General features: G+C 37.0%; 2 protein-coding genes and 1 long non-coding RNA gene across 3 annotated transcripts; 2 read left to right on the forward strand and 1 right to left on the reverse strand.

Moving 5' to 3' along the window:
• Positions 1 to 550: 550 nt before the first annotated feature.
• On the reverse strand, positions 551 to 5,230 carry Tgs1 (Trimethylguanosine synthase 1). The gene is made up of 3 exons (XM_028307709.1): positions 4,937 to 5,230; positions 4,685 to 4,838; positions 551 to 1,992 (listed from the first exon to the last, which is right to left on the reverse strand). The coding sequence occupies exons 1-3, from the start codon at positions 5,077 to 5,079 to the stop codon at positions 577 to 579; spliced, it is 1,713 nt and encodes a 570-aa protein (XP_028163510.1). The 5' UTR covers positions 5,080 to 5,230; the 3' UTR covers positions 551 to 576.
• A 280-nt stretch (positions 5,231 to 5,510) lies between these two features.
• Ns3 (nucleostemin 3) lies at positions 5,511 to 20,828 on the forward strand. Its single transcript, XM_028307695.1, has 10 exons — positions 5,511 to 5,728; positions 5,999 to 6,222; positions 6,526 to 6,747; positions 6,876 to 6,996; positions 8,521 to 9,075; positions 9,853 to 10,005; positions 10,432 to 10,567; positions 10,965 to 11,164; positions 18,318 to 18,406; positions 20,373 to 20,828. Exons 1-10 carry the CDS (start codon positions 5,633 to 5,635, stop codon positions 20,494 to 20,496), a joined length of 1,920 nt encoding a protein of 639 aa, XP_028163496.1. The 5' UTR covers positions 5,511 to 5,632; the 3' UTR covers positions 20,497 to 20,828.
• Positions 20,829 to 29,999: 9,171 nt separating this feature from the next.
• Positions 30,000 to 33,290, forward strand: LOC114355034 (uncharacterized). Its single transcript, XR_003656081.1, has 2 exons — positions 30,000 to 30,364; positions 31,319 to 33,290. It is a non-coding gene; the product is annotated as an uncharacterized LOC114355034 (long non-coding RNA).
• The last annotated feature ends 38,799 nt before the right edge of the window (positions 33,291 to 72,089 follow it).

Genomic DNA, 72,089 nt, shown 5'->3' on the forward strand with positions numbered 1-72,089 from the left:
GTCAGGTATATCTTTTCTTGACCAGTCCCCGAAGGCAGGACTATAATGAAATAACCCGAAAATTACCCGTTGAAAAGTGATCTCCTTCGTTAAATTATTGCAAACATGGATTATAATTATTTCGATGACTTTTAGAATTTTCATTATGTGTAATTGTTTTTGTCTTCAACAAAAAAAAAAAATTGTTTTTGTTTTTGCAACACTGCAATTGTTATTATCAATCTATCCTGGGGCCTTAATAATAAATATGGGAACTGGGAGAAGCCAAAAAATAAATAACTTTTTACAACAACCTGTTACAAAGGTAAAATAAATGGTTCAGGAAGTCCTGCTACAGCATCATGTCATGGGGCAAAAAACATACAATAAAAAACGTTAGACAAACAAATTTTCGCGCTATGAAGAAGGCATGTCCATAGATAAAATAAGGATAAAGTATGAACGTTAGAAATCTATCCTTCTTTATTTATCTATGGAAACGTCGAAAAGGGGAAAATGGCCTTCCGTGATTTCAATTCATAAGTACTTTTATCATTAGCTGAAACTTACAACTAAAAAAATAATATGTGCAAAGACTTACCTTCTTTTCAAAGATATTGTTCTCACTTCCTCAGGCGGTTCGTCATCTCCATCGTCATAATCATACGACAAAAAGTTTGAAGTGTTCAAAGACGACTGCGTATCCATTGTAATTGTTGTCTCCGGGACATCTACTGGTTCCATTTCAGTCTTTTCTGTGGTTGTATCGCCAGCGTCAACCATTTCACTACTCATATTTGTTTCACTTTTCTTCTGCTCCTCTTTTAACAAATTCTGTAGTAACACTCCTACGGAACCAAGTATTCTGTTACTATTTTTCTTATTCTTTCTCCTAGGCTTCGTTGGTTTATCATCCAACTTAATGTTCTCTACTTTGGTTTGAACTTCTATTACTGTTGGCATCTCTTGGGAGTTTCCCTCACTGTTCTCACATTCAATTTCAAGAGGTTTTTCTTCAACTTTTTCTGTCACTTCAGGTACACTTACCACACTGATTGTGGGAAGATCAGCTTGTGTTTGCCTCTCTTTTACATTGTGACTTTCAATATAGTTTGCATAGTGTAAAGCATATTGATCTCCGAAATGTTTCTTCCACAAAAGTTGCCAATATTGCTCAGTGTCCAATTCTTCAGACGGTGCCTGATCTAGATTTTCATCTATATTAGCAATCCTAGTTTGATCATTAGACTGATCATCAGAAGTGGAAGATGACATGCTATAGTCATCTGTAGGTGTTGATTCTGATGTCACATGACTTGAAGTCACATCATAGCTAGAAAGAGTGATTTTTGTAACATTTGTCATAGAATCTGTGAGAATTGTTCTAGGGCTCAATATCCTGTCATGTTCAGAACATGACCTTTTTCGAGCCAATGGCAACCATGTATCATCCTTATTATCAGAACTAGTTTTATCTGAAGCATTTTGTGATTTATTACTCTTTTTATATGGATTAACTTTGGAGTCATAAGAGAATTTTCGTTCTCTCATACTCTCATCAACATCTTCTGTTTTTTCGTTGGCATCACTGTTTTCAATGTTGTATATTTGATCAGCTGAGTGTTGTTTCGGAATACTATTGTCGTCCAAAACAAGTTCGTTGTTATCGCCTAAATATGCAGGATTTATGTAGTCACTGTACTTTTTGATCCATGATGCCCAAATGAGTCGTTCTCCATTGATTGCCCAGAATTTTTCCCATGTGTCTTCTGATAAGTAATTTTCATCGAAATCAGCAAGGTTTGGTGCTGGTAAATCTTGATCCATTTGCTCTAATCTGTCATTGTTTGTGTAGTCTGAGTGATAGTCTTGATACGTGAGATCGGCTCCACTGTCGCTAGGCTGTAAAGCGTGAGAGGCCGTGCCATGCATCTGAGCCGGATCATGTTCATCAGTGGAACAATAATTGTCAGTGTGAGATGCACTGCAATAGCAACTAGCACCTTCATCTTTCTGAAATTGCATAAAAATAATTTATTTGCATTTATTCTACTCAGTGTCCCACAAACTATTAGGGGGCGTCCATTAATTACGTGAGATGTTTAGGGGGGGGAGCGGGGCTGGAAAATCGCCAAATTTGTCTCACGTAATTAATGGACGCCCCCTTATGGAAGGTAGCTTGACCCAGAGGTTATTCTAATTTTTCAAGAGTAGCTCAGATATAATGAACATGGACATCTAGTAATTAAAAACAAAAGTGTCTAATCTCCAAGTCTATCATTATTTTAAAAAGTTTTTTAGTCTGACCAAACAATCACCTACAATTTTATTATTATTTATTTATTAGTACAAAAAAGATGCAAATAAACCAAAATTTAATTAAAGGAGTAAACTTAAGAAAACTATAGAATTTCAACCAAATAAATAAATGTGCATTAAATATTTTTTCATACTTTTTAGAGGTAGGTCAGAGGTCAAGGTACCTTCCATAGCACTTTGATTCACCCATTCTGGGACAACCTGTATGTAATGTTAAAAAAAAATTAACTTACATTAAATGTAAGTAATTTTTTTTTGTTGGACACCACTGAATACATCAGATATTTAAAACCTACCTTACAGTAGGCAGTCAATGTTTCACAACACTGGGAAACCACAGCATATTTTGAAAATTATATATTTTTATTATATTATTAGTAAAAATTGTAAACCTATCCTGTAAAAGTATTTATCTATTACTTTTACAGTATGCAACCTTTCAAAACTTGTTTAACCCTAGAGTAGTCGCGCCTTTCCGTGAAACGTGAGTGCTCGCGTATGAGCATTTTGCCGCCCAAACTTAAAGTCCGGTTGTGGGTCAAATAACAGTTTAAAAATATGAAAATCAGTTAAAAATGATAGAATAAAGCATACACTATTAGAAAATAACGTTTATTAAAGATTTGTGGTTAAAATTTAAAGAAAAAAATAATAAAATAAAATCTTAGAAACACTATTGTTTTTACCTACATACATCATCAAATATTAAACTTACTAGCGCACTTAAAGGTTTTCCTTACATATGACATGTGCTTCAACAAAACAGGCCTGTCACATGTGCATTTAATGTGCGTTGCACAGTAAATTTGCACAACTATTGCACCCTTGGCACATCATCTACAGATTCTGCCGCTGATTGTTCTATAACAGTATTGTAATGACTATGTTTACTTTCTTTATAACTTAAGTAAACATTTTCCACTAATTTTAGTGCACCAGCTTCTTCGAAATCCGACATCTTCCTTGTTTTTTAATTTTTTGTATTTTACGTGAATTTTACTGAAAACGACATGAAATAAATTAAGCACTAATAGTAATGAGGATCATTTCGATTTTTAGCTGTGAATGCAGATTTATAGGGCTAAGAAATCCTTAATACACAGTGCAAAAATTTTTGTTCTACGACAAAAATTGACGAAGTTATGGCCAAATTACTAAAAAAGTTCACTGACCGCCCGGCGCGGGGACGATGACGTCATTATATCCGATCCGAACGCTGCCGGCGTACTGCGTGGATAGAAAATATTTTTTTCTAGCCAAATTATCAGTTTTAGAGAAAAACTTGTAATGACATTTATTCATCTGAATAAAGTAAGCTATCGATAGGTAATTTTTAAAAATGGAAATTGTGAAAAATAACGCAAAAAATCCATACGCTCATACGATTCAATGGCACGCAGAGACGCGATTGGGGTCTCCGCGGTGGTATATTTGGCGATTTATTCAAATAAAGTGTACATAAGTGTTGTTAGAGTCATATCTTCTTCCAAGTAAAATATAAAAATGTATAAGTATTAATTTATTTACTTCTAACAATAAGGTATANTATTTTTCACAATTTTTATTTTTAAAAATTACTGGTCGATAGGTTACTTTATTTTGAAGAATAAATGTTATTAAAAGTTTTTTTCTAAAACTGATAGTTTAGCCGGAAAAAAATATTTTCCATCCCATTAGTACGCCGGCTGCGCTCGATTCGGATATAATGACGTCACGCGGCCTTGCGTACGTTGACTTTTAGCGGCAAAAACGGCCTATGTTTATTACTTAATATCTTCGTAAGTAATGGTCCGATTTGGATAATTCAAAAAGATATATCTTTCTTATGTCTTAAAGATTAACGTAGATACTAGTTTTATTGAATTTTCTACAACAGTACTGATCCTCATTATCAATGTTATGACGTCATTAATGTCAAAACAACATTATACGCAATGAAAACTAATAATCTTCCAACTACACTAAAAACCAGACACACAAATTTTACTTACGTCAGTAGTCGCGCAGTGAGCAATTTGCCGCAAAACGTGACATACGTTCAACAATCGTTCTCTATTGCGGTCACCTGCGCACTAAATTTCTTCTAATTTCTAATACATAGAGGTGAAGTATGGGGAGGCAGCTACTGAAACGCTTGAGTTTAACAAACGCATCGTGTAGAAAATAACTCGATTTTTTTGCAGAGGGCGGCAAAATGCTCATAGCGCGAGCACTCTAGGGTTAAAAAATATAATTAACAACATTTTTTGCTAGGTACTAGCAATTTGAGTTAATTCTTAAACATACTACAGTATCTACTACTTTCTTTGAGGGTTTCACTTGCATTTCCTTAGTGTAAACCAGTACTAATCAATAAGTAAACAAAAAAACAACCTCAATTTCTTACCTCACATCTATTGGTTTTGTAAGAGGTGTCCACAGAAAAGTGAACATGAGACTGGTCCTCCCATTCTTGGGACTGGGAGTCACGCAGAACCTCCACATCACTCTCGCTATCCTCCTCTTTCTCTTTATCAACATAATATGTTTTCACAGCATCCCTACACAGAAAAAATAATAAACACCATGCTTTTCTTGAACCATGTTCACTGTCTCAAGTTTTCATGTTTTTCTGACACATAACTCTGATTAAGCTTACCTGATGAATGTCCTGCTGCATAAACAATAAAAATATTTATCATCATCGAGTTCTTCATCACTCTCATCATCAGAACTGACCCTGAAATGAAATTCTGCAAGTGGTTCCCATCTATGATAACGATCGTAATATTCAGACATCATGAGGAACTAGGAATTACAACTGAACGTGTGGAATAAAAATATAGTAAAACTGTAACTTTTTCAGCTGAATTAAAACATAATTTTAGAGATTTGCAAAAAATCGAAGATTCAACTTTGCTGGGCGAGTTGATATTAGCGTTCCGTTATGCATAACACTTGAAACACGATCACGTTAAAAAACTTTGTTAGGACGATTTTTTCTGAGTGTAAAGAAACGTATTATAAAACTTTATTGAAAAAATTATCAAAATGCTATATAAATCAACCGATTTATTGTTTAATTCGATTTTTCTTTTTGAATAAAGTTCATTCTCTTTTTCTTTCCCTTTTAAAATTATTTCCATGAATAGTTGAGAGAAATATGTTTTTTTATTTTCCTACTTTAGCTATTTCGGACCGAAATTAATTTGTCAAACTTGACGTCTAAAAACATGTGTTTGTGACGGGTTGTTTGCGAATTTGTGGTGTGCACGTTTATTTCAGTTTATTTCCTATTTCTACAAGTAATTAAGAATACCCTTGTTTATAGTAGTCTTCACGATTTCACGTAAAAATGGGCAAGAAAAATAAAGATTCCCTTGGCCGAGCGCTTATCAAAGACCGGTTTTCCAAGAATCGACATCGAAAACATGTGGAAGACAACACAATGGTAATGTTTTATCAATAAACCCATCAATCCTCACATTTACCATACAGCAGTATTCTGAAATTGCCTATAAATAAGCATTAAATGCTCTAGAGAGCATCTTTCAAAATCGTTTGTTCTTGTAATTCTGATCAATAACAAACCAACCCCTAACATCAAAAATCTAATAAGAAAAATTATCCTGTACATATTTATCTTTCATTAAATCATTGTTATAATTAATAAATTAATATTAAACAAACTCTTTTCCTACTATTTTTTTTTCAATTTCAGCTTCATACTACAGAAGTAAATGACGGCTATGACTGGGGTCGCCTCAACCTTCAATCTGTCACTGCAGAGTCTTCCCTCCAAGAGTTCCTGTCAACCGCAGAACTCGCACAAAGAGAGTTTACCGCTGAGAAGATGAACTTGAAATACGTCAAATCTGTGCCCAGTGCGGTGGAACCAGTGACTTCTCAGCCTAATTTTGACGAACCACTAACTGTACCAAGGAGGTATGTTTAACTTCACATAACATTGCTGATGGAGCTAACTATACTGTGTTAATCTAGAAAACATTTGAAGTTGTACACTTACCTGGGTTGCATCATTTTACTTCAACTATAACATTCGTCAACACTCTTATAGTTACGGTTCAAGGTGACACAACTCAGCCTTAAACTATAAAGAAATCTAGTCTAAAATGGCACACCGCTTAATAAGAATTATGTGGTATTGCTGTATTATTGACAACAATATTTAGCTATCTATTTTATTCTACTTATAAATAAGTCTCATATTGTGTATTTTATATCCAGACCACCATGGACTCCAGGAATATCAGCTGAGCAACAGATAGAACGTGAGAGAGAATCGTTCCTTGACTGGCGTCGCCACCTAAATGATTTACAAGCTAAGCTGGGCGCAGCATTGACTCCATATGAACGGAATATTGAATTCTGGAAACAATTGTGGAGGACTTTAGAGAAAGCAGACATTGTTTTGATCCTTTTAGATGCTAGGAATCCATTACTGTTCAGGTGATTAATTTATTTTAGACACATCATAGAGAAGAATTATTGTATCTGAAATCTAGTTTCATGTATTTACTGATTGAGTGTAATAATACTGTTTCAACATTGTATCATATTTTTTATTATGTTTTCAGGTGTAAAGATTTAGAGCAATATGCTATAGAGCAAAAGTGCAAATTCATCTTATTATTGAACAAGGCTGATTTGACAGCTGAATACGAACGGAAGTGTTGGGCTGAATATTTCAATAAAGAAGTGAGTCGTCTAGTTTCAAAACCCGCTAAAACGCTCCTGCAACGAATTTCTGTTTATATCTCTAAATGACGTTACTGCAATTTTCTCATCATACTGTTCAATCATTTTCGATCAAAATTCACTAAAAGACTACTAAACTAGCACTTAAAATTTGGTTTGTGTTACAAACTCCGCTAAAACGCCGTCCGTTTCTTTCAAAACCCTCTAAAAGTTGATTGACCAATGGCAGCACGGTATTTTGGTCACGTGACTGCGAAATCAGTATGGAGATTTTTTCATAACATGCTTAAGGTTGCTGCGGTTTTTTATTGTTTTTGATCCAAAATAATGGAAGATTTGTCTCAGTTCGTGGAAAAATGTAACCCTAAAGACGCAAGAAAGAAACCATGTAATGAAATAGCCTGGAAACGCACCAAGGATCGCCAGAAACGGAAAGAGAAATTTGTTAAAAAACTACTTTTGAAACAGCTTTGATGGTGTTATGCAAAATTAACCATTTAGCTGTCGTTGGTTATTGTTACTATTAAGTGTTGGTGATCACTACTGGGATTATAGAAACTTCACTAGCTCAATGCCTTTAGACGAATTTAATTATAAAGGTATGTTACTTTTTACCCGAGTGCAGGAGGGTAATGTGTTTCGAGAGTAGGTAGGTATGTATGTGTGTAATGTGTATGTTTATATCCCTGTACAGTCAGTCAGTGAAGTAAATAAATAAATATCGTGGGATGTTTTTTTTTATGTGACAGGAGGCAAACGAGCAGATGGATCACCTGATGTCCAGATGTCTAGGAATAAATATTATGTTATAAAAAGGCAAAGACGAGATTGAGAAAATAATTTATAAAAGTTTCTTATTTACATGCTGTAATTTAATTGTTTTTTTTTTTAATAACCCGATAAAACTTGATTAATCTAATAACCTAACCAATAAGTGCAATAGCTTTGAATATTATAGAATGGACAAATTATACGGACAATTATTTATTTTATCATTTTTTGGGTTATTTAATATTAGACTTTATTGTAGAACGCCATTCATGCATTAAAATTTGTTCTTATCAAATCCCGCTAAAATACAACATGTCCGTTTCAAATCCCATTAAAACGGAATGTTCGTAACAAAGTACGCCAAAATGAAAATAGTTTTCATTATAATTCAAATTATATTTAATTTAAAGGTGAATAGGAATTACTGTTAGTTTTGCAAGATGACAATAATAATTCGTATCATATATTTTTTTGCCTAAGGCCAAAGCTATATGGATAAGCGGTTTTTTTCAATTTCTCGAAATCTTATCAAAATCGTTTTAGCGGGATTTGAAACTAGACGCCTCAAGTATGTATTTTCCATAATCTGAACCTTCTTTTTTCTTAAAAACTGAATTAAATTACTGTTGAAATTCTCTTACCAAATATGATTATACTGCATGCTTTAATAGTGTTAAAAAGTATCTTCTAAAAGTTTTTTATTGTGAATACAAATCTATTATTTCTTTACTAAATGAACTCTTTATCTTCCAGAACATCACTATTGCATTCTTCTCTGCAGCTAAGCACACAAATGAACGTAAAATATCCGAAGCCAGTGATAGTTCTTCCAAAAAAAGTCAAACATATGAAATAGATGGCTCAGACACAGAGTCAGCTGACTCTATAAATGGTATAACCCAGAGTGATTTAGAAGAAGAAGCTCTAAACAGCACAGAAGAAGACATAAAGTTGTTTAAAAGACAACTCGGAGAACTGGACACAGCAGTCTCAAATACATCAGACAGATTAGACAAAATACAAGAGGTGTTGGACAAAGTCGTTGAAAACTTACGATTAGGCAAACCAATTGACTCCTACCCTAGTAATAAAGAACCTAAAATTGTTGATGAAACCCCTGACTCTTCAAAAGAAAGAGAAACAGTGAAAAATTCATATGAAATTTTTGACAGAGATATGCTGTTAGAAATGTTGAAGAACCAGAATGTGGGAGCTCTTAAGAATCCGCCTAGACTGTCAGTGGGGATGATTGGATACCCCAATGTGGGGAAATCTAGTACTGTCAATGTTTTGATGAAGACGAAGAAGGTAGGTTTTGTTATAAAAAGTTAAAAATAGATTTTTCATGATCATTTTATGATGGTGTTGTTTGATGTTGAAATCTTGTCTTATGTATGAATTCCTTTTTAAATGCAATATAATTAGTCTGGTATTGATAAAATATGTTTGCCTGTAGTATTAAGGCCTATTCAAACCTGAGCGATATTCGCTGCCGCTGTGGGTAGAGGTACATACCGCGCGGGTTTCGCTCAGGTATTTAGTATCAAGTACCGCGGCTAGAGCGTTTTCTCTGCCGCAGACGGTAGCGAATACCGCTTAGGTCTGAATAGGCCTCTATAGCTCACGAGATAGCAGAATGAACCTATCTAGTAAGGGCCTTGCCACACTGGCGGATTGCAAGCGTTTAGGCGACCGCGGCGTGCCCGCCGTGCCGCCGCGCTCCGCTTGCAATCCGCCAGTGTGGCAAGGCCCTAAGTCTTTCTCGAAATATATCAGACGTTTAGTCTCCACTACAGGAGGTTTCCCTCTCTTATTTTTCAAAAGCAGAATTGAGATTTTGTCCTACACTCCCCACACTGGCCAGATGGGTTGGGTAGGCCTGATGTTCGCACATTTCTCCCTAATTCGCCAAATCAAATCAAATCAAATCAAATCAAAAACATTTATTTCTTAGAAAGTGGTAACATAACAAGATATTAAATAATTAAATATTCGCCCCCTCTCGATATCCAACGGGGGGTTACAATTTGATTTTCCTGGTACCACAAATTAAATAAATAAATCAATATTCTTATTTTCCTACAGGTGAGCGTCAGTGCCATGCCGGGACACACCAGACACATCCAGTCTTTGATCCTGGATGAAGACATCGAGTTGCTGGACTGTCCTGGCCTCGTGTTGCCCGCGTATGCCGTCGCTCCCGACCTGATGCTGACTGCCGTGCTTTCTATAGATCAGGTAAAACCAGATCAGATTTTCTAAACTAACATGTATTATTTTTAATTTCTCACATTTGTATGATCTTTAATTGTCATCCAGTGGGCACTTTTATTTGATAAAAACTTCAAGCTTTTAGAGCTAAAACACAAGATGCGTTGCGTATGGCAAAGATTTCGCCATATCGCGTGCCTGCCACAGATATTACGTAGAGACGACGCAGTGACACCGCGGCCTTAACACATCGTACGCCTTGTTTCTTACACAGTTTTTTAAGAACCCATAAACATTAGTAATGAATGGGCGCGTTTTATTTATGTGACCTCACGTTCAGCTAATTCCACTCAAGGTTTTTCGATCCTCGTCGACCGATGTGCTATTGTGGTGAATCTACTCCAGGTTACTAGGAAAGAAATAATAATAAACCAAAAATTTGTATCTTCTTAGATGCGGTCCCATGACGCGGCTATGGCCCGTCTCTGCCAGTTAGTGAGCAGACACACCTTCGAGCAGAAGTATGGACTACTGTTACCTCAAGCCACTGACACTCTGGACTACAAACAAATACTTACTGCGCATGCTTGTGAGTACTACAAGTATCCTAAATTGAACCCCAAAATTCAGCCCTTGCGTGCCGATCCAGTATCGCTTACGAGCTATAAGAGTGAAATTCGCTTGCAATAGATTTCGGTATGGATCCTTATGGAACGGCGCTCAACTCTGAGGAGAGCTGAATTACACCTTATTGTTGACGACAAAGGGTATATATTTTTTAAACCTTGGCGAAAAAATCCTTTTGTGCGAAATACTATTCTTCTATTCAATCTAGTACCCATAGTACAAGCTTTGCTTAGTTTGGAACTAGAGGCGAAGTGTAAAATGTCCAAGGATATTTATTATTATTGATTAAATATCAAAGAAAAATCTTTGAGCAGATAAATGACACATTTTTTTACCAACAATATTTATAAAATTCCCAGACAACCGAGGCTTCATGACCGCCGCGGGCCAGCCGGACCAATCGCGGTCCGCTCGTCTACTTCTCAAGGACGCCGCCAATGGACGCCTCCGCTGGGCCGAGCTACCGCCGGGATGCGAACCCGAACCCTTAGACCAGATGATTGAGGACAAGCGGTCTGAGAAGAGGAAGCCTACGCCTAGAGAAGCTAGGATGGTTGAGGTCAGTTTAGAGGCTATTTAGTGTAGTTAGGTTCTAAAACATGTCACTAGAGGGCGCCTCCGCTGGGCTGAGCTACCGCCGGGATGCGAACCCGAGCCCTTAGACCAGATGATTGAGGACAAGCGGTCTGAGAAGAGGAAGCCTACGCCTAGAGAAGCTAGGATGGTTGAGGTCAGTTTAGAGGCTATTTAGTGTAGTTAGGTTCTAAAACATGTCACTAGAGGGCGCCTCCGCTGGGCCGAGCTACCGCCGGGATGCGAACCCGAGCCCTTAGACCAGATGATTGAGGACAAGCGGTCTGAGAAGAGGAAGCCTACGCCTAGAGAAGCTAGGATGGTTGAGGTAAGTTTAGTAGCCATTAAAATAGCCCCTAAAATAGCCACTAAATAGCCATTTAGTTCCTAGAATATGCCTCTAGAAGGCGCCTCCACTAGCTACCGCCGGGATGCGAACCCGAGCCCTTGCACCAGATGATTGAGGACAAGCGGTCTGAGAAGAGGAAGCCTACGCCTAGAGAAGCTAGGATGGTTGAGGTGAGTTTAGACACTATTTATGGCAGTTAGTTTCTAAAATATGCCACTAGAGGGCGCTACCGAAAAGCAAAATTACCTCTCTGATGAGTCCCAGCACCCTTAGACCAGATGATTAGGACAATAGATCTGAGAAGATTAAAACGCTTAGAGAAGCTAGAATTGTTGAGGTGAGTTTAGTTGCTATAGTTTCTAGAAAGGGCGCTTCCGCTGGGCTGAGCTACCGCCGGGCTGCGAACCCGAGCCCTTAGACCAGATGATTGAGGACAAGCGGTCTGAGAAGAGGAAGCCTACGCCTAGAGAAGCTAGGATGGTTGAGGTAAGTTTAGACACTATTTATGGCAGTTAGTTTCTAAAAGACGCCACTAGAGGGCGCCTCTGCTGAGCAAAGCTACCGCCGGGATGCGAACCCGAGCCTTTGGACCAGGTGATTGAGGACAAGAGGTCTGAGAAGAGGAAGCCTACGCTTAGAGAAACTAGGATGGTTGAGGTCAGTTTAGTTATTAGTTAATTCTAGAAAGAAAATACCACTAGAGTGCCGCGCCCTTGGTCCAGATGATTGAGGACAAGAAGTTTGAGAAAAGGCAACATATGCCTAAAGAAGCTAGACTGACCTCAATCAGTCGGTTTAGTGACTACTTAGTGCAGTTAGTTACCAAAAAATGCCACTAGAGGGTGTCTTCCCTGGATAGGACAATTATTCGGTTGTGAACCCGCCCATATCTAACGATCGTCTCTGATTTTATCTCAAATCAAGGATACATAATGCTTAATTTATTATAGAATATACAATTAACTGTCTATGTTTAATTTTTTTTATGCTAGACAAGGCAGGTATTTGACCACAATCGCACCTGTTTGTTTTGTATTTTCTTTTCCATCTAAAAATATGCGCCATTTTCCTCAAAGTTCTAATTTCGTTGTGCAATATATCTATCCGATCAAAATAACTGTTTGGATTGTGGTGACACCAAGCCAATCCAAGCCGCCTACGTCCAACAAAACAACGGACCCGCAAACGGACGAATGTCGTTTGTCATCCATCCCGAGGGAATCGTTGAATCCCGTGTGAGTGGGCGATAACAACAGAATATAAATACGTTGATATAAAAAGTTGGCTTGTATGTGCTTTCTAAACAAATTTAAGATACATATAAAAATACCCTTATGTCCAAAGGGTACTACAAGGTTCGAGACTATATTGATGACAAGGATGCGAGGTCAGTTCAGTCTGCACATATTTGATGTACTTAAATTTGACTATTCTTACCGTTAGATAATTCCTGGCAATAAGTGGTGACTGAGTTTGTTCCGGCGTTTCTTCTCAGCACTTGCCATATGTTTGTCTCGAAGCGCTGGTAGGGCCCAAAAGATAAGGAGACATGTAAAGTGCAGTTGCCACGAATAGTGATTTAGCCGAATACCGAATACCGAATATTCGGCAACGCTGTCGGCCGAAGCGCCGAATATTCGGCGGCCGAATATTCGGCACAAAGTACATGCTAGTCGAGCGCGTAAATAATGATACGACAGGTTGCGACCTGTCTCCACCGCGCGCGGGCGGTGTGAAGCTATTTGACTGTTTCATTCAATTGCGGGTAAATCACGTCACGGCACCACAGAATAAGTAATAGTACAGGTACAGAAGGATTACTCCGCAAGACGATTTAAATAAATGCGAGTCTTGCTACGACGCGATACAGTGGAATTCAGCTCGCACAGCACTACGTACCTACAATTTTATTCACCTACAAGTTTTGTCTCTTTCTATCGCGTGCCTCTGAACTCTTCTTACGCTGTTAGGGTTGCTGTCTAGTGAAAAAATAATTAATCTACTTATTTGTAATGAGGTACGTATGTAGGTAAGTAAAAATAACATTTCAAATATACGTAATTAGGATTAAAAAAACTTGTTCTATTACAATGTCTTCATTCATACCTACCTATTTTAACATAAGACAGATAAATTAAACATACTATTACAGAAAAATAAAGAATCCTATACTATCCTAAGAATTTTATTATTGATTACCTACATGGCCAACATACCTTTCAGCATCTTTGGGAAGCGAAAAAAAAAGATAAATCCGGTAATTTCTCTTCGAATTTAAACACCCGAACGCCGCACAATATTTCTTTCTCTTTATGTCCATTTTTAAATAATACTTCGATCATAGAATTATAATCATACTAAAACGCAAGCCAGCGTCCTGACGGGCGAGCGCGTGACACTCGACTGATATAATACCCGCCGGCGGGGCGCTTCGCTGTAGGTAATTATCGGATGTACCGCGCGGAGTGAGCCAGGCCTGACGGCACGCATTGTCAGATTAATATAAATTACAAATTTAACAAAACGTTACGATTTTGCTGAAAAGTTTGTTCGTTAGTTCTTTTTCAATTGTTTGTTCATTAAAATGTCACCAATTAATAAAAAATCGGCCATATGGGAATATTATGAGATTTGTAGTGAAAATAATAGACTGGCCAATTGTTTGCTGTGTAGTAGCAAGATTTCAAGAGGTGGAGAAGGAAAGAAAGCAAGTAAGTAAAACTTGAATTAATTTAATAACTCGTTCACACGATATCTATGTCATTGACGATTCGTCAATAACACGATACGTCATGACGATTGGCCGTTTACATTGCGTGCGGAATCGTTATGTTTTATGATTCGTCAATATCTGACCATTTTCTGAATCTTGTTTTGACGTTTCTCATCACAAAAAAAAACAGTACCTATTCGAGTTTTCAACCGACTTCAAAAAAGGAGGAGGTTCTCAATTCGACCCGTATGTTTTTTTTTTCTATGTTTGTTACGCGATAACTCCGCCAATTATGAACCGATTTGAACAAATCTTTTTTCGGCGTATAGGTAATACCTCAATGGTGGTCCCATTTAAATTTAATAATAGAAAAAACAACCCCCAAGGGTGGAAAATTGGGGATGAACTTTTTTATACGCAATATCTCCGCCGATTATAAATCAATTTGAACGATTATTTTTTTGTTGAATAGGTATTATCAAAAGGGTGGTTTCATGCGAATTTGATGAAAATATTTCACCCCCAAGGGTGGAAAATTGGGGATGAACTTTTTTATACGCAATATTTTTAATTTTAAGTTTTTTTTGTGTTCACGCATTTGAAGTCGGTTTTATTTTTTTTTAAAGTTAATTTGACAAAACGTGATTTGAGACCTGCCCGTCATTTTTCACGATTTGTTATTGTAGGAATGAACTATTGAATGATTTGTAGGAATGAAATATGAATTAAAAACTTTAAAAAGCATTACCGCCGTTAAAAAAAGTTGTAATACGTTAGGGAAATTTAAATTTAAAGGCAGACAAGGGAAATAAAATAAGTGTATAAATCGTTATTAGTGAATAAATAAATAAATAATTAATCTTCAAGTAAAGTTTCGTTTTTTTTAGTGGATAGAAAATGTTAGTGCATAACTTAGCTAGCTACTTGTAATTAATTTTAGTTCTTTTTTATTTTCAGCTACAACTTCTTTAAAAAACCATCTTAAATCCAAACATGCAGAACAGTACGCTACTTTAACTGATGTACCCTCGACAAGTGGCAGCGGCAGCAATAAGGGCGGTACTTCTACTTCCACCGATTGCAAGATACCTGAAGTACCTGGAACGTCCAGATCAAGAGACCGTCAGCTAACCCTAAAAGAAACATCTGAAAGGAAATTGCTATGGGACATTAATGATCCGAAATCAATAAAATATCACTACTTGATAGGTGAAATGATTGCTTTAGACAACGAACCATTATCACTTGTTGAACGGGTCGGATTTCAGAGGCTTATGGCAACCGCTGTGCCCCATTATAGAGTACCTGGTCGAACGTACATGACCGAGAAAGTTGTTCCTGATATATACAACAGAATTTGGTCTAAAATAGAAGCCAGTATTTCGCAGGCAACAGCATTATCAGTGACATCTGATATATGGACATGTCAGCATAATAACGAGAGCTTTTTGAGCTTCACTGCACACTGGATATCTCCAGAGTTCAATCTGGAACATGGCGTTTTAGCTATGAATCCGTTTCTTAGCTCACATTCTGGTACCAATATTGCAAAAGAACTTAATGCTATTACAGAAATATGGAATATTCCTAAAAGCAAGATCCATTTACTTGTCCACGATAGTGGGGCTAATATGATAAAAGGTGTGCGAGATGCAGGATACGATTCAGGCAGGTGCTTTATTCATTCATTGCAACGAGCTATAGAGGAATCGCTTAAATCTCAACCTGAAGTACTACAGATGGTGGCTGCTGCTAGACGAATTGTTACCCATTTTAACCATTCAGGTTTAGCAGAGCAGAAACTTAAATCCATTCAACAAGAACTTAACTTGCCTAACCACCAACTAGTGCAAGATGTCAGCACACGGTGGAATTCTACATATTATTTAATGGAGCGATTATTGGAACAAAAGCGAGCTGTTTCCTTGTACATAACAGATCATGAAACATTAAATAATCTAACACATGCTCAATGGGAATTAATGGAACAATGTATCAAACTTCTCAAACCATTCGAAGAGATTACAAAAATAACCAGCTCAGGTATCTCCTGCATCTCTGAAGTGATTCCACATGCAGTTACTTTATTAAAATATCTAGGAAAAGCAGAGACGGCTGACAGAGTACCAAATTTAGTGACAATGAGATCTTCACTACAAGCCGAGCTTGAAAAGCGATTTAGTTTTGATGAAAACAACAAATATCTGGTCGCTACTTTTCTTGATCCACGCTTCAAAACAAGTTTCCTAGGTTTGGTTCAAGCAGAAAGAGCAAGACAAAAAATTCTTCTAGAAGCTCTGAAACTAAGCTGTAATGATGAGTCTAGTAGTACCGATGACGATTCTTCTCCACGTCGTAAGAGAAGAAACTTGAACGAAAATGATAAGTCATTTGAAATACACGACAGTTTCTGGAACTGCTTTGAGGAAGTCGCTAAAGATAATATGCGAAATAGTAATGATGAGGAGAACGTGGAGAAGAATACTGTGGCAAATGAGATGGATTTTTATTTGAAATCAAATCGACTAGATCGGAAAGCTGATCCTTACAAGTGGTGGTCAGCTAATGAAAAACAATACCCAAACCTCTCGAAATTTGCTAAAGTTTATCTTTCTTCTCCCGGGAGTAGCGTGTATAGTGAGAGGTTGTTTTCTGAAGCTGGTATTGGTATGATGAAAAGCGTAATCGTTTGCTACCGTCAAATGCTGAAAAGCTTGTTTTTATCCATCACAACTTACCGCTGATTAATTTTACTTACTAAAGTATTGTAATTTGATAATAAAGACAAATGTTGATTAATATGATGTATCTTTTTTTTCCATGATTTGGTATTCGGTATTCGGCCGAATAGTACCTATTATTCGGCCGAATACCGAATACCAAACAAAGTGGCCGAATAGGCCGAATACCGAATAGTAGCCGAATATTCGTGGCATGTCTAATGTAAAGTGCCCCATAAGGGCTACCTTTTCTTTTTTTATTATTTTCTATTGACGTTCATAAGTGCCACTTGTGTTCTAAACTGAATAAATATTTTTGATTTTGATTTTGATTTGATTTTAAGGCTCACGTGGTCATTCTATGTAGGATTCCGTATAGATTTCAAAAAAAGAAGTTATCTGTGGTAAAGACCAATGGATTAAACTATCATTATGTTGTTAATCCATACAGGTTGTATAGGATCAGTTAGCATGTTTAAACTCTGAGTTCTGCACTCAGGAAGATTTGATGAGTGCTACTGACAACGCCACTCTTGTGGCGGAGTTCTGGGCTGACACTGTGTAAGTTTGTTGTCGACACGAAAAGAAGAAGAATTCTGAGTTAAGCTATTGTAAGCCTCCAGTTTCTTCCATTTGATTTAATCGAATTTCACTGTTGATAGACGTGTAACATCTATCTGTGCAGGGAATCGCATACGTAGTTTTAGGGCTCCTTTTGTTGACTACTCAACTAAAAAGGGTAAAATAATGTTAACGGTAACGTACAAAATAAGGCCATTTTAAGTATAAAAAATGCAGAAAAGAGAAAACAAATGCTTATTAGATAGAACATGGATAATATTGGACCAATCTACAGGATGCGGAATCCTAAATATAATAAAGTAACGACGTTCGTGGTGTTCTGGCATCAATGGAAAATTTTATTCGTGTCTGTGGGTTTCCGACGGCTGTTATGTGACATCGATGCGGTCAGACAACATGTCATGTTAGTTCACCTCCTGTATGCGGTTGTTTATGTTTAATAAATATATATTCTTGGAGGGCAGAAGACATCACGCTAAAATTGGTGACTTAGTTAACCTCTGGCTTTCACCGTGGCTTGATAAAAAAATCTAAGATTAGTGAAAGTGTACCACAGGATACTTGAAATATACATCCAGTATACGTAATCGCTTCAGCAATCAACTAGACATAAGCCTTCTCCAAGGAATAATTGTGGCATGCCCCATATCTCCCTTTTTTCATCCTGCCGCTACCTGCTATCTTCCTATGATCGGTGGCGACATGGCATTGTAAAAAATGTTATAAATACTTACCTTAATGTCAACATTAAAAAAAAAGTTAATATTTGTTACAGGGCTGGCTGAACAAATCGGCTGAGATCGACAATACATTCTTCGCCATGCAGAAAAGTTCCGCACATGTCAAGGGAAAACCTATCTTAGGGTGAGTTGTACTTACGTTGTCCGCACCAGCCCAAAGTGGAGCGTAGGGTAAAGGATTTGCCACCATGGATGCGGTCTGCGATCAAGTAAAAGCAGCCCTCATAATGTATGATTACTTTGACCGCTCAAGGTCACCCAAAGGGCGATGGAGCGGGCTATGCTCGGAGTTTCCCTGCGTGATCGAATCAGAAATGAGGAGATCCGCAGGAGAACCAAAGTAACCGACATAGCTCGCAGAATTGCTAAAATCAAGTGGCAGTGGGCGGGTCACATAGCTCGTAGAGACGATGGCCGTTGGGGCAGGAAAGTTCTCGAGTGGCGATCACGGGCTGGAAGACGTAGCGTGGGCAGGCCTCCTACTAGGTGGACCGACGATCTGGTAAAGGTCGCGGGAAGAGCCTAGATGCGGGCAGCGCAGGACCGTTCATTGTGGAAAACCTTGGGGGAGGCCTTTGTCCAGCAGTGGACGTCATTTGGCTGAAACGAAACGAAACTTTGACCGCAAACCGCATACAGTGTGACTAATCCTTAAAGGTCGCCCAAATGCTACCTAAAACCCGGTCTAGACTTGTGTTCAGTATACTCCCGACTTGTTAAATTCGCTAGACCGAAGTGCCGCCAACATAATCTTGATCTACACTACATGAAAGGGACAAGATCCCAAAGTGGATCCTTCGGTCAATCCTTGATTAAGACCAGCGCTGCACATAGTTTTACAGAGTAAATAATTTTTATAAAGATAAATTGTTTACTTATTCTATATTATTTCGAATCAAGCCTAGTTTATCCAGCAGTTATCGAAAGAGTTAGTATGTTCCATTTCGTTTTAAAATATCGCCCTAAATCGGACGCTAACGTTGTATCAACGGAAATCGGCAGTAATACGTGTAAAAATAAATTCAGCTGGAATGCGCGTATCTTCGTAAGCTAGCCACCATTACACTTCACTGAATGTTAACTGAAGAAAATATAAAAATAAGTGGGATCATTTTGAACGCTGCTATAAAAACATTTTCGGCTAAAACAAACACCGTTAAAGACCGTTTCGTCTACAAAACATATCAAAAGCAATAATTACTGAAATTACAAAAAAAAGTCTTTTTTTATGTGTTTATCGCATGCGTGAGTTAAAAAAGTGCATACGAAAATATCGTTCGTAACGAGCTAAGATGAAAGACTGAGAGTATATTATCAATTGGAGTTTAACCCTAAATAGCGGCGACGGAACGGTGCGCCTGGCAGCACGCCAACGGTTAATTTATAAAGTCCCAACTTCTTTATGAGCTGGAGGGTTAACGATCGTGAAAATTGCCGGGAGACCGTATTATAACGTGCATGTGGATTATAGATTTATATGATAGTTTCTTGCATCTAATGGAAAATTCTGAGGATTATCTTTAATTTACAATGTTAGTACAGTTGCAAGATTGTTGTGACTTGCGACGCTCTTACTTATAGTTGGCACGATTTTTTTTCACGAAGCCCTTGGCCTACATATAGATGCAGACCGAAGGTAGAAGCGAGCTTCACCCGGAATCCTCAACCATAGTGGATGTCATTTTTAACCGACTACAAAAGAAAAACATATGATCCCAGGTTTTTTATATAACAGGACTTATTATTTAAATGGGATCACCATTTAAATTGTATCATTAGTTCAGTTATTTTTTTTTACTCAAAAAGGTAACCCTTACCTCAGATTTTTGAGCTGGTAAAATACATTATGCCTGAAAAACGCACTTAATCCAAACTATTTTTACTCCTTTTGAAAGAAACTAAGTACTTTATAATTTAGTAAAAATAACATTAAAAAAGCGCTGGACGTAAGCCGCTACCAATCGATCAACATGGAAAGCATTGGGGGAGGCCTATGTTCAGCAGTGGACGTCCTATGGCTGAAATGATGATGATGATGATGAACATTAAAATTGAACCTTATACCTTTCTAATAAGATCCCTTCTTCCAGCGTTGTCGGAGCGCAGCCGGCTGGAGCGCAAATGAGCAAACCCTGGAAACACGAGAAAAAACACGCAAACAAGAACAAAAGGGAAAAACTTAGGAGAGTCTACCATCATTTGGACGAACATTAAATTAACATGTGCAATATTAAGTGAACTTTATTATACGTAATATAAGGTTCTGTTTTATTTGTAAAGTTGGATCTTGATCCCATAGGGAAAAATTGAGCTATGTAACAGCATTTTACAAAGAAGTTTACTAATATTATAGGACCCTATATTTGTACCAGTGAATTTGAATCGCCTACGTATTTTTGTGTATTGTAATTTTTGGATGGTATTACAGTATGTGATATAAAACTAAACGTGTGTATATCTTTGTTAGCGCATTTATTCTATTGTGAGTCTGTGAGATAGAATTTAAGGTTTTTAAAGGTGACTTCAATAAAAGTCTATGAGATACAGTAATTGTCTTTTTTGCAAACATTTTTTACAATTCCCCTAGCTTCTCTGGCAGAGTCCAGGGGCCGTAGTATGAAGATACTGTAATTGTCTTTTTTTTGCAAACATTTTTTATAATTCCCCTACTACTCGGACAGAGTCCAGGGGGCGTAGTGTGAGTTTACGTCAAACGCATTCGATGTCGATTGCGTAAAAAAGTCACATTCTATGTATGACGGATTGGTGCAGTCCTGTTGTCCCCCCTGGTTGGCCCCCCTGGGGGAGCCAAGAGGATTTCGAAATCCTGTTGTCGGTGCAGTCCTGTTGTCCCCCCTGGTTGGCCCCCCTGGGGGAGCCAACAGGATTTCGAAATCCTGTTGTCCCCCCTGGCTAGGGGAGACAACAGGACTTGATTTTGTCCAGCGCCCCTAGCGGTAACTTTCAAGAACTAAAATTTTCATACATTTTATAACGCGCTCATTTGATGTAAACTTACTCAGGCCTCAGAGTTCTTTAGTAGAATGCAAAATAGTTATGTATGTAATTAGAAGACTTTTTAACTGTGTGTGTCTTTAAATTGACCTACTGTTTGTTGTTTTTTTTAAGGATATCATTTCAAAATTAAAATAACATTCAGAGACATTTCCTTCTTTTTACACTAGCCACACTGGTATTAATTTGTTGATTTGATTTTTTTCTACAAAAACTACACAATCTCAAATAGTAGTGTGAGAACAAAAATTTTAAAATAACATTTTGTTAGGACTGCTACATCTAAAACCACTTCGATCAGTCATCGTAGTCTCAAAATCACTGGCGGGCGGTTCTTAATATTTTTTCGGCCGATACCATCAATCTGATTTATGCATAACGCGTAGTTACACAAATACGCCGGGAATTCTTATGGCGCAATGTTGGCCTGAATCCCCTGATTTATCGCCCAACGCTAATTTAAGACAAGTGGTCGATTTTACGCCGAAAGTCGTAATCGACAGGCCGTAAGTTCACTTGTATTTAATGTTATTATTATAGCTGTAAACGCAGTCATAATGCGGCTAATGTATGGTCGCCACCACGCCCGATAATCACTGCTAAATTATATTAACAAATCCGCAATAATTCCTAGAAAACTAGAATCACCTCACACTATACGTGTCCGCCCATGTCGCGTGGCACAAAATTATGGCCACTTCAGTCTGTCCCAAACCTACCTAATAGTTGTGTGTGTTGAATTTGATACCATACCCCAGTAATCCCTTCTCCTCCTCCTACTAGGTGTACCGACGATCTGGTAAAGGTCGCGGGAAGAGCCTGGATGCGGGCAGCGCAGAACCGTTCATTGTGGAAAACCTTGGGGGAGGCCTTTGTCCAGCAGTGGACGTCATTTGGCTGAAACGACGACCCCAGTAATAAATAAAATGCTCTACAATCCGATCAGCTAACTGCGCACCTCGCTGAATGCGACTCTCCCTCGCACTCACCCGGACACCTCCCCGCGTTCGCCCGTCCGTATCAGAGCGTCGATGTGACGTCACGGCCAGTGGCGGCGTAAGGCGTAGGCGACGTGGGCCACCGCCTACGGCCTCGCGGTACAAGGGGCCTCGCGCATCAAAAATTTTGAAAAAATGTATACAAGGTGGAGATGACAATATCACAATACGACAATAAATGCAAACATTGACTATTAAATATAAATTCTTGATAGCTAAACAATGTAGTTAAAAATAAAAATATATTTTTTTCCAAACAAATTCAGCCATAATCAGACTCAAAATTAAGCAACAACACGGTTTTAAGTGACGAACATTATTCTTTGGCGCAATATTCCTTTAAAAATAATCACTGAATCAAGAAATCAGAAACTGTCAATGAATAGACCGTTGACCCGTTTTTTTTTTTATTATTTCATAAAATCCGTCTTCAGGTCGCCACAGAACAAGGCCTCGCGAAATCTGTCTTGCCCACATCAAATTTAGGTCTTGCCCCGCCACTGGTCACGGCTGCCAGGTGCGCAGTTAACTCGATCGGGTTGTATAAGCCCCATTGTAGGGCGCCCATAGAATCCCTGCAGGCTATACCAGCTATACTATAGTCTGGTCTGTGAGCACGTAGAATTATGTCCAATAACCCCAAGCTACCCATCCTTATCGCTCGCGCGTAATTATGTTGCTGTCGCGCTCGCACACTCACTGCGGACGCCCGTCGCACTGTCGCGACAGCAATATAATTACGCGCGAGCGATAAGGATGGGTAGCTTGGGGTCATTGGACAAAATTCTACGTGCTTACAGACCGGGCTTTAGTTAGTCAATGAAAAAATTGCTTCGTGACGTGTGAAAATCAGGTTCATTCGGTTGTCAATCACTTTGAATTTGAGGTTTGAGGAATTGAAAATATGTTCATTACCTACTTAAGATACAAGTCCAAGATGAACTGCAGACCGCAGACTGCAACCGCAAACTGCAAACTTCTATGAAATCTGCAACGCGGCGCGCGCCGCAGCTGCAAGCCGCAGTGGGGATTTCATAGAGATTTGCTGTTTGCGGTTGCAGTCTGCGGTCTGCAGTCCATCTTGTACTTCTGCCTTGAAGAATTATTTATTTATCTTCAAACTTCTTAATTTTCTTGATGGCATTCGGAGCAAGAAACCTTCTTCCATCTTCATTCTTCTTATTTCGTTCGTTCGTTTCAGCCGAAAGACGTCCACTGCTGGACAAAGGCCTCCCCCAAGGATTTCCACAAAGACCGGTCCTGCGCCGCTTGCATCCAGGTACTTCCCGCGACCTTCACCAGATCGTCGGTCCACCTAGTGGGATTCTTCTTATTTGCTTGGTGGCAATCGGAGGAAGAAGTCTTCTTCAGTCTTCATTTTCAAATTTTTCTTGATGGTGTACCTACCATCGGAGCAAGTTCTCATAAAGGAGACCTTTTCACTTTGCTGTTGACATGTCAACAATTATCAGCAGCAAAGCGGAAAAAGACAATTTTATGGAGAACTTTCGCTTCTTTCTTCTCTAGTTTTCTTCTGCTGTCTTCCTTTTCTTACTGCAGTTGGCCTGAAAAATTGTAAATGCTTTCTTTAATACGAATTTAGTTGCTGATGGTTTTGATGTTCAGCTGTAGGTATGTAGGTAGTCCATAAATAACTTGAGAAAATCGAACTAAGGATGGAATCGAACCCACGACCTTTCGCTTGCCGGGCAAATGCTCTTCCATCATGTGCATGTGGATTGAGTGATCCTTGCTTCAATCTTAACAAAAATCGAGGAAGTTTTACTTAAAATATGTTAAAACATTGCGATGAAGTTTAAAAATTTGTTAAACCTGAGATAAAAATGTTATGGTCAATAAATAGGAACACTCATACGTGAAAATGTTTATTTCAGAAAATAAAGCCTTTCCACTTCTTTTTATAGTATTGAAAAATTGTTAAGAATATGTTAAAACTATTAACAAATTCAGAAATCCCTTGCACGTCCCGTTCCAAAGTTATGACGATTATTTAGGATCACTCACACCGCACACGGGCCGTATGAGTGCTCTTCAAAATCATGACTATTTATTAATAAATACGTTTTATTTCTGTTGGGAAATGTGTGCAAACTGACGAGCGAATTTGTTAAAGAATAAGTGTGACAAAACTTAAAAGGTGAAGGAAGAAATTAACCTTTAATCTTTCCTCCAATATGCCGTGTGTGCAAGGGATTTCTGAATTTGTTAATAGTTTTAACATATTCTTAACAATTTTTCAATAAGTATCTACTTTAAAAAGAAGTGGAAAGGCTTTATTTTCTGAAATAAACATTTTGACGTTTTCTTAAAGCGTGCGGTATGAGTGCTCCTATTTATTGACCATAACATTTTTATCTCAGGTTTAACAAATTTTTAAACTTCATCGCAATGTTTTAACATATTTTAAGTAAAACTTCCTCGATTTTTGTTAGGATTGAAGCAAGGATCACTCAATCCACATGCACATCTTCCATCTGAACTACTTAGACATTGGATTAGTGATAGAAACTGGATGGCCCAATCAAACGAGAATGTAGCTAAGTGATTAATCAACTCATTGTAGCATAGAGTGTATATAGCAGTGAAAGAAACGATTATCAAAAACTGTTTTTTAAATCAAAGTGTATCTTCCTTCAAGACCCTGACCATTTATCAAATATAGCTTTTGGCGGGCACATTTAATCTAGCTCGCAAAACGAGTTAGCAAATTAAACGATATAATTAAATGTTCTAATTACTAAACCGCTCGTTTCCCACAACGAAGATTAGGAACCAGCTCTTGGCATAGCCGAGTGTTGGAAATCCTATTTAAAGTGCCTTGTATATCATTGAGTGGAAAATGTAAACATTTCTGTTTGTGTAAATACACGGTCCGTAGAATGCGAAGCCCCGGAGAGATGTTGTTAACCGCTTTTAAACTATTGCTATGGTAAATTACGTGCCTGCCTAAGTATTAATTGGTAGGGTTAAAGTAATAAGTTTTAAAGCGCTTCTTGCAAAAAAACAAAAGAGTTTTTATTCAAACCTTTTTTTACCTCACAGCAATGTTTGTAGAGGCCATCGAAAAATACATTAAATCATTCATTCTTACTAGGTACCTACAGTATGATAAATTATAACTGAGAGCGACCGCTCGACCAAGATTTTGATGAATTGGTTGTTACCTGTAATGTTGTTCCTAATTAATACGTAAAGTATGTTTTAAATTGATACCTCCCAAGTCCAGACTTTGGCCTATGGTTACTTTCGGCTGCCATTAGGCGGACTTATAACTACCGGCACCGCGTCATCGTGTCATAAAGGTAGCCGCGTATTAATGTGCCCCAAATCTAAATTACCACATCAACGCCGCCATAAAATTTATTACAATCCAGACTCCAGTTCACACTGGGTGGCAGAACCGAGGTGAATGACAGAACTTCCTGTATTTTTACACTATTCCACATTTTCAACGTGGATTTACAATCGATTATCTGTGCCAAAACGTAAACAAATGACAGTTAATTGAAACATTCAAAAAATATAGTTTTCCGGACCACCGCGGACATTTTAACGACTCTTCTAAATTAGAACAACACACAGATTCGACGGAAATCCAGAGGCATTCACAATGACTAACGGTGACTTTCACGATGTATTTAATTCGGCTAATGTGGCCATACATCTTTTGGGGATCGGGAGGAGACAAGACCGGCGGTTTTTAGTTTTGTTTGCGACGTTTCACCGTTAATGTCGTGGGCATCTATTTCCTCTTCGAGTCTTATCGGCTATTATCTATTATGTAAAGGCTGTCTGACGTCACAAAACATAAATTGCGTTGCGGTGCACGCTTCCATTAACAGTTGTCATGCAGCGACAAAATTGGCATGTGTAGTTTTCATTCATCAGCAATTTTCTTCTTTGGAATCTGTTACAGTTACAGTTTTATATTCGACTGAGTCTCCCAGAGTGCATAGAATATAGATGGATAGAGTGATTTAACTACGTCAGAGATTCGGTTATTAGAAATGCCTCAAAGCAAAGCTGTTCCATCAAAGCAATCAAAGCCACCAACCCAGAAACACATCTTGATTTTTTCAATAAAGGCAAGTTTATTCATAAAAAAAACTCATAAAACTCATTTATTTTTGCAAATAGGCTTTTAAAAAACACTTTCACACGTCCCAGTATTAACTCTACCACTGCGACGGGACAATAAATGGGCCAGTGCTGAGAAGAAGCAGCGCATGAATCTCAGTCACTATTCACCATACCTATATTTTCAGCAAACCTGGAGCAAAATGCATTTACCCAGTGGGCAGACTTGCTAGAATTTGTAGTGCTATAATAAAGCCTAGCCTACGGTCGTTGACTTCTTAGACTTACGTGTGGTCCTGCTGAAACTATAATCCCCCCTACGCTTCTTTCATGACACAGTTTAAATTTAGTGTTGTCAAAAGAAAACAAACCATTTCTTTTATTAGCTAATGTGTTATTATAACTTCGTGTAGGACATTTATTATAGCTGTGAACTGTGAAACCACACTTATGACGAGAACAAAACCATCAGTATCATCTGAATGTTTGATATAAAAAGACGGCCACACTTCTTTGAACCAACTATCGGTTTCATCGGTCTCCCTTTGATCATCTGCCCTATATTTAGATAGAAACAAATGTTATTTTAATAAATTCCTGGTTATCAAACTGGCAATACCCCAAAGACTGGGTAGGTACCTACAGGTGTGCACTGAACCGAATTCAAGTTTTGTTTTATACGTACATTTAAAAGTGTATGTATTTTTAAACAGTCTGCTTGATCGGGATTGAAAATAGCCAAGGTTGATCTCTAAATAATCAACCGCTTGGAAGGAAAGCGTAGGTTTTAAATGTTTGAATATATTCCACCAATAAATTGGAAGTGAAATTAAAACGTGTGAATTGCTCAATTATAAAAATCGGCAGTACTTTTTCCAGCTAGGTAGTAGGTACAATTAATTTGGGGAGCTGTAGGTATTCCTCTAGTCCTCTTGATTTGTAATACATAATAAACTATCTGTTTAAATTTAGTTGTGTTTGGATAGCTAGATGATATTTTTACAATGCCTGACGATCTTGATAAACAATGTTTACAAAAGAAGAAATTTTTTTGTTCAAAATTTTCTCGCTCTTTGAACTATGAGGAGTCATTGAACGTTTAAAAGTCTACGTAGGCGGTTGACGTATAACAGCAACATTTTTCAACTTATGGGCGGAATCCGGCGTCATAGGCCTGAGTAACATCTGAAGATTGAGGGTTTCTGTCGACGGGCCCACGCGTCTTCGCCGGACGAATTCATAAACATTCATTTTCGTTGCACCCGGCTCTAGGATGGATGGACGCATTGTTGCAGTTTAAACTACAACATATCAGCTGTCCATGGTGCAGACACCGTGGCAAAACAATTGGTGTGAATCACGTCAAACAAACACGAACACGGACTTCAGCGAATCACGGTATGGCTCATGCGGTCAGCATACAGCATCACAGTCAACACAGCCAGTAATAGACCAATCTTCCAGAAATCTTATAAGCAAAGAAAGTTAAACCCTAATTCTGATTCCTTCAGCCCAATTTTGATGATGATTATTTGCAAATTACCATAATAAGTAGGATCAATTTTAGGTCTTAGTAAGGTCACCCGGGGTGAAAGCAACTACGAAGCTAAAGTGACTACCTAAGTAATTGGTGGTATTCTTAATCTGATGGAGTTTGAACAAAGTGTCATCAACGTTGAAGCATCATCATATCAGTCATAGGACGTCCACTGCTGAACATAGGCCTCTTGTAGTCTCACTGTTGAAGCATAAAAAAGCAATAATTACTCTGTGAATTTGACGAATTCTTCACCCTTTAATTTCTGATTTCATTTCAGTAAAATATGGTAAGACTAGCTTTCCGCCCGCGGCTTCGCCCGCGTGTAATTTTGTCTTTCACAGAAAAACTTTATCACACGCGTTCCTGTTTCAAAAACCGGGATAAAAACTATCCTATGTCCTTTCCCGGGACTCAAACTATCTCTATGCCAAATTTCTTCAAAATCGTTTCAGTGGTTTTGGCGTGAAAGAGAGACAGACAGACATACAGAGTTACTTTCGCATTATAATAATATTAGTATAGATATAAAGAGTTCTCTTTGTTGATATTTTTGACTACGGAACTCTGAAACGTTTTTAAAACTTACATGTCATGTTTGGAGCATCCGTAAAGTATTCTGACCGTGATAATTACCCTCCCGGCGGTATTTATAGCCGTTGTTTATTTTTAACTTTGTAGTAGTCCCAACAATGACGTTGACTCTGAAGAGAGTAGAATTGCACGATTTTTTACTGTCAGACATTATAATGTGGGCAGGGAACGTGTAAGTCGTTTACAAGGTAATTGGTCCTATCAACATTTAGACAGCTAGACGTGTACACGAGTAAATAATTTCTGTATTTTTTTACTTTTGCCAAAATTAATGCCAAGTCCCTAACAACATAGTTATCTAATTTTAAGTAGGTAGGTAGGTAAAGTAAAATGCAAAAAAGTAGAGTACGTATCTGGTTATTTAACTAAATTTAGCTAGTTTCATCTTAAGGTTTGAGCTAGATAGAGATTAGGTGAAATCTATCCAGATAAATCCCAAGCCTAACAGTATAAACATCTCAAAAGTAGTTAGGTAAATATTTCTGTGAAGTAATGAGGATCATTTCGATTTTTAGCTGTGAATGCAGATTTATAGGGCTAAGAAATCCTTAATACACAGTCCAAAAATTTTTGTTCTACGACAAAAATTGACGAAGTTATGGCCAAATTACTAAAAAAGTTCACTGACCGCCCGGCGCGGGGACGATGACGTCATTATATCCGATCCGAACGCTGCCGGCGTACTGCGTGGATAGAAAATATTTTTTTCTAGCCAAACTATCAGTTTTAGAGAAAAACTTGTAATGACATTTATTCATCAGAATAAAGTAAGCTATCGATAGGTAATTTTTAAAAATAGAAATTGTGAAAATATCGCAAAAAATCCATACGCTCATACGATTCAATGGTTTTTTTCTAAAACTGATAGTTTAGCTGGAAAAAAATATTTTCCATCCCAATAGTACGCCGGCTGCGCTCGATTCGGATATAATGACGTCATGCGGCCCTGCGTACGTTGACTTTTAGCGGCAAAAACGGCCAATGTTTATTACTTAATATCTTCGTAAGTAATGGTCCGATTTGGATAATTCAAAAAGATATATCTTTCTTATGTCTTAAAGATTAACGTAGATACTAGTTTTATTGAATTTTCTACAACAGTACTGATCCTCATTATCACTATCGAAGCTGTAGATTCTGGCAATACAAGAGACGCAGTGATAGGAACGAGGGTTGATATAATACAGTGTGGATTTTTTTTAAGTCACCTGGAGGGGGAAGTAGGAAATCTTTGAACGCAGTTTTCTATCTTCTAAAAATAAAGGAATGTTTTCTTTGAGTAAAATTTTCTTTCTACTGTTAATTGTGAAAAATATAAAACGTTAAAATAGCGGTATCGTTATAGCCAATGAGATGCTGTCATAGTGACATTGACAATACGTCAATGTCACACGAGAATCAAACGTCAGAATAGCGGGACGCGCGGAGATGACTCCCCGCGCTTTTGTGCTAAGTGATGAATTGTAATTAAAATAAGGCAATATAATGTATAAGATGAGTATCCAGTGTTTTATTTATGAGAATAGATCTACCGGCCTCTAATAGTTCAGAAGTGAGATCTGAAACCTATGATAGTAACGTGATTTCAAAGTGTTCCAGGTGACCAATGTTTCGTGTTATTTGTCACGAATATTAACACAAAACGCCCACGATTCTATGGTTCTAATTGAATATGATGAAGAGAGAATGTCATGGAAACCACGCTGACAAAGGTGTGAGATGCAGAAAAGTATTTAAGTACGAGAAATGATGGACGCAAATTATGAACATACTCCCTCCGTAACTTGGCTTGTGGTCACGTAAGTGGTGAACAATTTGACTAACGATGGCCCCAGAGCAGGTACGATTTATTATTATTATCGATTATTCCAACAACAACAATATTAACACATTTCCTTTTTGAGCAAAATAATGCATGAAAGTGAATGAAGCATCAAATGTTATAGGTATTGTCAGTCTTTACTGATAATGCCAGGAATGTGTGTGAAAGCTATGGTATGTGCTCACTTTAATTGCAATGCCTAATAAACTATTTTAGTAAATCAAATTAAATTGAACGGTGTTCATTTGTTCATGTTTACATTCTGCAAAGAATAACTTGTTGAGATTTAAAATCTATAAAGAATAGATAGAATTTGGTCAGATAAATTAAATAAGTTTGGTGATCATGCCCGAGTAACCTCTTGGCATTATTTTGGAGAAGAATTAATAATTAGTTTTATTCAAGTAAATTGAAGCTAAGGTCTGTGTTGTGTAAACCAGTTTTAGTATCATGATGTTTCTTTCTTGATGTTGAGCACTATAAGATGAGATAAAATCTATTAAATAGCTTAATTTGTAAATTGAAATTAAGTAAAGCAGCCAGTCATGCCGTTGAACATGTGGTGTATTTTTGGTACTCTTATAGTGATTGATGCTTCAATTATTGTGAAACATAATTATTATTATGTTACATGATGCTATATTTTGAGTAAAGATAATGTTAATATTGAACTTTTCCAACTTATCAATTAATTTCTGCTGCCAGTAGTGATTTGGGTTGTATCACTAAAATTGAAAATTAGTGTGGGTGATTAAAATTTATCCAATTATTATAATTAACAAAAAAAAAGATATAGAATGTGGTACATTTAACTTAAAGAGTATTCTTGTGTACCAGCCATTATTGTTGGTTATTCTTCCCACATAGTGAAAATGACTTTAATCTTGAGGTTATTTATTAGCTGTTTAATAAAAAGGTTACTGGTTGTAGCATGTTGTGTGTGCATATTTTTAGATTTGACTTGAGTTTTAGATATGGTGACTTATCTGTCTGCGGGTTGGCCCTGTGGTGAGCAAATCAGTCAAGCACAATACCTGAGTGAAGCTGAACACTGAACAAGGGGTACTTCACATAAATGATTTGGAGTTGGACAGAAGGAAATGCAATACAAAAGGGCATCAGCTGTGATATTTGGTGAGTGAAAATGTAATACAAAAGGAATTAGCTGTGATATTTGGTGAGTTGAATTAATGTTTTATTGCAAGGGTTGAGCTGAGACTAGCAGTGCCACTGCGGCTTGGTTGTTTAACTGTGCTTATTCTTGTCATTGGCATGAAATTGCATACAATTAACTTGAGTGTGAACAGATTGTAATAATGAATTGGCTACAGTCTACTGCTAGACTTTAGAACTTCCCAACTGCCGCTAACAGTCTTAAGCAAAAAGTTATTATTAATAATGGTGAATAAGAGAGTGATGTGTTTGAATAGAAATAAATGCTTATCATTGGTCATTAGCATTGGCCTATTGTGTGGTATACTGCTGTACTGTGCGAAAGTTAGCTATTTACCCGACTGCACCAGAAGGAGGGTTATGTTTTTTTAATAATGTTATCAATGGAGCAAAGTACTAGCAGTGATCAAATAAAGTTTATATTGGTGATGATTGTGTTGTGTGCTTCCCTGTAATGACTGGGTTAACAACAGATACTTGAATATGAAGTCAGTTGCATTGTGGGTGAATTTTGGCCAAGCATGAGAAGAGAAGTATTGTACTTGTTAAATTAAAGTTCTTGGATATTTCCATGAATGCTTGTTCCTATTTGAGGATGGTAAGTTCATGGAAGTATGTGCAGTTTCCAAAGATAATAGTTGGAAGTGTATTGCTGTCAACACAACAATAACAGTAAGTTTATTATGATAAAGTTGCATTTGTGTGTGAAGCAAATTTGTGTTCACTAAGACACAATGTTAAGCATAAATTGTTTCACTGTTTATTACTGGCATTATTATTGATGATGATGATTTATGTAGTTGTGTTATTCATCTTAATATTTTAGAGTTTACATTGAAATATTTTATTATTTAAATAAAGATAATTTTAGCAAATTTCTTATGATGTTGTGATTATGGGAATGGTTTGAAAATAATAATAATAATAATGGGGGTATGATGTACTATGTGAGGATCATACACCAGTGGGCATTGTCATGAAACTGGGTGGACTTTGTCATTTTGTGTGAGATGGATGTCCTGATAGCTGTGTGAGGAGGACATGTGGCATTGTCTTGAAACTGTGTGGACATTGTCATTCTGAGTGGGATGTCTGTGTGACATCAGGAATTGTGAAGATGTCGTGTCTTGTGTGGGAGACATCATGAACTATGATGTTTTGGCTTGTGTAGCGACATCATAGGGCTGTGTGGCGAGGCGCAAACTGTGTGGAATGGCCTAATCTGTGTGGGTTTAAAGAGAAAATGTTAAAAGAACCATAACCAATCCCATAAATCATTTAGGTCCAATAGTATTTATTTTAATTGTATTGCATTGTATAACTTCATTAAAATTACGTCATTAGGAGTTCACAATGTTCTAAATTAATTCTGAATAATACCGAAGAGAAGAGGCAGTATCATGAGCAAATGGAGAACCTACTGAGAAAGGCATACGCCGGGCGCTGTAGTGGTGACTTCGTGGAAAGCTTCAACGACATCGAGCAAGCAAAGAAGTGATTTTTCAAGTGGACGAAGACCACAGGAAGGCGGTCTTCCATGTCCGGAACTGGAACAGCAACAACGACAGACTGCTAGCAGTCGCCCCGAGCGGCAGGCGCGCCGCGAAGAAAGGAGCGACTCCCCTAGAAGCTCCTGAAAAGCAGTGGCGCCTCAAGACCGGATGGGACGAGCCCGTGCTGGAAAACGTCGCAGCATACTTCGAGAAATGGCTGTCAGACCTGCAGATTATGAAGAGACTGCGTATTCCTCGATACTACTACGGGGGGGAGATGAATGAAACTCCGAGAGCTGCACAACTTCTGCGATGCAGGCGAGGAAGCCTACGCCGCCGTTGCGTATTGGCACCTCGCTTACAACGACAGAAGGACGCGGAAGTTGTGCTGGTAGCTGCTCGTGTCAAAGTGGCTCCAGTGAAGACACAAACGATATCGAGGTTGGAGCTACGAGCAGCATGAACGGAAGTGCATCGGCTGCCTGTAGAAGTACACTATCTACTGGAGTGACTCCTAAACTGTGCTGCATTGGCTGCGGAACCGAAGCCGCCGCTATACACCCTACGGAGCGCATCGACTTGAAGAGATCACCGAGGAGACAAGGCTGTCGGAGTAGCGTTTGAGTACCCACTCACTTGAACGTAGCCGACGTGGCGTCGAGAGCGGTATACGTGCCTACATCGGAAGAGGATGAGTTGTTCCAAGGGCCGTCGTTCCTTAGAAGACCGAAGTCTGGATGGCCACGGCAAGAAGGCAAGGACGATGACGTGACAACCGAGCAACACCGCATCTCGTCACTGGGAAGATCGAGGATAACGAGACGGTCACATCGGACCTCTCGCTTTGAATATTCCAGAACATGAGAGACAGAGCTGGCAATATCGCGAGAAAAAGGGAAGAGTATAAGATAAGGAACAGGGCATTCCAGCTGACTAGTTTAATTCAGATAAGAAGCGAGTTAAGAAATCATAGTGGTCGAAAAGAAAAATTGAAGAACTCAGAAATAAAGCTGTTTACAACAAGTACTCTGCCTTCAAGATTTATGCCGGTTCCTAGCCCACGAACATGCAGTCCACTGCTCATCAACAGTGAGGGTTCTTTCCATTCTTGGAAGTAGAATGGGTTACAGTTCTATGATTTGGAGTTTATCGGAACCATTAAGTTGTATTTTTGTGGTGGTTGAACAAACCTGATAGAAACCTTGGATAAAGGCCTAATTGGGCATCAAAGGATGAGTTTCTTCGGTGGTAACATTTTGGGCATATGAGCTATGGTGCCTAGATTAAGATGGCATGTGTGTGATCGACATTATTGTCATTATTGAAGCAGCTGATTCTAAAATATTGAACGAAAAGATAATTGTGGTAGCGTCTGTATGACCATTGGCGTGGCGCTACTGATTGAGGAGCACGCTGAGCTTCTAGATGATATGGATGTGCTGTGTGATGATATAGATGTACCGTGTGACGATGATATAGATGTATTGTGTGATGATTTCTCGTTTCAGCAGAACCAAAGGTGGTCAGCGTGTGGTGCGAATGGTGATGGAGATGGCAAAGTGGATCTAGCCAGGTGCTCAGCTGGATCCCAATACGAGGCGTCAAGTGTGCCATGAGCAGACCTTCGAGGGCGAAGGAATTGCAGGAAGGCCGAACTGTTAATTGTGAAAAATATAAAACGTTAAAATAGCGGTATCGTTATAGCCAATGAGATGCTGTCATAGTGACATTGACAATACGTCAATGTCACACGAGAATCAAACGTCAGAATAGAGGGACGCGCGGAGACGACTCCGCGCGCTTTTGTGCTAAGTGATGAAATGTATCTAAAATAAGGCAATATAATGTGAAAGATGAGTATCCAGTGTTTTATTTATGAGAATAGATCGACCGGCCTCTAATAATAAGAATATACTAAGGTTACGTTAGAAAGAAATTAAAAGCAAGACACTGCATGTCTTGTGGGTTTTGAACAAATATAATCTTTCATCCTCCTTTTTATATGTGAAAACTTGAGATAAAGAATTGACAGTGAAGATCCAACCTAAGTCAAAATAGATCTTTAACAATTTTACCATAATTAGTTACTTCTAAAACATATAAAAAATCTTTTTGTCTTACCCCAGCGGGTTAACTCTGAAAAACGTAATCCGAAGTTTCTAATGTTGCCATCCCTCTCACGCAAATCGAGATGCCTGCATTAGCCGCGATGACAGATAAATCCGAAATTACGTAAACAGCGTTTCGGATAGCCCTGTATACCTCAAACTATCTCTACATAAAATTTCGTCTTCATCAATTCAGTGGTTAAATCATGAAAAGGTAACAGACAAAAAAGAGAGACAGAGCTACGTGGAAGTATGGATGGTTACCTTTGAACCTGAAAACTTACGGTAGATTGATTTGAAATATGAATTTTATAGCTTTCCGCCCGCGGCTTCGCCCGTGTGGAATTTTGTCTGTCACAGAAAGACTTTACCGCGCGCGTCCCTGTTTCAAAAACCGGGATGAAAACTATCCTATGTCCTTTCCCGGGACTCAAACTATATCTATATGCCAAATTTCATCAAAATCGGTTCAGTGGTTTAGGCGTGAAAGCAAGACATACAGACAGAGTTACTTTCGCATTTACAATATTAGTAGGATTATTTCCTTGATATCCGGAGGTTTTCACCATTATTCTGACCACTCAAAGCGTTTCCCTTAATAATAGAAGCGTTAGTGAAATGGGAAGTATCCCATACGCATTCGTTTGGTTTCGCATGCGATCGTGCGAGAAATTAGGGGCAAGTCGCCGAGTAAGAAACATGTAGATTCTTAAATTGAAATCTGTCCTGGGATGTTGAGGGAGCTTTTGTGGGGGTTGAGGGATGAGCGTACAGCGTTTTAATGGATAGGTTTGGATTCAAGACTCGAAACAGTTCTAATACGAGTAGATGACTATGAAAATATAGATTTTCCCAGTGAATTCGATTTAGTCGGAAAAACATTAGTTTACCGTGTTTACGAGTATGTTTAATTTGGTAACATTATTAGAAACACTTCTTTAGTTACTTTATCTTAGAAAATGCTTAGTTATTTATTTCAACTCTTTAAATTTAAGCAATTTCGATATCCGACTACAATGGCAATTTTTTACTTCTGCAAATGTAAAAAAAGTACATTACATCAACAAGTATGTATTTGTTGTTGATACTGATATTTGTCATGAAGATGTGTACGTCAGTGCTGCGTTATCTATCGAATCGAAAGTCGCGTAAGTTTTTCCACTTACGCCACCCATAATAATGTACGTTATTTCGTGAAGTGAGTCTCACATAGTGAATACGTAATTCAGGCAACCTTTTGGTGCGTAAGGTTTTGACTGGCATTTTTGTGTATCCACCCCGATTTCGGTTAGAAACGTTGTGGGGGGATTATTTGACTTTGAGAGTGTACTTTGTAAAATGGTTACGATATATTTGGCTCTATCCGTCTTTTTTCCTCGCACCAGAATGGTGCTGTGAGGAAACGAGAGTAAGAAAGCCGATATATTCAAATCATTTAACAAAGTAGACCTTACTTTAGTAAACGATAGAACCATAGAAGTACTAATGATTGAAAGTCCTGTTTTAGAATTAAAGATTAAGGCTGAGTACTATAATTTAACTGTGACTATAACCATAACATAATCGGAGTTTTTTTATGTGGAGTTTGACAGATTTTTGACGTTTGTTAAAGTTAAAATCAGACGGTGCCTTAGTAGCTTAAATATTACTTGTGATTGTCATTTGTTTAATTTAAGCTCTTATCGATGAAATAACTTCCCCGGCCTCTACCAGTAACTTCAACCTTCTTTATTCTTTCACTTGGTTCTCGCCCTTCTTTTATGCCTTATGACCCTTAATTAATAACGTCTGATATGACTTAATCTTACCGACGGCTTAGGCTAAGAACACATGGCGCGATTGTCACCTGCGCCCGCGGCGGTTGCGGGCTGCTTCTGTAGAATGCAGATATTTTATGTAAAAACTAGTGCACAACTCACGACGCAGTTTTCGCCCGCAGCGGGCGCGGTTGTAATCGGGTCCCGCTCGGCGGTTTTCGCCCGCGCGAAAACCGCGATCGGCGGGCGACCATTTTGTACCAGTGACTTAGCAGACTTAGCACGCGGCGCGATTTAAAATCGCGCCGTGAGTTCTTAGAATAACCGTGCAAATAATCGCTCCCGTGAGTTTTGAAATAAAACCGCAATTCCACAACCGAGTTCTTGACTTTAAAGTGACAGAAGAAGCATGTAGTTGTTTCTTCAGTTCACCAAGTTTGACGACACCATTGCCAAGTCGCAGTCCCCATTCAAGCACACGTCTGCCCCCATTCCCGTTGGATATTAGAGTCTATTAGTTGTCTGTGATATTGGTTCAATGCCAAGTGTGACCAGCTTATGGACAGGTCATTTTTTTACTCTCGGATTTTTATTTATTTGGTGCCTACTAAAGGAAATCATTCAGGCTCCATACTTTTGGGATTTTTTTGGAAGTGGCCGGCCAAAAGAAAGGGTATCGACGGTTAGTACTAGTCGTTACCTGCAATAGTTAATATGGTACCAAAGTTGTAGAATTAATTTTAAGAATGTTACAGACGTTCGAAGATTGTAATTTTCATTATTCATTTTCCACCAGTAAAGCCTTGTTTCTAACTCAATCCCACTATTTATTTACACACTTTTTCACTTACCTTATATGTTTCCATGAGTCGAAATGGTTGCAAAGTAATTTATTTCTCTCTGTTCGATTTCCGTTTAGTAATACGAACAAATCTAGACTTCCAAATCGAATTGGAAGTAACCCTTCTTTACTTTTTCGTTAACCATCTCTCCTTGGGAAATTGGGTACCATTATCATGACAGTAAGTGCTTTTAGTTTGCATTCGAGGCGTATCGTTAGTCGAACGTTTTTAACTTGGGTAAAAGTTGCCTGTTACTCTAAGTTATATGGTTACAATGTGGTAGATTTTGGAAAGTTTCCTTTGAAAAGACTTATTGTAATACACTTTACTTGTTATAATACACCCACGCTGAAGTCGTACTAGTTATTGTTTAGTAAAATACCTTGTTGTATTTACCTACAAAATAGCAATATTTAGAGCCTTAGGAAAGGTATAAGCCATAAGCTTTTAAAACTGTGAGACAGTTTTTTTTTCATTTATTTGACACTAAAAGACAGTTACATTAGGACAATTACATTGAATTGCTGTTTGCGTATACCTTTCATAGTATTTATCTTTCCAATCAATGACAGGCTTATTCAATTCAATCAATACAATAAGGCTCAGTGGCACCACCTTATTTTAATCGTAACAAGTTATTGTTAAAATACCGGTGCTTTTTGTATGGAAATTGACAGATTTTTGACAGAAAATTGTGCAACTCGGCCTAACTAGTACTTTAGCTTTATTTGTATGAAAACTTGTTTAACTTTCCTGACTTTTAACATATTAATCGCTTGAAATTCCACCATTTTACTCCTACAGTCCACGGTTCAGACGGCCGGATCAACAAGATATGTGTCACCAGCACAATATTGTCCTGAGGGTCCTACAATAATAATCACATACGCTAATGTCACGTCAGGGTGGGTCATTAAATGGGCGAAGATGTCTTAGCAATTGACGTAAGGGTCATAAAGTTTGACAGTTCACACACAGTCAGTAAAATAGATTAAAGTATGTCCAAGCTTACAGAAATTGCGTTGCAAATAATGATACCAGCTCATTAATACATTAATACTCATGTTTTGTAATTAAAATAACGAAAAGAACGTATATATTATACTCGTACAAAAAAAATCCATTTTCTTACTTCAATAATTTCACTCTATTAGTGCCCAACCCATGTTAATTAATCTCCATTACCGGTTTTGTTACATAGCACTTAGCTCGCAGCCGTTCGCAACGCACAACTAAAAGTTGTCATATTAGAACCAAATAATGCTGAGTCCACTGCTGGACAAAGGCCTCACCTAAGGTTTTCCACAAAGACCGGTCCTGCGCTGAACGCATCCAAGCACTTCTCTCGCCTTCGGCTAGGCCAGTCACTTTAGAAATGAGGAGATCTCATTTCTAATTTGATCAGCTTTGCATCTTTCGGCTGAAACGAATGCTTAGTATCGCTTATTTTGTGGCCCCAAACTCCGGTCAGGGTAATAGCAATTACATGTCCGCTTCAAGTGTAAGATAAACATGTCTTTGATCAACAGCTCCCTTGGTTGGATTGTGACAGCAGTCAGTGATTTATTATGAAGAATATCAAGTCTGTATGTAGGTAGAGATAGCGAGAAGTTATTGGTAAAGGGAATATTGTATTATTACAGTATGTTAAAAATACTCCTTGCTATGTTTCGTTTGAGGCTATGTTATGTACGATCGTGCCGTTACGTACTTCATCTAAGTAGATACGTATAACTATGGGTTTTAAACGTAAATCTTATTCAATTGGTACTTTTAACAGTGCTTCGTTCAAAAAATGATAGGCTTTTGAATAGGTATCTCAAACGAATTAAAAACTAATAAGTCGAACCACAGTGAAAGGTTTCAGATCGTCTTTAGATCTTTTATTCTAACTCATTAAAAATCCTTAGGACTAACTAAAATATGACTAAAAGAAACCAAAATTAGCACAAAAGTAGGCAAGTTGTTTAATACACTAGGTACCTACAACTGAAATGACTTAATACCCTTTGAAAATGCTTGATTATTTTGAATGCTTAATGCCACCCTTACCTTTAACCTTTGAGTTAATCCATCCCAAAATAAATTACACAACAGATGTATTGAATTCCTCGTCACTAATTGACTAAATCCAGGCAATCCAATCAAAAATTCCTAAGCTCCTTTAGAAAGTTATCGACCTAGAAATAGAGCTCAAATTCCCTTCTAATAAACATTACTTTCACTGGGTAAAAGTAACTCATGCTTACTTATTAAATGCTAGGAGTACAATAGAAGCAGGGACACAAATAAGCGAGTAAACATCACTTGGTACTTTGATCCATTTTCGTCTCTATTGTTATGCTGAGTAAGTACTTCGTGTCTTTGCTTCTTAAGGCCTCCTTTTATAAGTACCTCACATTATCATCAGCAGTACAATACTGGACGTAAGCCTCTCTCAAGTACGTTACCTCTCCCTGTTCATCATCATCATCATCATCTCAGCCATAGGACGTCCACTGCTGAACATAGGCCTCACCCAATGCTTTCCATGTAGCCCGGTTGGTAGCGACCTGCGTCCAGCGCCTTCCTGCTACCTTTATGATGTCGTCGGTCCACCTTGTGGGTGGACCTCTCCCTGTTTCTTTCGTCCAACCAATGCTAGCTATATCTGCGAGGGCATCACTTAATGGAACAGTACGTTCGATAGTATGCTACGTTCGCCATCTCCATCTGAAAACTTGTTTACTTCTCTCGCATATTTTCTAGGGACTATGAGGTTCTATAAAAACTGGGCTTGTACGCAAAAAATAAGTACTAGCCAAATGTACGGATGTGTTTCAAAGTAGAGCTTCTTATGTCCGTTTTCAAATCAATCCCTAATTTTAAGTGACCCCTATGGTGACAAATAACAGGAATTTTGTTTGCATAGGGGTCACTTAAAAATTCGGGATTGATGGTGAAAACGGGCATTAACCTCTCAGTCCCCAAGCGGTAGCCGGCTACCGCGTAACAATTGATTATAATATCTATTGTGTCTACATTCCCGAGAATGTAGACACAATAGATATTATATAAGCTCCGAAGCTTGAAGGATTAATATCCTACTTACCTTCTCCAAGCATATCTGTCGTGTATTTGTTAGCCATATCGCATAGTAACTTCTTTCTTCCTTCTTCCACTGGAAAACGGACTTAAAACTTTGGAATGGACTCATCCCTTGGGGTAATATATTTGAAGTCAGACTGACCCTGCTGTCGATAGTTTAGGCAAACGGCGCGGAAGGGTTTAATATAACGATAAGCTGCCTTCAAATGTAAGAAGATTAACCCAATGTGTTTAGGATTTGCCTCTTGATTTTGATGGGTCAAATCGTTAGTATGGTAATTAATACATCCGTATTTTGACATAGGTACATACGGCGTATGCTTATTTTTATTTTTATAGGGATATAGTCCATAAGATTCTTGCTAAGATTCTTATTAACCCCTCCAGCGAACTTAAATATAGTAGGTTTGTGTTAAGAATCAATATGACTGAATTTTAGGTGAAGTTCTCTTGACTACCTACTTGGAACAAGTGTACCAGTCTCCATGGGGTCAATTGTAGCGGTACAATCAACCCCGTGGTACAATTAACCCCCGTAACCTTATTTTATACTTACTACATAATATTTTAAATTGGTTTTAAAGTACCTATACTTATAATAAGATAAGTTATTATAAACCATTCACGTGGTTATTTTACATTTTTACAATTATATTTTTACAATTACAGGCATAGTTGTTCATTCATAGTTGCATGCATTAAGCATTAATTAGATACATACTTAATGCGTTTTATTAAATAAGTAGATAAAAAGGTGCTATAAGTACCTAAATGCCTACTTAAAATGTTTTAATATAGGTTTCTAAAACCCTTCTGAATATGTACATTTTAGCTTAATTCAGTAAGTAACTAAGTATTTGAACATTTTGTTTTAGATGCCTCGGCGTAGAGTCAAAAGTATGGATCGCGGATCAACGGATCTATTCCTTTATGAACAGGCTTATGAAAAAATCTTAAAAGGTCGAAGCAGTAGTAGGTATAAATAATCAGGGTCAATTGTACCAGGGGTCAATTGTACCCTCATACAAAAATAGATTTTTCAGTTTTGATATTTCTATCATTGTTATTATGCTTATTGTTGTTTCAGAAGCAATATCCGAGCCAAATAGATGGCATATTATGTAGAAACAGTTAGTTTTTTCGTTTTTATGGAAGAAAAGTTATTGTGTTGTTTTTAAACTTAAGTGTTGATTTTTCATACTTGTTCCTAAATATTTTCGATCTCAATTAATAAAGACTGATGATTGTAGGAGATTAAGAGAACAGAATACCAATAAAGGTGATGATTAGATAAACATAACTACTTTTATTGCCTCATATATTATTGGTACAATTGACCCGTTGTAGGGGTCAATTGTAACATGAGACATCGTACAGTTCAAATTCGTTTTTCATTAAGTATTCGAAATAATAGTTCAACTCTGCATGCTTAAATTTGTAGCTTAAGAGTCTAGTTTTTACAGCATCCTAAAAGAATAAGTTACATTTCATTAGATTTCTCATTAATGAACAATTTCTAAAAAATGGTACTATTGTCCCCGGTCTACCCTATACAAGATTTTCCACGGATTTCGAATCGGCAGTCCAACTCTGACACCTTTAGGCTACTATCGCATAAGCATTGCATAACTAAATAATAAAATAACGAAGCATTGACGAACGATACTTGTGTTAATAGAAAACTATAGTGATATAAGAAAAGAAGTTGGCAAAATCGCTTTTTATTTTATTATTTTTCCGTTTTTTTTTCTTAGGAAACGATAACAATAAACACAAAAAATAAATAAAAAGAACAAATCTTTTTGTCTACGTACTCTACCCTAACCGGACACTGGTCATTCCCCGAAAGATTCGGGAATTAAATATTATTCAGGGAAGAGATTGATGATAAATCATAAGGAAGCCCTTCATAACACGGCAGACCGACGACAAATAACTCCAGGAAGTATTCCGATTCGGTGAATCTAGGGATGTAAACAGGAAAAGGTTTTTTTGCATTTATAAATTTTTGGACCTTCTGCTATCAATATCAACCAAAGAAGAAGAAATTATAATAAATACTGATGTTAAAATATTAGTAGTACCAACAGATGGCGTTGTTACGATCTTACTATGGCAAACTCCACCGCGCATACAATCCTGCATCGCGGTGACGAAGTTTTTTACCCTGCCCAGTATATATAGACAAACCAAGATTGAATAAATTAGATGGTGGGCAACCCTCTTGTTGGGTTCGCCACTGATCGGGCGCCTTATGCGCTCGATACGGCCCGATCGCGAACGTCGGTCTGTGACCGACGCGGACGAGCCTGGGCTTCGCTTCGCGAAGCCCACACTCGGCCTCGTCGGCACGCGCACCGACGATCGCCAAACGGCTAGAGTACCTTCTGTACTCGCCACTCTGCCCGGTGAAGCTGGAAAAGCTCCTCAAGAAGCTACCAGCGCGCGTCCCTTCAAAAAANAAAAAAAAAAAAAAAAAAAAAAAAAAAAAAAAAAAAAAAATTAGATGCACTAACACCATAGCTTCCTTATGGCGGTTGAGCGTCATGTTCCACAACTTCAGCTTTATAATATTAGTATAGATTATTTTATGTGATTGGTCATAAATTTATAGACCTATCACATAAAATAAGGGTGGCAATGGGTAGTAACGTTTTCAATTTGAAAGTAGGTAAAAAAAACTTTTATAACTTAAGTAGTTTGAAATCATAAGAATTTTATGAATGCATATTTTTGCTCGCATCTTCGTCCGCATGAAATACAATTTGTCAATTATCATTGTAATAGCCACTTAACTCAATATCGTTATAAAATATTGCTTAGGAGTTATTCTGATGTATGAAAATTTATACTATTTTATTTTATCAAAATTCGACGTACTAGTTTTTGTGTGTAAAAATAACATTAAACATCCACCCATCTTCACAAACTTATTTTATTAGGATTAGTGGAATAGTATCGATTCCATGTAAATATCACAACCCTATGGAGAACATTCCCATAATTAATTAATGGCGACAACCTGGGGACGCCGCGCGATAAATATCTCCCTGAAAAATTGACTTCCCCAGCACTAAATGGTGTTTTGGTTATTTTTCTTCGATTGTCTCTACTGCGTAGGCTTTAAACTCTAATGTATGACCATCCGAGAATCAAGAAGCGTCATAAACAGTGAATATGACTCTATGTGACCGACTCTCACTTATGCCCTTCAAAATACGGATTATATCGGTGAGCAAAATTCAAGTATGATATTAAGCAATTTATTACTATACTTAGGTATACGCACTTAATATTATGTCTTAGGTCCTAAGACTAGGCGCAGACCATCGATTTTTAGTTGGCCGATAGTTGTGCCCGATTTTAAATTGTATGAAGAATCGGCCAAATCGAATCGGCTGACTGATCAACTGACTAAACTATCGACCGACGAAAAATCAATGGTCTGCGCCTAGATACTAACCCGTAGTCCAATTTCTGTTACCTTCACTCACACCTTGATTAGGAACTTCACACGGATACTCGTGACATTTTCGAAACTAGCTCAATCGGTATAAGGTATTTCTTTCAAATCTTTAATTTACCTGCTATTAACCTAAGTCCAAGACCTACTTTCAAGTCTATTAGTCTTTAAAAGTGGAAATCTCATCAACGACAGAATTCTAATCAGAGATTAACGCACGTGTTTCCTTAATCCCCTCTAATTCCGCCCACCGTCCGACTATCGCCACAACATCTTCACAAATTCAGTGCCACCTTATCTTTGGCCTTTAACTTTCTTTTCCGAGCAAGATTTTCTCCCAGAATTTTTCACCGTCGCCGGGCCGATAAATATCTGCTTGAAAAATTGCCTCCGTTAGACGCTGGCGGTCTTAATTGTATTGTTTTCACGACGTCGCGAGAATTATTTTTGTCTTTAAAAGGCTTATAAAACTAACCAAGCTGGGCTACCTATGATTAGAATTTAATAAATGCTGAAAAGAGCTGAAAAGTTGTAAGAGTTCCCATATTAAATACACTCGCGAGCAAAACTATGGAATCACTTACATGAAGTTGTTTCCACGCGAACTTGTGTACTAACGAATTTGTTAGTAACAAAAAAAGTGGCACCATTTTAAAGATTAAACTTTTATCTTTAAATTGATACCAAATTCATTTAAATCACACCATTATTTAAAAAGATATCCCGGCTGATGTGAAGAAGTAACGAAAAAGACATGTATGAACTGTTTGATACGTCGCGAGTTGCGGCCTATTTACCCCCTATAAAGGCACGCGTTTTCGGATTTTTGCTTTCACACGTTGATTCATACACATCTACGCTTCTTTTGACACCTTACCTGGGATTCTACACCTTCAGAAGCAGCACAAATCGTTGCACTATGCAAGAAGGGCTCAGCCAGCGGGCTGTCGCACGTCAGCGCCACATAAGCCAGTCCTGGGTTTCGAAAGTTTTAAGACGCTTTCGGGAGACTGGTGGCTTTATCCCGAGACCAAGTTCTGAACAGCGCCGGCGCACATCGAAGAGGGAAGACCGTTTTTTCATGTCAACCTCTCTATGAAATCGTCATTTGACTGGAATCGATGTCCATCAAGAGCTCAGAAATGTTCGTAAGATAGCTGTTAGCGAGTGGACAGTTCGTCTAAGATATAAGCAATAGAATTTGACTCCAAAAAGGCCTGCCACAGGCTCGAAACTGACGGCAGGTCACCGATAAGCACCCTTTCAATTTGCTCGTACACATCTCGATGGGAAGGCGAGTAATGGAGGCGAGTTCTGTTCTCCGATGAATGCAAACTGTGTTTGCAGGGCAGCAGTCGAAGAGGTCGGGTTTATAGGCGGCCTGAGGAGCGATTTGTGCAGTGCTGGTTCGCTGAAACAGTGGCTTATGGGGGTGGCTTGCTCGACTTAACATCGAGATGTGTACGAGCAAATTGAAAGCGTGCTTATCGGTGACCTGCCGTCAGTTTCGAGCCTGTGGCAGGCCTTTTTGGAGTTAAATTCTATTGCTTATGTCTTAGACAAACTGTCTACTCGCTAACAGCTATCCTACGAACATTTCTGAGCTCTTAATGGACGTCGATTCCAGTCAAATGACGATTTCATAGAGAGGTTGACATGAAAAAACGGTCTTCCCTCTGCGATGTGCGCCGGCGCTGTTCAGAACTTGGTCTCGGGATAAAGCCACCAGTCTCCCGAAAGCGTCTTAAAACTTTCGAAACCCAGGACTGGCTTATGTGGCGCTGACGTGCGACAGCCCGCTGGCTGAGCCCTTCTTGCAATAGTGCAACGATTTGTGCTGCTTCTGAAGGTGTAGAAACCCAGGTAAAGTGTCAAAAGAAGCGGAGATGTGTATGAATCAACGTGTGAAAGCAAAATCCGAAAACGCGTGCTTTTATAGGGGGTAAATAGGCCGCAACTCGCGACGTATCAAACAGTTCATACATGTCTTTTTCGTTACTTCTTCACATCAGCCGGGATATCTTTTTAAATACTGGTGTGATTTAAATGAATTTGGTATCAATTTAAAGATAAAAGTTTAATCTTTAAAATGGTGCCACTTTTTTTGTTCCTAACAAATTCGTTAGTACACAAGATCGCGTGGAAACAACTTCATGTAAGTGATTCCATACTTTTGCTCGCGAGTGTAGTTAATCGCCGCAGGAATCGTAGTAAATTTCACCCTCTGTGATTACTTTAGACTACATACTTTTAAACACACACACACACACACACACACACAGAGAGAGAGAGAGGAATAGTCTAGAATAAGAGAAAAAAGAGAGACGAAAGTGACACTAATATGAGCGAGAAGCGCAAAGTCGTTAGTACTGTGTGTAATAGGAGTTTAAAACCATTCCGATACAACAATCTATACTATTACTAATATTATAAATGCGAAAGTAACTCTGTCTGTCTGTCTTGCTTTGACGCCTAAACCACTGAACCGATTTTGATGAAATTTGGCATAGAGATAGTTTGAGCCCCGAGAAAGGACATAGGATAGTTTTTATCCTGATTTTTGAAACAGGGACGCGCGCGATAAAGTTTTTCTGTGACAGACAAAATTTTTAATAATGTAACTAAACAGCACATTAAGAATAAAACTCCAGTACCTATTTTTCTCCCGATAAGTATCTGTCAGAGTAATTGCCACCGTTACAGCGGCGGTCTTAATTGTATCGCTTTTGGGCGTCGCGAGACTAATTTGGTGAGATTAACTTTGAAGTTGAAATGTTTGAGTTTCCTTAATAGTTTAATCTTTCAGGTTTTGATTGGACGTTTATTTATGTGTGGGTTCTGTAAAAGTTAGTTTCGCTGTCGTCACATAAGGTGAATTCACTGGTCAATACTTTTCTGTTATAATAATAAATAATAATAAAAATATTTATTTTCTTCACAATGGGCTTACAATTTGTTGTTGTTGAGACAATATTTGACAAGATATTAGGTACACACGACAGCACATAGGAAAGATACGATAGTTTGTCATTCTGTGATATATTATTTGCTATTGTGCTAATCGGTGCTTTGGCCTGGCATATCATATACCCGTATTGTGAAGACTGGTGCCTGAAGTAGGTTCTGAAAGAGCCTGTATTACAGGTCACCAGGGACTCACACACGGCATAATTACATTTGTGGCCTGTAGTGGTTACTACTTATATCATTGTTATAATATGAATCTAAGTTAAGCTTCATAAAAATGACGAAGCTAAAGAGATGAAGCTACAAGGTGGACCGACGACCTCATAAAGGTAGCAGGAAGGCGCTAGATGTAGGCCGCTACCAATCAGGCGATGTGAGTCATTGGGGGAGGCCTATGTTCAGCAGTGGACGTCCTGTGGCTGAAACTATGATGATGATGGTAAGAGATGAGATTATTGAATGTAAGAGATAAATAATAACGTGTGTATTGAACTTAGCTATAACGGCATGGTGGATTATTTGTCATACCTATTATCTATCATGTAAGCAACTCTCGAAGATTTTTAAATGGGTCGCGCTTATTATATTTTCTTGTGATTAAAACTCGTTGATCACGACATGAAGATTTAAAACTTGTTTCAAACTTGTCGTAATTATATTTATACTTAAGCATTATTTCATAATACATGTCCCAAATCGCCTTCTATTTTAAGAATTTTGCTTGTTAAGTAATTCTCAGAAGACAACGGTTCTCCCTAAAATATTTCAACGAATAAACACTTACCCACTGTTTTCGGGGTGGATTTAAATTTTTACCCCGAGGGAGTGTCAGGTATGAAACATAGGAACTCCCAGTGTCCCTAAGCCAGCTACTTAATTACCTGCCATTTTGTTTACGAAATGCGCATTTTTTTCGTACATTAATTAAAACTGTAAATTTTGGCTTCAGTCCCCTGGGACTTATAAAAATCTTTGTCTTGACGTAAAGAGAAAATATGATTTTGGCCCTGTTTTGCTATTAATTAAAATATAAAAAAGAATGAGAGCATATTTTGTATTTAATTTTAAAGTTATTTTAACAACGATAAAGTGACTCTTTTGAAGTTGTAAGTAGTGTGTGTATTTTGCGATAATCGAGTACATGATAACGATTACACTTTCCTTTAAATTAAATTAGAAATTAAAGGTAATTATTAGAATCATAAAGTGTTGCTTGATAGGTAGACTCTTTAGGTACAGAATCCTAAAAAAAAAACAAGTAGTCATGAAATAGAACTTCCGAGCTATTCCGTTACACCGTTTATGTATTTTTCCGGTCTATCTGTCACTGTCAGTCTATTGCCAACTCACTTTTCGTGAGAGGAATAGATACTAAAAACTTAGAATTAAGTTGTAAGGCTGCTGTCAAGAATATTTACAGGCACACGGTTCGTAAAGAATCAGCAGAAAAGTGTTAAATACCGTCAACCAAAGGGTGTTCACTGCTGGACAAAGGCCACCCGCATTAATGCCCGTTTTCACCATCAATCCCTAATTTTTATTTTAGTAACACATAACAGGAATTTTGTTTTTATAGGGGTCATTTAAAAATTAGGGATTGATGGTGAAAACAGGTATTAAACAGCGACTGGTATTTCCCGCTACCCTGACTAGATCGTCGGTCCACCGAGTAGGATGTCTATCTACGTTTTCCGCCCTAACGGCCATTAGCTTTACCATGAGTTAACATTAAACGTCATCGCTAACGAGTGCGTCAAAAACATCTATGAAGATTTAGTTCTTGAAATTAAAACCGTTAGGGAGCTTGTACAATCTGTCATACATTTCATGTATTTTTTTATCTACACTAGTAACTAAATCATAATATACCTGAGTCAAATAAGTACTTACTAAGTCTACAGCATGGCCCAAGCAAAATTAACATGTCGTCACAACCTAGCGCTGGAATTTCCAATTTTTTCGTCGACACGATGAATTTGCTAGTAACTTTATATGCAGTGACAAGCTAGCACCTGACGGCCCCAGCTGTAGCAGTTTATTTGGAGCCTGATGTTGATGGATGAAGGAAGTAGATCTTTTTGCATTCACCCGGTCCTTGATAGAGCGATGTTACGGGATTTTTGAATGCATGAGCGAATTTTTTAGTCTTTGTGTCAAACGTCACTGGTATTTGTAGGTTGTACAGAAATCTCGTGGCGACCACGGGCTGGAAGACGTAGCGTGGGCAGGCCTCCTACTAGGTGGACCGACGATCTGGTAAAGGTCGCGGGAAGAGCCTGGATGCGGGAAGCGCAGGACCGTTCATTATTCATTACCTTGGGAGAGGCCTTTGTCCAGCAGTAGACGTCATTTGGCTGAAACGAACGAACGAACGAACGAACAGAAATATCATTTTGGTAAGGACCTAGCAAAATTAATCATTTACCGAAAAAAAGGTATTGTGCATTTGAACCACCGCTACCAACCGGCCTTTTATCTTTGGGGGAGGCCCATGTTCAGCAGTGGCCGTCCTACGGCTGAAATGATTATGATGGTGATGATGATGATTATGGTGCACATTTGCCCATTATAGGATTAGGTACAGTGTAGCCACAAGATTCACATAATTTTAGTACATTGTAATTGATTCTATGGTATGAGTTTTATGTAATAGTAAACTGTTAATTGATTTAATAAGATGTAGTTCAACAAAGATCGTGAATTTCTTCTATTTCAAGGGCTGTTACAATCCCGCTTGCAAAATTTGATGTCATCATCATCATCATCATCATTTCAGCCATAGGACGTCCACTGCTGAACATAGGCCTCCCCCAATGCTTTCCATGTTGATCGATTGGCAGCGGTCTGCGTTCAGCGCTTCCCTGCTACCTTTACGATGTCGTCGGTCCACCTTGTAGGTGGACGTCCCACGCTGCGTTTTCCGGTACGCGGCCTCCATTCCAGAACCTTTCTGCCCCATCGGCCGTCAGNTGCTACCTTTACGATGTCATCGGTCCACCTTGTAGGTGGATCGTCCCACGCTGCGTTTTCCGGTACGCGGCCTCCATTCCAGAACCTTTCTGCCCCATCGGCCGTCAGTTCTGCGTACTATGTGCCCTGCCCATTGCCACTTCAGCTTGCTAATCCGTCGGGCTATGTCAGCGACTTTGGTTCGTTTACGGATCTCCTCATTTCTGATTCGATCTCGCAAAGAAACACCAAGCATAGCCCTCTCCATAGCACGCTGTGCAACTTTGAGCTTCTGTATAAGTGTGTAAAATTTGATGTAAATGTCTCTAATTGTTCTATTATTCCTTGTTTGCCAAACCACTTCAAATGTAGCGACATTACTGAATTTGACTTAAGCCTTTATTAAATCAACAAATTGGCTTCCCGTTACCTTATAGCAGTGGTTCCCAAACTTATTTAGTCTACTGCCCCCTTTGAGAATAAATTATTTTAGCGCCCCCCATTTTTGGAGTCAAGAGTCGAGCTCAGTCGATGTCTAAGAGTCCTCCTAGTAGATGACGCCTCCCAAGCGTCTACACAACGCCCCGATTTTTTTTCTGGGTCTCTTACCGCCCCCCTTTAAGCCTGCAGCGCCCACAAGGGGGCGTTATCGCCCACTTTGGGAAAGACTGCCTTATAGGCTCTTCATTCCAGTAGCTCCTTCAACAAAGCAATCATTCCCAAAGTATACGGCCCGAGTGTCGTTTATGTAAATTTCACTCATATTTTATAGGTCGCGTAAAATCTTTAGGGTAGTACAGAAGACGGCATATCAACCTAAAGAGTGCCATCTTATGTAGTTGCAATAAGTACCAGTTTCCAACAAAAAAGTCCAGTGATTGTATATAACAATATTGTATAAAACAGGTAGACGTAAAGGCAATTGGTCTCAGGCTGCAGGAAATTGTTTCTTCGCTTCGATAAAAACGTTTCTAATTAAAAATCTGCAGTTTAGGTCGATTCATTAGGGTGACTTCGACGACGAAGTATGTACTTATGCTAAATGAAGAAAATTTGAGACTAAATTTAATTTTACAAATCTGTGGGCTTGGTGTGAGTTTACATCAAACGTATTCGATATCGAGTGCGTTAAAAATGACATTAGGGTAAACCGTATAGCTATTGCCCACTTAAAGATTTCAAACACATTGAGATGAAAAATTAAAGAAAGTATTTTAATTATAGACCATTTATGACTTTTTTCTTATAACTCAATAAACTGTTAAACAGAATATTAACAGTTTTTAGTTAAAACTTACGTAACTTAGAAAATATTGAAATAAATTTAAAATCCTCCAAAAAGTACAGTCATTGCCCATTACTTACACTAATTGCCCACATCAAAGCACAGTAATTGCCCAGTATCTTAAAACAAAATAATCAATTTTAAAATGACAAAATAGGCTTTAAATAAACAAAACAAAACATTAAACTTAAATTCTAGTAGTACAGTCTTCAAAATTTCAAAATAAATTGCGTTTGGCCTTATTAACATAAATATTATCAAATATTTCTTGAGCTGATGTTGATGAGTCAGAATCGGTAGAGACAGAAAAAAAAAATTTTCATCCCTCAGTTACATGTATGGGGGGCCCCACCCCCAATTCTTTTTTTTACTATTTAGTGTCATAATTTTGTAGCGGTTCATACAACACATATTCCCATCAAATTTCATCACTGTAGTACTTATAGTTTCCGAGTAAATCGGCTGTGACAGACGGACAGACGGACAGACGGACAGACGGACAGACGGACAGACGGACATGACGAAACTATAAGGGTTCCGTTTTTGCCATTTTGGCTACGGAACCCTAAAAACGAGGCTACATAAACATAATAATAATTAAAATGACTATGCAAGCTAGCTAGAAAAAATAAAAATGTTGATAATGTTTTCAAAAAGATAAAAAGTTGTGTGCCTATTAAGTATTGCTCAAACCATCTCTTCCACCAGCATAATACTCGACAATTTCGAGAACAACAGAACAGAGGTAGGGAATAATTTGGGCCGCATTCCAGTGGCCAATTAGGAAAGAATTTGTAACGAACTCTATGCCAATTTACACTGAACTATTACGGCCCACAACTCTGCTCCCTTGACGGTGCAATTGTTTTCCGCTGTATCTCCGGGGCCCAAAGTTTGCCGACGAGCCCGCGTAATATGTTTAAGTGAACGATGTTGCCCTAGCGGATTCTCCCAGTTCCACAATTCGATGATAAAGGTGAAGTGTTTATTGCACGTTTTTTGCGCAGCAGATTGCACTCTGAGTAAGCAGCTTAGCCGCTTATGGGAGTAGCTCGCGGACCAACAAAAGTATGCAGGACTTTTTGGGTGTTATACTCCATTTAGAATTTTCAAGCTATTCTAAGTCTCAAAGCATTAAATGAGATAATTCTAATCTTTTGCAACTTTGTCAATGAAGGAAGGTAATTCTACAACTACCTAATTCTATTTAGGTAGGTTACGAGTTCCATGTAAGGAAAACAAAGTGTGTGCTTATTACCTATGTTCCAGCTTGACTGGCATTACAGACTTCACTTAACCTAAAATCTGTCCGAAACCGAAAGAACAAATGTATTGGGTATTGTTCTTAATTGTGAGGTATTTAGCTATCAATCCATGCATGTCAAACCCGCCCATATAATAATGCTGTGACTGAGTTGATGGGTCAGAAGAAAAATGCTACTAATATGTCCTAAAGACATTTTTCTAACAATATCCTTAGACATCTCACAATATCTCGGGTCTTATTTTAAGCTTGCTTTAAAGGTTTCCACTTCAAACGGGCCCAGCATCTTTATTTAATTCGTCTGAACACCTTTTCAAGGTAACTTTGTAATGTAAGTGATATCTTTGTAGTTATTACATTGTTTGCTCGGTAAGTTTAAATGGTAGTGCATGGTTATTTTTATGTGCATTTTAAACATACATGAAGTCGAATATTGGAATTCCTACAGCATTCCAACGTGTGGGAACAGCTTAGTGTAGGTAGCTCCGCGCGACGAACCTTTGTTGCAATGTTCGAATTGTTTCGACGGGGGATTTATGTTAATTAAAAAATCTCGTGTGAGCGATAAAATCATGTTCAACAATTTATAGACTGAAAAGAGTGCAGAGTCCTTTTTTAACTGGAAACTGTACGACAATGGCTAAATGTATTAATAGGAGCTTTATTTAAATGTCTGTACATAATATTATAAAAATTAATACGCAATGTGAAGTAAATAAATAATTGCAAAGTTAAATCTGTGCAATTTCAATCATTAAATCCTTTATCATCCGGCTTTGTAATGTAGTAACGTAAACATTTTATCGATATATTTGTCGATGTGTTTTTGTTAATAAACTAGCCACAATGAATAAATAAATAGCAGCTGGACTTCGTCTGTATTACAGACGCATATATCAGGCAGGCACTAGCAATCTACATACTTGATTGGATAAGACTGTCTAGGACTCGATACATAAAGATCTCTAAAATTAAGCTCTGAGGTTGATGTTCAATGTATTTATAGATATTAAAGAAAATGAATGTACGTACGCGTACCAACAATTAAGTCTTCTTTTTAATATCGATTAGGCCAGCGCAAAATTAATAAACGTGCTCGTATTTCGAATGCACTTAAAAATCTTTTGGATCCTACTTACGTGTAGAACTCAAAAGGCATATTTTTTTAGAGAAGATGCCATTCTCTGAAAAAATATGCCTTTTAAGTTCTTACCCTTATCGTAGCCAGAATTCGTTAACAGTAAAGATAAAATAAGAGAGAGCTGGAAGACGTAGCGTGGGCAGGCCTCCCACTAGGTGGACCGACGATCTGGTGAAGGTCGCGGGAAGTACCTGGATGCAAGCGGCGCAGGACCGGTCTTTGTGGAAATCCTTGGGGGAGGCCTTTGTCCAGCAGTGGACGTCTTTCGGCTGAAACGACGACGACGACGAAAGATAAAATAACATTAATTTGGATGACGAGTAGGTACGTAATTAGATTGTGACAGTAGCACATTTTTTTCTATTATCTCTTCAATGTATAGGTTTTCATGATAAAATCATGCAAGGCCTCCACTCAGAGACATCTCAATGAAATCTCAGCCATCAGTCACGTTGGCAGTTGACGGAACTCCTGCATTTATCTCTTGGGGGCCGAGTGTCTTCAGCTATTCCTTAATTCTTTTAAATGAACAAAACTTTCAATGGAGCGGTCAGTAAATGTAAATTACTAATAATGAAAACCACTTGTACGTGTGAAGGGATTTTAAATCTAGCTTTTATCCGTCTAAGGCCAATCCGAGGGCTGTATTATCATCAGTATGGTTATTAAAAGTAATCAATTTAAATGACCCTTCATATCGATAAATAATTCGATTCAATAACTAACCGATATTAAGCCCGCAACTTGCTAGTACCTAATTAACCAATAGCTTCCCGGTCTTAAAGGCTTCTTTAAAAACAGGCCATTGTTTAAACTAATTTTGAATACCAAATCATCTACAATAACACATGTCTTTCAGATTTTACAGCTCGTTAAAAATATTTTAGATATTTTATATAAGTAGGTACCACTGTTCCAACCAAAATCTAACCCTCTTCTAGTACCGTTTTTACAATATTCATAGTTCTAAGGTGTACATGACTGATCAGTATATGACTGTTAGAAACTAACAAAAACACGTACGAGTAAATATTCTAATAACAACACGCAAAAAATCACAAAATCACTTCAAAACTGTACCATAGATAAATTTATTTAACATTTACACATACCTAAATGCGCCACCATTTTCGGGTTAAACTATAATTATTATTGTTTAGCTTTTGTAATAGTTAATAATTTATCGAACGTACGTATTAACATTTTATAATCCTCATAAACATGACTGCTTCACTAACAAAATAGAAATATGATTAAATGTTATTGTATTAGTACCTAGTTCTCGGTAAGCATAAGACTCCAATAGATGTCTGACTTTGTAATTATTAATCAATTGTCCGGGTTCTCTTTAATAACGTTTAATTTTGACATTTCAGGTGAAAATACATAAATTTGGAGTGCGTCAAGCCAGCTAACGATTAAAGAGCTTAACCCAATTAACATTCGTCTTGATAGATTCGTGGCAGCTATTAAGCCCTTTATTATCTTGATTTTATTTAATTTTATTACTCTAATTTTGTTAAGATTGGCCGATAATGGGGCAGAAAGGTTCTGGAATGGAGGCCGCGTACCGAAAAACGCAGCGTGTGACGTCCACCTACAAGGTGGACCGACACCATCGTAAAGGTAGCAGGGAAGCGCTGGACGCAGGCCGCTACCAACCGATCAACATGAAAAGCATTGGGGGAGGCCTATGTTCAGCAGTGGACGTCCTATGGCTGAAATGATGATGATGATGATGAATTTTGTTAAGGGTTAAAATTTTACAGCACGGCCATGGCCAAATATCAATATTTTTATTTGTGACTTATCACGATTACAAAATTAATCTTGACATTGTAAAATTATACAGTTTTATTTTATACGACTTAGGTAACCTAAAATAATTAATAAGAATTTGGTTGTATTAGCTCAGTATAATTATTTTGATTTGAAAAATATTAAGAACTAGCTTTCCGCCCGCGGCTTCGCCCGCGTGGAATTTTGTCTGTCACAGAAAAACTTTATCGCGCGCGTCCCTGTTTCAAAAACCGGGATAAAAACTATCCTATGTTCTTTCCCGGGACTCAAACTATCTCTATGCCAAATTTCATCAAAATCGGTTGCGAGGTTTAAGCGGGAAAGCGTAACAGACAGACAGACAGACAGAGTTACTTTCGCATTTATAATATTAGTTGGGATTAGTTGGGATTGGGATACTGTACACACACTGTACAGTTTATCGACTGTTCACTGTAGATATTGTATCTAGTACTGAAACAATAATATCAAAGATAGATTTTAATTAGGTACGATAGTACCTAAACCAGCACAACATTAATTTACTTCTAACTAATTGTTGTGTTATACCGTAGTAATCATGGACCATAGCAATATGGACTGGACAAAAAATATAGTTGTAGCTGTGACATACTTGTATTTGACATTGTAACAGCATGACATAAATGTAATTTAGCATTTTTATTTAACTCTTTTTCAAATGCAAATAAATCATAATTTATTTTATTGTGAATAAAGGCGCTATCTATTGTTTATAAGCTATAAGCTACTACACGTACCTATCCTTAGTGTCGATATCACCTCAGAATATACCACAGTATTAAGGTAGCTTGGTTGTTATCTGTACCATGACGGTATTCAAAACTAGTCCAGATTCCTAAATATGTAAATTTCAGTGTTCTGGTTAGTCTAGACAAGCCAGCCTTTTAAAATTACAAATAATAAAAATGAAAGTACCTAAGAGTTCTGTTTCTTTTCTCAATTAAGCGCCTTGAAACATGAATAGGAATGAAATTAGTTCATCAACCAATATAAAATAGGTGATTGTAGTATACCTATATAGATTAAGGCTATAATGGAAAGAATTAATACAGGAGTTGAAAGATTAAAATATGAGGAACACATTCATTCATAAGATGAGTTTCGAAATGGCCTAAGGGCTCGCGAGCACGGATGACTTTTGTCGCCGTGATTTTTTTGTCACCTCCATACATCTATATGGAGGTGACAGAAAAGTTTAGGTCACTGTCTCGTCGCTGCGTGCGCGCACGTCCATACCTACATCTCCATGAACTTGGTAACCCATGAATGACGAAACAGTTACGGCGACGAAAGTTACCCGTGCGCACGAGCCCTAATAGGTAGGTACACGTGGAGCAAAGCCAGAGAAGAAGCTATTATAGAAATAAAGTTAAGTGAGGAACTATCATTTTCCGCATCTATGGGCACCGGGTATTATTTCAATTAATCGTACGATCAGTGGGCGTAAGGCAATAACGTACGTAACTGATATCTATGTTTCCGAATGAGCGTAAGTTGCTTGAGAAGTCTCTTCCTTAGCGCAATATGACGCTCGCTTTGTCGTTACAATCTTGGGACGGATTTGGGTGTTCAGTATTAAATAAACAATATTTTAAAATAAACTCCACACTATTGTATAAATGAATAGGAATACCAAAGTATAAACTTGCACCAAACACCTAAAATTTATTGACACCAAGTAAAGAATGGGACAATATTATTTGATCCTCTAAAAACTAATTGATCTTTTTTGTATGTGCACTTTTAAAAATAAATGATGTTTTTTATTATATTTTATCTTTATATTAATTATTGGGTCTATATTAGTTGATCTACGGATAAATTATGAATGATCTTCATTAAAGGTAACATAATATTTATGTTTAGTATACTCTTTTAATATTTGGTAAACAAAATAATATTTGATCCTCTTTTTTAGTTATTGATCTTTAATTTTGTTAATTTGATGATTTTTATATCAAGTTTGCCTTTTATTATTGATCACCTAATAAATACATTTCGATTTATGTATAACTTAACTTTAAAATATATTTGATCTAACAAAAAATATTATTGGTTAATATTTTTAATTAAAAAATATCTTTTAATTTACGCGGTACTTTGTGGTTGAGTGACAATCGTCCGTCATTGGTTACTGAGTTGGCCAAGGGCTTAGCGGCCAATAAGCAAGCAGAATGGTACATTGCCATGTTTGTTTAAATTACAAGCTTTGTAGACAAAAAATAATTTATACAAATCGAATTATTTAAAAAAGTATCACAATATTGAATATTTGGTGCTCATTTCTTTTATTTTTGAGGACCAACAAGTAACGATCAGATATAATTTTTACATCTCAAATTTTTTTTGCGTAGTTCAAAAGAGGTTAAAATATTGATCGATTTTATTTATTTTATGTCTCAAAGAAAGAGGATCAATCATTAAAATAGACGACCAAATAGATTTTTTTATTTGCCGTTTTTGCTAATTTAAAAAGATCATTTAAATACATGCCATATAACATTTTTATTTGGAAGGTTTTAATAACAGTTCTGATGTTTAATAATAATAAAAAATATTACGTAAACGTATTTATATTTTTGTACAAAAATAATTTTACAAAAGAATCCATTATAATATTATGAAATACCTGCCGAATATCTGAATGGGTTAAAGGTAAACAAAATATAACAACCTTAATCTGCAAAATGCTGAAACAAAAGCTCATGTAGGTAGCAAAGGATTTTCCAATATTATTAATTGAACAACCATGTATAACAGTGGCTATTGTTCTCTTAAAACAGTACCCGCTTTCTCCGCTCCTGAATCTGATTGACGTCGTTTAATTAGAATTTTATCTCAGAAGTAATCGTTTCATAATACTCTAGTTTGAAATTTCTCGTACATTTCGCCGTTTAATTGACACGGTGAAGGCAGGATAAAGGTATACCAAGTTGTTTATATACAGGGTGCCCCATTGGTGAGTGTTTTAAAAAAGGATTGATTCTACTGCTCAAAGTACAACTTTTCCAAAGAGAAGAAAGTTCAAATCATCCTTATCACAAATTGTCATCATTTTAAGCAGTCAATTATTAAGGGGTCATTTTTTTGAGAATACCAAATTCTCCTGGTCAAATTGGTCCTGTAGAAAAGTTGTTTCTTGTCGCTTACCAAAGGGTAAACAAAAAGAAAGGGTCACTTGTAATATTTTAATTTTAAGAACACTGAATCCGTCCCTGTAGTCGTAGATATTTGTATTTCAACTGCGATATTAAATACGAGAGTTGCACCTGAGACGGCTCGTGCTAGGGGTAAATAAATCCATGCGATCACACTCGTAAGTGCGACTTAGTGCCCTTACAGTGAGATATGTCGCTTAGTCACGTTACAAGTTTCAGTTTGAAAATTTGAAGCCGGTGATGAGTGCCTTTAGGCATACCTGTGGTGGGATTCGGCTGTGATACGCGCTTCTCGTTAAAATAGATGAACCTGTGACGATATAATTAAAGATAGCGTTCATTTGTAGACAGCTAATACGCACATTATACATGAGAGTAATGCTATCTTTTTAAATACTTGCAGTGGTGATATTCATTAATAACTATACTATACTGAAAAGCTTTTGATTTATTTCATTTATAACTTTAAAAGCACAAAAAGCTCTCAATTTCCCAAATACTTAGATAAGTGTACCAACTCATTCTATGATCTGTGTGCCTACCATGAGTTTACGTTAGGTGAGCTCGCTAGCGAATACGTCAAAAAATTCTATGAAGATGTTATTTCTTGAAAGTAGCCGCTAGGGGCGCTGCAGAATATGTCATACATTTAAATGTCATTTTTTTACGCAGTCGCTAGCGAGCACACCTAACGTTAACTCATGGTAGGCACACTGTTGTAAAAGAAAGACTAAGGTCGCGGTCACATGACAGTTTATATCGTGACACAACGTACGTCTCCAAATTCATTTGTTGTCTCTAAATATGACAGGATACACCGAGTCATACCTACTGCAGCACAACTATTCATTTTGCAACGAGTAATATCAAACTTCCATGTAGGTATACCAAGTACCTTTGAAGGTCTGATACCTGGTAAATTGTAATATCATTTTAACACAACTAGCACTTGATAGATTTACTGGACGATGATTTCAGATTTCAATTATCAGTAATTTGCATACGATCCCAATTTCGGGCACATGATTAGTTTATCAGCGCAATCATGACATGAGCCGGCATAATCATTAGTAATAGATATGGGTCAGCGAAAGTATCAAGGCTTAGCTTCGTACTATTTCCAATTTTGAAAATCATGTAAGTACGTTTAGGTAGCTATTTAAGTACGGGCGATAGTATATTAAGTACTACATACGTTATACCATAACAAAACACACACTTGGTATGCAATAAAGAGTTTTAATTTGAATGTCACAACGCGTAACGATGTTACGCAGCACAAAGCCCCTTTTGAAAGTGCTGCTATTACACGAAAGTAGCCACTCATAAAGTGGTCTGAAAGCATCTTTAAAGTCGAGTTATCCAATCCAAACAACTCCATTCATGCCGTAAAATCTTTTACTTGAGAAAAGCCAGGCCAAAATCGAAAGAATTTATGAGGGCGATTGTACTATCCTTGCCGTTTATTTCTAGAGCTTTCTATTTAATTGAATACAAAAGTTAAACGCCCCGAGTCACTTGATTCTCGGCGAATATTTGCAAAGTCCATTTTCTCTGGAAGTAAGCATTTAGAGCCAGCATTTGCCTTTCTTAATTAGTTTTAAATTACGTGACGATAGCTGTGTTAATTCGCTAATTTTTTTAGTAACGTTACAATTTCTATTAAAATGTTCGTTATGTAAGAACACTCAAAATGAACGAACCTTTGATTTGGTTAGTTCTTGGTTAGCAAATGTGGTTACAAATTAACTGGGCACGGTATTACTGTAAATTAATACAATTTATAAATTTGTTGCACGTTGTTAATCGAACCAATTGACCGCAGTTTGGGTTTTGCATTAATAATAGTCCATGATTTAATCGATTTTAAACAAAACAGCAACAACGAAATGCAAATCCAAATATGGATTTAAATACTGTGTAAGTAATTTTATATCGCAAATACTTTTAGGTTCCAGCGGCTCTCTGTCTGTTGAGGAGTAAGGAATATTTTTAATAACAATGAATCACTCAACTTATTGAACACTTAAGTAAAGTGGATAAATCAAGAAAACCTGAGTTTCGTGACTTTAACGCCTATTTATTTTATTTTTCATCGGAATTTAATGCCTATTGTTTATAGGTATTTACTAGGCTCCGACAACAGCTTCCCTCTTTCTATCCTTACATTTATCCCCAACTTAAAAACATTAAATTGAATTTTAGATCCATTAACTTTATACAAAACGAGCCATAAATATTATAAATTACGTAATTGAAAACTAGCGTACCTATTATTGTACATATTATTATTGCTTGTATCACTCGTACTACCAGCGTGTTAAGTGTTTTTTAATTCTTACTAAAGTAACGACGAACTCAGGTGTCTGGCTCCGGGTTATATGGACAAATGAGATTATAAGTACTGCCCACGTAGCGTTAGAGTTACACAAAGGGTTATTTGGAAGAATTTTATTTTTGCGCGAAATTCTATTTTTGCATGACATGGCGGTAGTAGGTAATACTACTCAAATGGCTGTCAAATACACAGACAGTCTGAATTTAGTTTAATCTAGATTCCTTTATACCTATAATATTGGTAACTGCAATGGATTTTCAAGCCCAATATTGTGGGTGTATTTTGGTTGCTTATTTCGGAGCTGAAAATTAGACGAACACCTGAATATTCGGCAGCAGTGTATTTTTAGATAAAGATTTTTTTCCTAAAGAAACTCTATTACCCAGAATTAATTGGAATTCTCTATAGATCCAAATCAGTAAGATATCTTCATGGTCTCTCTAAAAAGTCTATTGGAAACATATGCGATTCGTGAGGTCATAATTATTTTTTCATAGATCTTAAATGATACAAAACAGAAGACAAAACTTAGTTAAAAGCTTTACTGGAATCAATTTTGTAAAAAAAAACAACTACATAATTCGCAGTCGAGTAACAAAGTATGGCAACAAATCTATAAAATAATACCATGGATTATCATGATGAGGTTCATGCTAGCCCGACTGGTTTAATTTGCCTGTAAAGCCAAAAAAGGAAGGTTCTTTTTGATTCACCTAAAACAATTTAGGTAAGATTTTATTATTTCTAATTACGTTTAACTGCGTTGCTGAGCTGGCCAAAGGCGTTGAGTCCCGTAGCACTAAGCTTCGTCGTAGCTAAGCTTTCAGAGATTGCACTCCCTAGCTTAGACATAAGGGACTGCCACAGATATAGATATACATAGATAACGCAAGTAACACGATCTGTATTAAAACCAAGCGTGCCGACTTTTTAACACCTACTGTGACGTCACAGCCAACATTTAGTGACGGGAAATCGTAATCGATTCAAAGATGCCGATACCGCCGTTGCCCCAACGCACCGCTACGATCACAGAAATGGCATCGATTATCTGACAGACGAATGAGATACACAGACGAATGAGATATACAGACGAATGATATTAAACGGAATGTTTAAATAAATAATATTTTCATTGAATTTTAAATAAAAATGTATAATTCTAAAACAGATTGCTTATTATAATACATCGTTGCTGCGCGGGCATTTTTCGAGCCGCCAGTGTTGTCACACATAATAAATTTTTTTGTATCATTAATTTCATCCTGTTTAAGTTTATTTTGAGACAAAGTCACATGTAGTTTTCTTTTAAAAAACACAATTAAATAACTACAAAAGGGTAATTTTAGACACGATCCGATAAACGATAGGGATGAATTTTGTATTATTATTCAATTTTCTTCCATAAACTTTGAATTTTTGACGAATTTCAATATGTAACTACTACATGTGATATATCATTAGAAAGAAGAGAAGCTAGAGATATTTTTAAGATTATTGGCAATCCATTATCACCTTCTTTTTTTTTTAAATCGACTTCTAAGTTGATTTTTTATCGTGGTTTGTACTTTTGTTAAACTTTGGCGGCTCGTAACTAGCTATTCAATCATTATTTGGATCTAAAATTTATTTTATTTGACTAAAGACATATTCGATATTAATATCGAATAAAAAAAGCGGTTGAAAATACGCGAGAAAAAAAATTAAGCAGTTTTCAGGTCAAATTTGGGAAAAAAATTAAAAAAACAAAAATATCAATTAAAAAAAAGTGGCTCACTTAGGGTCAAATGGGCGAACTCGTATTCTTAAAATGACCTTACATATACACCCACGAAGTTTGTCTAACCTTCCGTCAAACACCCTGTACCTATATAGACAGACAGAGTTACTTTCGAATTTATAATATCAATACCTATAATATATTATATATGTATAATTTGTGAGTGAGTATGTGTATGAATCTAACATAATATATAATAATATAATATTTATAATAATATTATAAATGCGAAAGCAACTGTCTGTCTGTTACTCTTTTACGCCAAAACTACTGAACGGATTTGTATGAAATTTGGTATACAGATGGTCTAGACCTTGAGAAAGGACAAAGGCTACTTTTTATTGCGAAAATTCCACGCGGACGAAGTCGCGAGTAACAGCTAGTATATTATACGTTATTAATAAAAATATTGTTACTCATTAAACCTATTCACTAACCTCATCATCATTGTCAATCCGTTTTTAGATATGTAAAGTGGGGCATGCCGTTTTTTTTAACAATCTCTTCTTTTTTGAAGGGTCAATAAAACAGGTACTTTCAAAATGAATTGAACAAATGGTACTATGTTTAGTCGGAAACCAGTCTTTCCGTCCCGTAGCCGCGATCCATTTTTCTTTTAATATTGCATCTTGTGGGAAACTAGGAAAAAAAAGACATATAAATACTACAAATACACATTAATTAGAATATTTATTTATATATGAGAGTAGTATCATTCGTCTGTCCGATATCGATAAGAATCGATTATTGATTAAAGTAGTAGAACGAACAACACTAGTAGCAAAATTTGACAGACGAATGAGAAGTTGCGTGTACAACGAAGTCGAAGCGATGCGCGACAGTGGCGCTTGTCCGTTATACATCGCCTCTTAACACATAACGTCAGATCAAACGCTCAAAACAAACCCGGCAATGTATCGTAAAAAATTTTTTGAATGGTAAGTTATAGATTTTTAGGTACAGTCTTGAAACCACAGCTTGGAATACTTAAAAAAATGTTTTAAAATGAATTAACACTTAATATAATATTAAAATAACTTACCCGTGATAGGAAATATGTCCTTGCCTTTGGGAGCTCGAAATTTTTGGCTTATTGCAATTAATTATCACACATTGAGGCATTTTTCTACTTTTCGCGGCCGTCCGCATGCAACAACAGACGCGCGTGGACTGTAAGCAGCGGCAGCTCATTCCGATGATTTATCGGGATCGGGACACGCGAAGTAGATGCATTCGCGTTATCTAGGTATATCTATATCTGTGGGGACTGCAGTCACATTATCACGTGGCATTATGTTTCGTAGCTAAGTCTGAGTCGTCTTGACTGTGTACATCGTATAGACCACAACTCGTATGCTTAACTGAATTCCTTTTTGGTACAGTTTTTTTTCTAACAAGTTTGTGTTTTTTTCTAACACAAACAGTGTTTTTAGAAAATCTTTGTGTATTTGGTAAAATGCTTAGCAAAGCTTGTTTTAGAATCCATAGTCACCAATTTTATAAAGACTCAGCTCATAGCAGTAAGCAATACGCTTTCCGATTGCCGCTACGCCGTAGCTCGTAGCACGTAGCTGTTATGTTAACGCTGCTACAGCATTGGAACAACAATGTCAGCTACATCTGTTGCTTAGGCAAGGTAATATTCTTCTACGATGCACTTTCATGATTGCTTCACTTTTGAAATGTATCTTAATTAATAGCCACGATAGTCGAACGGTGAAGGGGTCGGACTGGCCGACTCGTTATCCGGGGAACGCGGGTTCAGTACCCGCCGCCGCTCGACTACTTATTGTAATGAACTCGTGATACAAGCATATTTAGCTTAGTACGAGGGGCTAACGGGACTTAATCTTTTTTAAAGATTCACTACGCAACAAATTTAAAAAAAAAGAATTCACTGGGTTCACAGCATGTAATTATGATTCACCACCTTAATACTGTTTGAAATATTGAAATAAAATTGTTGTATCACATCAAGTTTATTAGTGAAACGCATTTATTGATTTTATTTAAAATTGTACGAAATATGGACATAGATTGTTATTATACATTAAAAAAAAATTTTTTTTGAACGATTGCCTTTCCTCTTATGGTCAGTAGTGTCAGTATCCCTCTGGAGGCTCCAACAGTAATCTGCAAGCATCGCTGGCTCCCATCTACCTTGGTAACGCTTCTCATACTCTGCTATTTCTTGATGAAATCTTTCTTCGTGTTCATCACTTACTGAACCCATGTTATCCGGAAAGAAACTTAAATGGGAGTGTAAGAAATGAATTTTCAATGACATATTGCATCCTAGTTTGTGATACGCATCCAGCATCCTGTTAATTTTTTCATGAAAAACTGGTGATTTGTGATTGCCTTTTAGGAGTAAATTGACCACAAACGTAACAAAATAAGTCAGGAGAATTAACACAAACACGCGGCATTTTGTAATCTAAATGTTCTGATGACTTTTGTACACATCAATGATAAAATTGTATAATTACCCTCAACCAAATGTTGCGGAACGTAAATAAAGTAAGATTTCTATTATTTATGTTTTGGGACGTGATACAAAGTTATGAATTTGTTTTCTGTTGTTTACTAAGTATACATAATACGAATCATCACTCGGGGTATCAGTGATTTTTTTGGTGTTGCATAGTGTTATTAGTACCTAATTTGTTATTACAGAAATTACTAATATGCTTTAAAAAAAATTTTTTTTAATCTTATTTTTGGAAACGTTGATGATACAAAAATTATATGATATAACAGGAAATAGAGCGAAAGTCATCATAGGGATAAGTAAACGTCTGTAATAGTAAACGATGCGGGCACTTAATCCTGATTGATGCACACTTCATTCTATTTGGAAGCGGCATTCTTTTTAATATTGAACCTTATTTGATTGTAATTAAGTTCAGCAGATTATACGAGTACCTACAATAAAATTTTACGAATACGATACTTATAGAGTTATCAATATTCATCCATTATATTCATCATAACAACCTCAACCATCCGATATTAAAAATGCGAAAGTAACTATTTCTGTGACGTTTCAGTTTTCATGCCTTAACTGTCGAACCAATATTGATAGATTTTGTTATAGGAATCAAATCGGAAACTGGAAAAGGAAAAGGAAATCGGGGTCGAAAGTTTGTTCACGGAACATAACTTTTCTAAACTCATTATTTTCATTACCGCATAAGGTGTAAAATAATTCCCTATAAGAAAAGGTACATAATCATTTAACTTTCTACTCGTAGCTACTCCAAGTATTTCTACATTTACCGAAAAAAGTAATCACAGGCATTTTTGTATCATTTCGAGAGAGCGCGAGGATGTGGTTTGATTTAGACACAATAGGTAGGTAAACATAAATAACGGTTAATGTCCTATACAAAACGTTTAATTTCCGGTTTTTAGTGGACCGTCACACATGCGATGAGCGGTGGGCATGATTTACTCAGATTACCCTATAGATCCAGCGATGGATGGCTGCGCCTAAATAACGACATTATTGCTCTGGATTTTGCATTTTAAACACACGGACATTCTCTGTGATATTGACCACAGGCTTTAATATTTGTGAACAGGCACCGCTGATAACGTTGACAGGCACAATAGTGTTTGAAGCGCATTTGAGCAATAATTATAAGCACTTGTTGGAATCATAAAGCTTTCATTGCATTTGCTTGTACAATATTGTAATGTTATTCTTATATCGAAGCTTTTTCAGTTACTCTTAAAAGGGATATTAAAGAAAATTACAGGTAAATTCTATCATTTACAATGCATACATTATTTAAGCTTTTAAGAAATTTAAACTGTTTTTATCGCGGAAACACTTTCCGTGACCCACTAAAAGCAGATTGAAGTAAAATAATATCTTCACAAAGCTTTCCTTGCAAAAAGTAAACATAAACATTTTGAATTTCTCTAGTTCTGTTTTTCTAAGGAGAAATAACTAAATCAACATATTATTATTACTTTAGTCCAAGTACAAAGTCCAACCCACCTGAAGCTTTGATAAAGGTTAGCCATGTAATCTACGGACAAACTAAGCTATCGGTTACTTGAAATATACCAAGTAGAACATAATAGATTATCCAAGTCGATACTAACAAGAGAACTCCGTTTTGAAAACTACACCTTAGTAAATATTTGGATCACAGATTTTTAACTTGAAGAGGCGATTTAATGGATTAATTTCAATGTCTAAATAACAACACGTTTTTAATCGTGGATTCAATCTCCAAATGGAATTCACAAATTGAAAAATCACTGTATTGTCCTCAGTTTAGTCAGTAAGTACATTACAGGGTTGAAACGACTAATACAATATTGTCTAATCATAACGTGGAACTCGTGCTAAGCTTAATCATTAAGTTAATCTACGAGTATATGACCTCATTTAAAAATAAAGTTTGTAACTCGTTTTTATTCTGTAAGCCTTTTTCAACATCCTAAGTAAACATAAACAGTGAAAATATTTATCTTCTGCGTCCTTGACTAAGTAGGTACTTGTAATTTGTTATTTGTGAAATTCAACAGATTATTACTGGGAATAATATTATTTCAACAGGATTCATTGGAAAGTTATTTTAAGATTTAGGTTAATACACCAAATTATGACAATCCTAATTTTGATAAGTTATACTCTAGTAAATAAATTTGAATTAAAATCGAGTTTAGAATAACTAGCGTCCATACTTTTCTACAAACATTTCCCTTTCCTCACACAGTCGTGTGTGTGTTACCAATAGTCATTGGTTTGTCAAAGAAACGCTTTAGCCATTTTCCCGGGAACTCTGAATGTTCCCAGAAAAAGTAATCCTTTAAATCGGAAAGAACGTAACTGTTAGTGCGTTAAGAAATTTTCAGAATCGGATCAGTAGTTCCAAATATCGATACAGATATTGAACCTGAACAACAACTTATTTAATTCATCCAATGAAACATGAACTATCACCATTTCAATTGAAGTTCATATTTTAGTCTAAACATATGTCTAAATGTATAACCATTTTATCTGACATTTATCATGTGATTAATGAAAAATATAATATTTTTACTGTCAGTCAACGCTTCTAGTATAACAGACATAAAATGCGATTTATTCTTTACTCGTAAACGTGAGTTCAGTTACTCGGTAAACGAGTATAACATTACATGTAAACATATTAATTACCTACTCAAAATGTGCTAAAATTCCAATTCTGACTTCCAAAAACAAAGTAAACTAATATTACGAGTACGAGGTCACTACTCATTCAAAGCCGTTCAAGTAATCGAATCACAGATTCACAAACGAACCGGTATCACATCCTGGCTTCCAAATTATACGTATTTTAGTGCCAAAATGCTAATTAACATGGCGAAAACGACGGCCAGGGAAATGAGCACCGTCGCCAGGAATCATGAAGAGAGCGGTCCCATTAACTTTTATTATGCCCCGTTTTTAAGCGCGTCGTCCAAATTAGTTGGCTCTATTCGCAGGACATCTTGCCTCACGGCCTCATTACCAAGATGACACCGAAATGAATTTATTTGTTGCTTATGTTAATTTAACTGGAGTAATTTGCCCTTTGTAATCTTCATGGATTTAACAATTAAGATCGGATTATTCTTTTGTAATTAACTCTCATTGTCCTCTGGTTAAAATATGTTCCTTAATTAATTAAGAAATGTTTGTTGTTACTCGGTTGTATTATCCGAAAATATTATAACAGGAATGTTAAGGAATTCTTTCTTCATTTTTCGAGAACACAAGTTCTCAATTTGTTGGTTAAATATTTGATATGGAATTTCAAATTAAATTGGCTTTGTCATCATATTCTTAACCAACTCGAAAACCCAAGTGATTTCAAAGACAACAAATTGTTTGTATAATTGAATAGGTAAATATGTATAGCTTTTACTTTAGTAAATGTGGATACTTTTGAAAATAACTTTGGTTAAAGTCTAGATCTATTCTAAATCAATTATTACTTTTAAATATCAAGATTCAATATAACCCTCCACTATAGTGGAGGAGGCTCATAGTCCATCAGTGGACTGTAAAGGGCTGTTGATGATCAAGATTCAATAAGTCACTTCTAACGAATAACTTGTTCACATTTTGTAAATTGTAGGCAAAATATTTCTCTACTAATGAGTAAACGTTACAAAATCGTTTATTGAACGGTTGAGCGGATACGATTTCGAGTGGAGAACCCTGGTGCTTTGAGCTCTTGACAAAGGGGGTTTCAAGAACGTATTACCATTTTCGCCATATTTTGATCGCAATGAGTATTACATGGCTTAAACATAATATACTGACATCTAAGTTAAATATTTAATACGGTTTAATACAGTTTTTGATTAAAAAAAGCTTTAGTCTAAAAAAGCCGGTCTTACGAAGTAAATTAAAACTAAGAAATAATTGAAAATAACTAACTAAATTCGTGTTGGTCAAGTAGCTCAACTGAAATATAAAGAGCTCAGCTCACAATAGCTCAACACTTAAGTTTTGATTGGTACTTTACTATCAGTGAAAGCAATCTTCAGAGTAAAGGCTGATATTTTTAGAAGTCTCTTTGATCAAATATCGGGCGAACCAAGTCCAGACATGAATCACATATTTTTCTATTTCCCTTAACATAGGAGAATATTTCATATTAATTTGATTACTGTAAGTTTTAGGCTTGTCGGGGTGTATACCCGGGGATTTGTCTAATCTTGGATTGTTCTAGAATCTGTATTGAATCCAGCGGTTTTGGCAGCTCCTGTATTGTCCGGGGATCTCAGTTTAAGTCACAAGACAAGACTCAAGTTACCTACAGCCCGATGTTTTTGTTCTAATATTAAACTAGTTTTGGTCCTTAGGGGTTCTGCCCTAGAAATAGAAAGGCTTGACCGCACGCTCCCTGATCAAAAACAAAATGCATTGAAAAGCAAAAGTATCAATTATCATTTCAGAACTAGACGATTTTTTTTTCAAAGCCTTACGATATTGTGTAAGTAAAGCATTTGGAAAATGTACCTATCACTAGAAATCATACTAAAACTTCAAATTTAATAATACAGCGTAGGTACCTATTTAAGAAAAGTTAACTTCTACTATAACTCGAATATATTACTTGTTTTCCTTAATCAAGATTAGGTACTTCATCATGATTGATTGAAAGTCGAGACACACGTTACACCTTTGTTGTTTGTGATAAGAGATTAAACATCTCTTACGATTCCCGTCCGAAAGCTATCCAATAAAATATCGTTAGACATCTCACGAGAACGAGTCTGCATTCCTATCCTCAAACCACGAACACTAAAAAGTTGTTTTAAACGTTAAATAAATCGCATTGGGCTCGGTTAGGAGGCTAATTAACTAGAACGTCCCACGGTGCCGCAGTTACAGATGGACAGACAAACCAATTAGATCGTGTAATTAGTCCTAGTCCTACACCCTATACGAGCCATTTCGTATATGTGTTTTTAAGAATCCCGTTCCGTTTCATTCCGTTGTCAGACTTCTTTTACCACAATGATAATGTTATTATCAAATGTGAAAAATATTAACTTTACAGTGATTTCCATGATAAAAACACTTCTGAAAACTTTTATAGTAACGAGGTATCTTGCATGTTTTAATATGAATTTTTTTAAAACGTTACTCTCTTAAAGCTATATTTTTGCATGGGCCCATAAGCAAGAAGTTTTGAGTAATTACAGTCTAACCATTATAAAAGGCTTTTCTGCCGCTTATTACTTAAAAACACTCGTATACAAAATTCCTTGAAATTTCATTTTTGACATCCAACTTCAAGGAATATCCCCCTAAAAATCTAGTTTCTTCTTTAAAAAACAAGGATAAATAAGACAAACAGTTATTTATTACGGATTCCGACGGCATAATAATAAAGTGGAAATGTAGATTTGTCAACGAAATTGTTCGTATGTTTACTTACTGTTATCCGCACCTGGGCGTAGAGTTAGTGCTCCCAAGCAAGTTTAATAGTAAATGCTGACCTATATTACTTTTTGGTATCACTTGATACAACAGTAAATTATAGATGCCAACCGTTAACGGCCATTGGTAAACGCTTAAAAATTCTTTACAGAAATCCTAAATCCCTAAGTGTACCTTAATGTATTTTGAAATTGGTTTGACGAACGTCTACTATCCAATGGTTCAATAATTGAAGGAGTTTAAATCTAACTGTGAGTTTTGGTAGATATGTATATTGGAAGGTGGAGAGAGCTGTTGTAATATTTAAAAACGATTTGCAGAATCAAATATGTAGCTTAAGACGTAAAATCTATAACAGACCAGGGTGAGCGAGAGCGCACTACACTTATAAGAGTGCATAGAACATTGGCAATACTTTAGGTTCCATTACCCCATTCGCGATGGCCCACGCTACACAGGTCACGCGATGCTCACATTACACCGCGGAGAGATTCGTTTCCACTTTCAAAATCACTTAGTATCTGCCGTTCTTGGCTTTCCTTTTGAATCTGATAGCCCCAGCTTATGATACAAGCAAACAAAAGTACCTACCTACCCTATTAATAGCATATGGAAGAAGCAATAAAGAAAAATTTAATTTCCGCTCCGCCTACCAATATTGGTTCTAACGCAGAAGTTTGTGCTACCGTCACTAGCTGTTCAGAAAGTTTTACTAAAAACACTCGGTCCTCAGTCACAGACTATAAGGATGTTCAAAGGCATTCAAAAATAAGTAATATCATAAGGGCAAAAACATAAATAGCTCACGGAGATGAGACAAGTGCCTCCAAAATAGATCACAAGATTACATTACATTGTCCTTCGCAACTCATAAAGCTCTGTCTTATTATCTAAAGTGGAAGGAACGCTTGAGAAAAAACTTTAGACGAGTTCCAATGTTACTAAAGATCGGATTTACCGTGTACGTTCCACGTTGATATTTTTAAGAAGCTTAATTAAAGTAAAACATTTTTCATCCTCTATTAAAGAGATCTGAACGTTATTTACACAAACTCATATAACTCGAGATACAACTAATGAAATCAACTTTTTTTGTTATTTTCTTGTATCTCAGCCAAGTACGAGTAGTTTAATTTCGGTGGAATATTTCAGAACTTATGACGTCTGTCCAGGGCAAG

The sequence above is a fragment of the Ostrinia furnacalis genome, unplaced genomic scaffold (assembly GCF_004193835.3).
Source record: "Ostrinia furnacalis isolate ACB-3 unplaced genomic scaffold, ASM419383v2 OfSCF2311, whole genome shotgun sequence".
NCBI classification, from domain to species: Eukaryota; Metazoa; Arthropoda; class Insecta; order Lepidoptera; family Crambidae; genus Ostrinia; species Ostrinia furnacalis.

Excerpts from the sequence above, each read along its gene's own strand:
- Tgs1 (XM_028307709.1), bottom strand. The coding sequence starts at position 5,079 with ATGATGTCTGAATATTACGATCGTTATCATAGATGGGAACCACTTGCA. Across the intron at positions 4,839-4,936 it reads TGCAGCAGGACATTCATCAG|GGATGCTGTGAAAACATATT; the intron begins GTAAGCTTAATC and ends TTTTCTGTGTAG. Across the intron at positions 1,993-4,684 it reads ACAAAACCAATAGATGTGAG|AAAGATGAAGGTGCTAGTTG; the intron begins GTAAGAAATTGA and ends ATGCAATTTCAG.
- Ns3 (XM_028307695.1), top strand. The coding sequence starts at position 5,633 with ATGGGCAAGAAAAATAAAGATTCCCTTGGCCGAGCGCTTATCAAAGAC. Across the intron at positions 6,997-8,520 it reads CTGAATATTTCAATAAAGAA|AACATCACTATTGCATTCTT; the intron begins GTGAGTCGTCTA and ends TTTATCTTCCAG. Across the intron at positions 9,076-9,852 it reads TTTTGATGAAGACGAAGAAG|GTGAGCGTCAGTGCCATGCC; the intron begins GTAGGTTTTGTT and ends ATTTTCCTACAG.